This window comes from Nerophis ophidion, linkage group LG04 (genome assembly GCF_033978795.1).
Source record: "Nerophis ophidion isolate RoL-2023_Sa linkage group LG04, RoL_Noph_v1.0, whole genome shotgun sequence".
Classification (NCBI taxonomy): domain Eukaryota; kingdom Metazoa; phylum Chordata; class Actinopteri; order Syngnathiformes; family Syngnathidae; genus Nerophis; species Nerophis ophidion.
In genome coordinates this window covers 85,866,923-85,920,418 of record NC_084614.1, presented here as the reverse complement: position 1 = coordinate 85,920,418, position 53,496 = coordinate 85,866,923, and the positions used below count along the sequence as shown (strand labels likewise).

Below are 53,496 nucleotides of genomic sequence, written 5' to 3'. Positions count from 1 at the left end.
ATATAAATGTGGATGTTAGAGAGAAATAACATGAATTTTGATGTTAGAGAGGAATAACATGAATTTTGATGTTGGAGAGAAATAACATGAATGTTTATGTTAGAGAGAAATAGCATGACTTTTGATGTTTGAGAGAAAATTAAGTTTCATGATGGAAGGGAAATAGCATGAAGTTTGTGTTGGAGGAAAAAAGCATGAAGTTTCAAGATGTTTAAGAGAAATCTGATGAAGTCTGATGTTGGAGAGAAATAATATGAATTTTGATGTTGGAGAGAAATAACATGAATGTTTATGTTAGAGAGAAATAGCATGACTTTTGATGTTTGAGAGAAAATTAAGTTTCATGATGGAAGGGAAATAGCATGAAGTTTGTGTTGGAGGAAAAAAGCATGAAGTTTCATGATGTTTAAGAGAAATGTGATGAAATCTGATGTTGGAGAGAAAATACATAAATCTTGCTGTTAGAGAGAAAAGACATACATGTTAATGTTAGAGAGAAACAACATGAATTTTCATGTTAGAAACTGCATACATTTTTAATGTTAGAGAGAAATAACATGATTTTTTATGTTGGAGAGAAATAGCATGAGTTTTGATGTTTGAGAGAAAAGCCATAAATGTTGATGTTAGCGAGAAATAGCATGAGTTTTGATTTTTAAGAGAAAAGACAAAAATGTTGATGTTTGAGAGAAAGAACATACTTTTTTATGTTAGAGAGAAAGAACATATTTTTTTATGTTTGAGAAATAACAAGAGTTTTGATGTGAGAAAATAGATATAAATGTGGATGTTAGAGAGAAATAACATGAATTTTGATGTTGGAGAGAAATAACATGAATGTTGATGTTAGAGAGAAGTAACATGAATTTTGATGTTAGAGAGAAACTAAATACATTTTGATGTTAGAGAGAAACTAAATACATTTTGATGTTAGAGAGAAATAACATGAATGTTTATGTTAGAGAGAAATAGCATGAGTTTTGATGTTTGAGAGAAAATTAAGTTTCATGATGGAAGGGAAATAGCATGAAGTTTGTGTTGGAGGAAAAAAGCATGAAGTTTCATGATGTTTAAGAGAAATGTGATGAAATCTGATGTTGGAGAGAAAATACATAAATCTTGCTGTTAGAGAGAAAAGACATACATGTTAATGTTAGAGAGAAACAACATGAATTTTCATGTTAGAAACTGCATACATTTTTAATGTTAGAGAGAAATAACATGATTTTTTATGTTGGAGAGAAATAGCATGAGTTTTGATGTTTGAGAGAAAAGCCATAAATGTTGATGTTAGCGAGAAATAGCATGAGTTTTGATTTTTAAGAGAAAAGACAAAAATGTTGATGTTTGAGAGAAAGAACATACTTTTTTATGTTACAGAGAAAGAACATATTTTTTTATGTTAGAGAAATAACATGAGTTTTGATGTGAAAGAATAGATATAAATGTGGATGTTAGAGAGAAATAACATGAATTTTGATGTTGGAGATAAATAATATGAATGTTTATGTTAGAGAGAAATAGCATGAGTTTTGATGTTTGAGAGAAAATTAAGTTTCATGATGGAAGGGAAATAGCATGAAGTTTGTTTTGGAGGAAAAAAGCATGAAGTTTCATGATGTTTAAGAGAAATGTGATGAAATCTGATGTTGGAGAGAAAATACATAAATCTTGCTGTTAGAGAGAAAAGACATACATGTTAATGTTAGAGAGAAACAACATGAATGTTCATGTTAGAAACTGCATACATTTTTAATGTTGGAGAGAAATAACATGATTTTTTATGTTGGAGAGAAATAGCATGAGTTTTGATGTTTGAGAGAAAAGACAAAAATATTGATGTTAGAGAGACAGAACATATTTTTTTATGTTAGAGAGAAATAACAATTTTTTATGTTAGAGAGAAAGAACAATTTTTCATGTTAGAGAAATAACATGAGTTTTGATGTGAGAGAATAGATATAAATGTTGATGTTAGTGAGAAATAGCATGAGTTTTGATTTTTAAGAGAAAAGACAAAAATGTTGATGTTAGAGAGAAATAACATGAATTTTGATGTTGGAGAGAAATAACATGAATGTTTATGTTAGAGAGAAATAGCATGAGTTTTGATGTTTGAGAGAAAATTAGGTTTCATGATGGAAGGGAAATAGCATGAAGTTTGTTTTGGAGGAAAAAAGCATGAAGTTTCATGATGTTTAAGAGAAATATGATGAAGTCTGATGTTGGAGAGAAATAATATGAATTTTGATGTTAGAGAGAAATAACATGAATTTTGATGTTAGAAACTGCATACATTTTTAATGTTAGAGAGAAACAACATGATTTTTTATGTTGGAGATAAATAGCATGAGTTTTGATGTTTGAGAGAAAAGCCATAAATGTTGATGTTAGTGAGAAATAGCATGAGTTTTGATTTTTAAGAGAAAAGACAAACATGTTGATGTTAGAGAGAAAGAACATAATTTTTTATGTTAGAGAGAAAGAACATAATTTTTCATGTTAGAGAAATAACATGAGTTTTGATGTGAGAGAATAGATATAAATGTGGATGTTAGAGAGAAGTAACATGAATTTTGATGTTGGAGAGAAATAACATTAATGTTTATGTTAGAGAGAAATAGCATGAGTTTTGATGTTTGAGAGAAAATTGAGTTTCATGAAGGAAGGGAAATAGTATGAAGTTTGTGTTGGAGGAGAAAAGCATGAAGTTTCATGATGTTTAAGAGAAATGTGATGAAATCTGATGTTGGAGAGAAAATACATAAATCTTGCTGTTAGAGAGAAAAGACATACATGTTAATGTTAGAGAGAAACAACATGAATTTTCATGTTAGAAACTGCATACATTTTTAATGTTGGAGAGAAATAGCATGAGTTTTGATGTTTGAGAGAAAAGACACAACTGTTGATGTTAGAGAGACAGAACATACTTTTTTATGTTAGAGAGAAATAACAATTTTTTATGTTAGAGAGAAAGAACAATTTTTTATGTTAGAGAAATAACATGAGTTTTGATGTGAGAGAATAGATATAAATGTTGATGTTGGTGAGAAATAGCATGAGTTTTGATTTTTAAGAGAAAAGACAAAAATGTTGATGTTAGAGGGAAAGAACATGATTTTTTATGTTAGAGAGAAATAACATAATTTTTTATGTTAGAGAAATAACATGAGTTTTGATGTGAGAGAATAGATATAAATGTGGATGTTAGAGAGAAGTAACATGAATTTTGATGTTAGAGAGAAACTAAATACATTTTGATGTTAGAGAGAAATAACATGAATGTTTATGTTAGAGAGAAATAGCATGAGTTTTGATGTTTGAGAGAAAAGCCTCAAATGTTGATGTTTAAGAGAAATGTGATGAAGTCTGATGTTGGAGAGAAATAATATGAATTTTGGTGTTAAAGAGAAATAACATGAATTTTGATGTTAGAAACTGCATACATTTTTAATGTTAGAGAGAAATAACATGATTATTTATGTTGGAGAGAAATAGCATGAGTTTTGATGTTTGAGAGAAAAGCCATAAATGTTGATGTTAGCGAGAAATAGCATGAGTTTTGATTTTTAAGAGAAAAGACAAAACTGTTGATGTTAGAGAGAAAGAACATGATTTTTTATGTTACAGAGAAATAACATGAGTTTTGATGTGAGAGAATAGATATAAATGTGGATGTTAGAGAGAAATAACATGAATTTTGATGTTGGAGAGAAATAACATGAATGTTTATGTTAGAGAGAAATAGCATGAGTTTTGATGTTTGAGAGGAAATTAAGTTTCATGATGGAAGGGAAATAGCATGAAGTTTGTGTTGGAGGAAAAAAGCATGAAGTTTCATGATGTTTAAGAGAAATATGATGAAATCTGATGTTGGAGAGAAAATACATAAATCTTGCTGTTAGAGAGAAAAGACATACATGTTAATGTTAGAGAGAAACAACATGAATTTTCATGTTAGAAACTGCATACATTTTTAATGTTAGAGAGAAATAACATTATTTTTTATGTTGGAGGGAAATAGCATGAGTTTTGATGTTTGAGAGAAAAGACAAAAATGTGGATGTTAGAGAGAAATAACATGAATTTTTATGTTGGAGAGAAATAACATGAATGTTTATGTTAGAGAGAAATGACATGAGTTTTGATGTTTGAGAGAAAATTAAGTCTCATGATGGAAGGGAAATAGCATGAAGTTTGTGTTGGAGGAAAAAAGCATGAAGTTTCATGATGTTTAAGAGAAATGTGATGAAGTCTGATGTTGGAGAGAAATAATATGAATTTTGATGTTAGCGAGAAATAACATGAATTCTGATGTTAGAGAGAAATAACATGAATTTTGATGTTAGAAACTGCATACATTTTTTATTTTAGAGAGAAATAACGATGTATGTTGGAGAGAAATAGCATGAGTTTTGATGTTTGAGAGAAAAGCCATGAATTTTGATGTTAGCGAGAAATAGCATGAGTTTTGATTTTTAAGAGAAAAGAAAAAAATGTTAGAGAGAAAGAACATGATTTTTTATGTTACAGAGAAATAGCATGAGTTTTGATGTGAGAGAATAGATATAAATGTGGATGTTAGAGAGCAATAACAGGAATTTTGATGTTAGAGAGAAACTGCATACATTTTGATGTTAGAGAGAAACAACATGAATTTTTATGTTGGAGAAAAATAATATGTTTATGTTAGAGAGAAATAGCAGGAGTTTTGATGTTTGAGAGAAAAGCCTTAGATGTTGATGTTAGAGAGAAAGAACATGTTTATGTTACAGAGAAATAGCATGAGTTTTGATGTGAGAGAAAATATATAAATGTTGATGTTAGAGAGAAACAACATACATTTTTATGTTGGAGAGAAATAGCATGAGTTTTGATGTTAGAGAGAAATGACATGACTTTTGTTGTTAGAGAGAAATACCATGAAGTTTCATGATGTTTAAGAGAAATATGATGAAGTCTGATGTCTGAGAGAAATAATATGAATTTTGATGTTAGCGAGAAATAACATGAATTTTGGTGTTAGAGAGAAACTGCATGAGTTTTGAAGTTAGAGGGAAAATACATAAATGTTAATGTTAGATAAAAATAGCACGAGTTTTGATGTTAGAGAAAAAAAATACATAAATGTTGATGTTAGAGAGAAATAACATGAATTTTTATGTTGGAGAGAAATAGCGTAAGTTTTGATGTTAGAGAGAAAAGACAAATGTTGAAGTCAGAAAGAAATAGCATGAGCTTTCATATTAGAGACAAATGACATGAATTTTTATGTTGGAGAGAAATAGCATGAGTTTTGATGTTAGAGAGAAAAGACAAATGTTGATGTTGGAGAGAAATAACATGATTTTTTAATGTTAGGGAAATAGCATGAGTTTTGGTGTGAGAGAAAAAAGATATAAATGTTGATGTTAGACAGAAATAACATGCTTTTTTTTATGTTAGAGAAATAACATGAGTTTTGATGTTGGAGAGAAATACCATGTTTCTTGATGGAGGGGAAATATCTTCAAGTTTGTGTTCAAGAAAAAAACCACAAGAAGTTTCATGATGTTTGAGAGAAATAATATGAATGTTGATGTTAGTGAGAAACTGCATACATTTTGATGTTAGAGAGAAATAACATACTTTTGTTGTTAGAGAAATAACATGAAGTTTCATGATGTTTAAGAGAAATGTGATGAAGTCTGACGTTTGAGAGAAATAATATGAATTTTGGTGGTAGCGAGAAAAAACATGAATTTTGATGTTGGAGAGAAATTCCCTGATTTTTCAAGTTGGAGAGAAATAGCATGAGTTTTGATGTTACAGAGAAATGCCATGTTTCATGATGGAGGGGAAATATCTTGAAGTTTGTGTTCGAGAAAAAAAACATGAAGTTTCATGATCCATCCATCCATCCATCTTCTTCCGCTTATCCGAGGTCGGGTCGCGGGGGCAGCAGCCTAAGCAGGGAAGCCCAGACTTCCCTCTCCCCAGCCACTTTGTCTAGCTCTTCCCGGGGGATCCCGAGGCGTTCCCAGGCCAGCCGGGAGACATAGTCTTCCCAACGTGTCCTGGGTCTTCCCTGTGGCCTCCTACCAGCTGGACGTGCCCTAAACACCTCCCTAGGGAGGCGTTCGGGTGGCATCCTGACCAGATGCCCGAACCACCTCATCTGGCTCCTCTCGATGTGAAGGAGCAGCGGCTTTACTTTGAGTTCCTCCCGGATGGCAGAGCTTCTCACCCTATCTCTAAGGGAGAGACCCAAACTCATTTCGGCCGCTTGTACCCGTGATCTTATCCTTTCGGTCATGACCCAAAGCTCATGACCATAGGTGAGGATGGGAACGTAGATCAACCGGTAAATTGAGAGCTTTGCCTTCCGGCTCAGCTCCTTCTTCACCACAACGGATCGGTACAACGTCCGCATTACTGAAGACGCCGCACCGATCCGCCTGTCGATCTCACGATCCACTCTTCCCCCACTCGTGAACAAGACTCCTAGGTACTTGAACTCCTCCACTTGGGGCAGGGTCTCCTCCCCAACCCGGAGATGGCATTCCACCCTTTTCCGGGCGAGAACCATGGACTCGGACTTGGAGGTGCTGATTCTCATTCCGGCCGCTTCACACTCGGCTGCGAACCGATCCAGTGAGAGCTGAAGATCCCGGTCAGATGAAGCCATCAGGACCACATCATCTGCAAAAAGCAGAGACCTAATCCTGCGGTCACCAAACCGGAACCCCTCAACGCCTTGACTGCGCCTAGAAATTCTGTCCATAAAAGTTATCAACAGAATCGGTGACAAAGGACAGCCTTGGCGGAGTCCAACCCTCACTGGAAATGTGTCCGACTTACTGCCGGCAATGCGGACCAAGTTCTGGCACTGATCATACAGGGAGCGGACCGCCACAATAAGACAGTCCGATACCCCATACTCTCTGAGCACTCCCCACAGGACTTCCCGAGGGACACGGTCCAATGCCTTCTCCAAGTCCAAGAAATAACCTGAAGTTGTATGATGTTAGAGAGAAATAACCTGAAGTTGTATGATGTTAGAGAGAAATAACCTGAAGTTGTATGATGTTAGAGAGAAATAACCTTAAATTGTATGATGTTAGAGAGAAATAACCTGAAGTTGTATGATAGAAAGAAATAACCTGAAGTTGTATGATGTTAGAGAGAAATAACCTGAAGTTGTATGATGTTAGAGAGAAATAACCTTAAGTTTGATGTTTGAGAGAAATAACCTGAAGTTGCATGATGTTAGAGAAAAATAACCTGAAGTTGTATGATGTTAGAGAGAAATAACCTGAAGTTGTATGATGTTAGAGAGAAATAACCTGAAGTTGTATGATGTTAGAGAGAAATAACCTGAAGTTGTATGATGTTAGAGAAAAATAACCTGAAGTTGTATGATGTTAGAGAAAAATAACCTGAAGTTGTATGATGTTAGAGAGAAATAACCTTAAGTTGCATGATGTTAGAGAAAAATAACCTGAAGTTGTATGATGTTAGAGAGAAATAACCTGAAGTTGTATGATGTTAGGGAGAAATAACCTGAAGTTGTATGATGTTAGAGAGAAATAACCTTAAGTTTGATGTTGGAGAGAAATAACCTGAAGTTGCATGATGTTAGAGAGAAATAACCTGAAGTTTGATGTTGGAGAGAAATAACCTGAAGTTGTATGATGTTAGAGAGAAATAACCTTAAGTTTGATGTTGGAGAGAAATAACCTGAAGTTGTATGATGTTAGAGAGAAATAACCTGAAGTTGTATGATGTTAGAGAGAAATAACCTTAAGTTTGATGTTGGAGAGAAATAACCTGAAGTTGTATGATGTTAGAGAGAAATAACCTGAAGTTGTATGATGTTAGAGAGAAATAACCTTAAGTTTGATGTTGGAGAGAAATAACCTGAAGTTGCATGATGATAGAAAGAAATAACCTGAAGTTGTATGATGTTAGAGAGAAATAACCTTAAGTTTGATGTTGGAGAGAAATAACCTGAAGTTGCATGATGTTAGAGAGAAATAACCTTAAGTTTGATGTTGGAGAGAAATAACCTGAAGTTGCATGATGTTAGAGGAAAAATAACCTGAAGTTGCATGATGATAGAAAGAAATAACCTGAAGTTGTATGATGTTAGAGAGAAATAACCTGAAGTTGTATGATGTTAGAGAGAAATAACCTTAAGTTTGATGTTGGAGAGAAATAACCTGAAGTTGTATGATGTTAGAGAGAAATAACCTTAAGTTTGATGTTGGAGAGAAATAACCTGAAGTTGCATGATGTTAGAGGAAAAATAACCTGAAGTTGCATGATGATAGAAAGAAATAACCTGAAGTTGTATGATGTTAGAGAGAAATAACCTTAAGTTTGATGTTGGAGAGAAATAACCTGAAGTTGCATGATGTTAGAGAGAAATAACCTGAAGTTGTATGATGTTAGAGAGAAATAACCGTAAGTTTGATGTTGGAGAGAAATAACCTGAAGTTGCATGATGTTAGAGGAAAAATAACCTGAAGTTGTATGTTAGAGATAAAAAAAACCTTTAGGTGATGTTAGAGAGAAAGAACCTGAAGCTGTATAATGAGAGAAATAACTTTGAGTTTAATGATGTGAAGGATAAATAACCTGAAGTTTGATGCGAGATATATTCTAACCTGAATTTTAACGATGTTAGAGAGAAATAACCTGAAGTTTAATGTGAGACCGATTTTAATCTGAAATTTGGTGTTAAAGATTAATAATCTGAAGTTTGATGATGTTGGAGATAAATAATCTGACGTTTGATGTTTTAGAGAAAGTTTGATTTTCAGAAATAACTTGAAGTTTGATGTTAGAGGAAACACAACCCAAAAATTGATGATGTTCAAGATAAATAACCTGAAATTTTAAGACGCTAGAGAGATTTAAACACAAGGTTTGATGTTGGATAAATAATCTGTAGTTTTATGATGTTTGAGAAAAATAACCTGAAGTTTAATGATGTTAGAGAGCAATTACATGAAGTCCCTGTTGATATTGAAGCCGTGAGTGTGTGCAGTGTTTTGGTTAATGTGTCCAGCAGCTAAATAAACAGCGAATAGCGACAACAATAATAGCACTAATAGTGGGAATGATGGAACATAATTGCAGCCACATTTTCTCTGCTCCTTTAAAACTCAACCAGCATATTCACTCATGATATTGTTATATTTAATTTACATCAATCTAAATAATGTGGGACATTTAGCTTTTTTAATCCAAATTCTCTAAACAATATTATATTAGATAGTGCTTTATTTATTCCTTCAGGAAAATTTAAATTTTCAGCACAATCCCATTCAAGATTAGACAAACATTACAGGGAGACAGATAAGGATCGCTGACGGGTCTGCTGGCTTCCAGCGCCCCTTACAAAAAAAGGTGAGATACAGGTAAACAGGTAAAAAAATTCTATAAAATAAAATAAACATTTTTTTTTTTTTAAATCGGTCCAAGTCTGGGCCCCGGAGAGGGGGTCCAGACTGAGGCCAAGGGAAAAAAACAACAACTCATAGCCATAGTAAGTGAAGTGAATTGTGAAGTGAATTATATAGCGCTTTTCTCAAGTGACTCAAAGCGCTTTACATAGTGAAACCCAATATCTAAGTTACATTTAAACCAGTGTGGGTGGCACTGGGAGCAGGTGGGTAAAGTGTATTGCCCAAGGACACAACGGCAGTAACTAGGATGGCACAAGCAGGAATCGAACCTGCAACCCTCGAGTTGCTGGCACGGCCACTCTACCAACCGAGCTATACTTATATATAGTATTATATTTACAACATACAAGTAAACACTACATTAGGTACACACTGCTTTCATAACTTTATATTTCATTCCTGCAGGATACTGAATATATGTCCATATTATTAATAATATAGACATAATAGCAATATATATTGAGAAAGAGCCAGAACATGTATACAATTTCTTAACATGGTGTACCTAATGAAGTGGCCAAAAGTAAAATGACTTTATTGAACGTCTTTTATTTAATTGTGGGGAAATAAAGCAAAAGCATGCAGTAATTTTTTTTTTTTTTATAGTCAAACTTCTTCCCAGTAAGAAAGGTAACTCACGTGCTGGAGAACTGCGCCGGCCTGCAGCGCCATCCTGTGGCTGAGGAGTGACACTGCAAAGAGGGCAACTGCTTGGTTAGAGGAATTGAGCTCACTTTCAAAGCCGTCCCAAAAGAAATAGTCGCCTGCAGAGTGGATGCTTCATTTTAATTGGTGTAAAACGCCACAATCCCACAATGCACCTGGCCTTCATTCACCGTCGTCACAGCGAGGTCGAGTCGAAAACGCGCCGGTTCTAGAGGGAACGTGTGAGCGCCGAACAGTCGCGAGGATATAGAATTTGGAGCGGACCGTCGGCGATGATGGCGTGGAGCTCGTGTGCAAAATACGTCAAAGTCTACATTTCATCTCATACAAAAATAATCATCAATAAACATTTTGGTGGCACGGGAGAGGGGTTGGGGGGGGGCGGGTCTCATCCTACATTCATCATGTATTCATGCTGGACGCCGCCCCCTCCCCCTCACACCTCCACTTGACAAGAGCGCTAATAACACTGCGTGGAAGGTAATGAGCGCCCGCTCCGAGTCGTCTGCGTCCAGCCGATCCCACTCCTGACAGTGGAGCGATCACACCGGCTGTGGGGCGCGTCATACGGCACCGGAGAGGGCGTGGCCAAAGACAAGCAACATCACGAGAAAGCCTCGACGTGGCGACGGACTCGTTCTGGCTCGTTTGGTTACGGACATGGCGCGACGGCTCCGAACCGTCGCTGGTTGAAATGACATCAGTGCAAAAGTGAATCCCCAACCCCCAAATAAACCTTGAGCACATCAGGGAGGAAGGAAGCTTTGGTAACCGTGGAAACGTGCAGGCGTCTTCATAGAGGCATGCAGCATCGGCATCATTGTGAGCGTCTCGGCTTCAAGTTCTCCCATCACGCGGCTCTGGGTGGGCGGGGCGCCAGGAGGCAATGATAAGGAATTTGTAACACTGGACTGCAACGTGGCGGCGGCACGTGATGAAATGTGGGACGCCAAGGCGAGCACCGGTCCCCTACTGGTGATGTCACTTTACTGGCGGGATGGCGTTCTCCGGGCTTTTTGGGTTCTGAAGAGGGTTCCGGTCACGATGGAAGAGCCGATCAGTGGACAAGTGAGCGTGTTTTACATGCACGTGGTGGGAGGGGCTCACAACTCCTGATTATCCGATAGAGTCCTTCCAGGGTTTGGCTGTGGCTCCGCCCCCTCCTGGACGGGAGGTGGCGGGGGATGAGGGTGTGTGTCCCCCATGTGTGAGGAGGAAGAGGATGAGGATGGCGAGGACTGAGTGGTACATCCAACCTTCTCTTCCCTCCCAGCCGTGGAGTCTTCCTGTCCTGCAGGCCTCTGGTTGGCTGGGGGCGTCTCTGCGTCGGGGGCTAACGTGGCGGGCGCCGATTGGCTCTTCAGCTGAGCGTGACAGAGCGGACACGTCTCCTGCACGTAGAGCCACTTCTTCAGACAGCCGGCGTGGAAGAAATGGCTGCACGGCGTAATGACGGCGCTGTTCAGGTCCTGGAGGGAGAGCGAGTATATGGGGGTGAGGAGGCGATGGACGCCACGCTCCAGTGTGTTGGTTACCTGGTAGCAGATGGCGCAGATGTCGTTGTACTGCCGCAGCTGCGCGTCGCTCGCCGTCGGCAGGCTCTTGATCTTGTTGACGGCGTCCCGCCGCAGCAGGAAGCTCTGCCAGCCCAACTGCGCCCGCAGCCACACGTTGTAGTAGGAGTGCACCAGGATGATGGTGCTGCCCATCACGCTCCACTCCCCAAACACCGTCTCCGACACGCCGTAACACACCACGCACACCGCCACCTGACACGACGAGCACACGTGCAACACACATTATTCATGTTTGTATCATTTCTTCACCGATTTAACTTTATAAATCAAGTTTAAACCTTCGTCTTTTAGTAAAGGTTAAACAGTTTTTATCTTTTAACGTTTTTGAACAAGTCGTGCATGCTTTTATTTCAAGTCGCCTGGACTACTGCAATGCACTTTATGTTTTAATAATACAACTTTAACATTTGACAACCAAATAATAAAACAAGGTGACTCGGTAAAGAATCTGGGTATTATCTTCGACCCAACTCTCTCCTTTGAGTCACACATTAAAAGCGTTACTAAAACGGCCTTCTTTCATCTCCGTAATATCGCTAAAATTTGCTCCATTCTGTCCACTAAAGACGCCGAGATCATTATCCATGCGTTTGTTACGCCTCGTCTCGATTACTGTAACGTATTATTTTCGGGTCTGCCCATGTCTAGCATTAAAAGATTACAGTTGGTACAAAATGCGGCTGCTAGACTTTTGACAAAAACAAGAAAGTTTGATCACATTACGCCTGTACTGGCTTCCTGTGCACTTAAGATGTAACTTTAAGGTTTTACTACTTACGTATAAAATACTACACGGTCTCGCTCCAGCCTATCTTGCCGATTGTATTGTACCATATTTCCCGGCAAGAAATCTGCCTTCAAAAGACTCCGGCTTATTAGTGATTCCTAGAGCCCAAAAAAAGTCTGCGGGCTATAGAGCGTTTTCCGTTCGGGCTCCAGTACTCTGGAATGCCCTCCCGGTAACAGTTCGAGATGCTACCTCAGTAGAAGCATTTAAGTCTCACCTTAAAACTCATCTGTATACTCTAGCCTTTAAATAGACCTCCTTTTTAGACCAGTTGATCTGCCGCTTCTTTTCTTTTTTCTCCTATGTCCCCCCCTCCCTTGTGGTCCGATGACCATGGATGAAGTACTGGCTGTCCAGAGTCGAGACCCAGGATGGACCGCTCGCCTGTGTATCGGTTGGGGACATCTCTACGCTGCTGATCCGCCTCCGCTTGAGATGGTTTCCTGTGGACGGGACTCTCGCTGCTGTCTTGGATCCGCTTTGAACTGAACTCTCGCGGCTGTCTTGGAGCCACTATGGATTGAACTTTCACAGTATCATGTTAGACCCGCTCGACATCCATTGCTTTCGGTCCCCTAGAGGGGGGGTGGTGGCCCACATCTGAGGTCCTCTCCAAGGTTTCTCATAGTCAGCATTGTCACTGGCGTCCCACTGGATGTGAATTCTCCCTGCCCACTGGGTGTGAGTTTTCCTTGCCCTTTTGTGGGTTCTTCCGAGGATGTTGTAGTCGTAATGATTTGTGCAGTCCTTTGAGACATTTGTGATTTGGGGCTATATAAATAAACATTGATTGATTGATTGATGCTGGCATTAGCCAAAAAGCTCTCTCCCGGTTGAAGTTAGTCCAGAACGCGGCAGCAGGACTTTTAACAGGGGCCAGGAAACACCAGCATATAACCCCAATTCTTCAGAGTTTGCACTGGCTCCCTGTTCATTTTAGAATTGATTTTAAAACATTGCTGTTTGTTATTAAATCTTTACATGGACTGGCACCTCAATATATCTCGGACCTCATCCAAATTTACATTCCTGCACGCGCGCTCTGAGGTCCGAGAGCCAGTTCCAGCTCGTGGTGCCCAAGACCAGACTTAAGACCAGGGGAGACAGGGCCTTCTCTGTGGTCGGCCCTAAGCTCTGGAACACTCTGCCCCTCCATGTTCAAACTGCTTCCACAGTGGAGTGTTTTAAGTCTCGTCTTAAGACCCACTTTTATTCTTTGGCTTTTAACACTACGTGAGTTGTGTGGTCCTCTGTTCTCTGTGTTTTTTATACATTTTGATTTATATTTTACCGTTTTAATTGATTTTACCCTTTAAAATAGTTTTTAATCATATTTGTTTTTATATTGTTTTTATTGGTTTTATATTTATTTATTTTTTGTTTTTATTCAGTCATTGGTGGAGCATAATATGTATATATATATATATATATATATAAATATATATATATTTATTTTATTTTATTATTTTTTTTCTTTTTACAATTGTTTTTAACATGGCCGTGCAGCACTTTGGAAACGTTATTGTTGTTTAAATGTGCTATATAAATAAAGTGGATAGGATTGGATTGGAAGTTTTCCTTCTAAGTCAGGGGTCTCAGACACGCGGCCTGCCAGACGTTATTTTAATGTTAGTGTGGCCCGCAAATTTTGTATGAATGCCGCTTGACAGCGTTGTGTGCAGAGCTGAAGGAATCTACCAATCACGGTGCGGTATATGGCTCTTGAGGGCAGAACATTGACGTCACTTGCGTGATGCAAGCAGAGAAACGTTTTGACACTTTTCCACGAGACCCGCACGCGCTCTTCCTCCCTCCCTCGCTCGTTCTCTCGCTCTCTCTCTAGCTCTCGCTGTCACAGTGTGTGTGTCTCTCTCTCGCTCCCTCCTCCGTCGCACCAGTAAAAAGTCCGAACCAGGGAGACTAGCGGTCCCGGTAGCTTCCGAAGCACTCCGCCAAAGGACCGAGCGACAATACAAAACTGGGGTGCATTGGACCCCAGCGCTGATACTCGGACAGTGTCGCTGGGCGAATTGGACGTGTAACAGGGTAGTCGTGATGTTAGCCTGTTCGGGGTTAATTTTGCTACCAAAACTGTAAACCCCCCCACCCACTCCTGTTGGCTCCAGACAGAGACAATTTTTGGGTCCAAATTGGCTCTTTCAACATTCTGGGTTGCCTACCCCTGCGTTAGTGGAAAAGCGGCAAATGAGAGAAAGCGACAAATGTTGCCATGGAGACGAGGGGTTTTCTTACGTGCTTGGCTACAGTCCCTCCGCGACACCTGTCCGCCAGTAATAACAGTCCCCGATAACTTGGACCAATTCAAACAGTTATTCGTTTTTTCTTATTTGCATAGCCTCACATTACTTAATTCTCATTTTGTTCATTTATATTTTGATTTTATTTTGAGTTGAAAATAAAAATAAAGACATTTAAATATATTTTTGGGGGAAGAAATTTTCTCTACATCCAGTGGCCCCCAGGTACATTGAGTTTGAGACCCCTGCTCTATGTCCTATGTGTCAAAGTCAAGGCCCTCGGGCCGGATGAATGATCTATGGCCCCCAGGATGATATTTGATTAGTATGAGAACCGGCCCGCAGGCCACAGCCGCCTGCTGCTGTTTTGGACGCACCAATACTCCATCAGTGTTGGCGCTAGGAATTTTCAAAATGGGGTCACAGGGACCCCATCAAGTCATAAAAATGGGTTCCCCACAGTAAATTTTGGGGGTTCCACTTTTTTAATATAGTAAATTATATTCAACAATTCACATATTAAATAGGGAACTTTATCTTAATCACTGACAAAGGGAATGCATAACACTTGTATTTCTCATATATTTTAACATTGTAATTGGACTGTACATTTGGAAATTATCAAAGTTAAATAAAACAAAGAAACAATAAAAATTAAGTATACTTTGTTAACAAAATGTCGAATTCGAATGGAATAAAAATCACAACCAAAAGCAATAAACTCGATTATGTCTGTGTTTATATAAATGAAACATTTATATAAAGTTATTTTGACCAAAATGATCAGTTATCATTATTATTGCAGTTTATTGTTGAATGTGCTCAAAAAGTACTTAGGCTAAAATATTTTAACAAAACTGTATTTTTATTTTCAGAAAACTAAATAAATAAATGGGTTGTACTTGTATAGCGCGTTTCTACCTTCAAGGTACTCAAAGCGCTTTGACACTACTTCCACATTTACCCATCCACACACACATTCACACACTGATGGAGGGAGCTGCCATGCAAGGCGCTAACCAGCACCCATCAGGAGCAAGGGTGAAGTGTCTTGCTCAGGACACAACGGACGTGACGAGGTTGGTACTAGGTGGGGCTTGAACCAGGGACCCTCGGGTTGCGCACGGCCACTCTTCCACTGCGCCACGCCAGTGGGAGAGTACACAATATAGTTTCTTGGCAGGAGAAACTGCCAAGAAACTATATTTTTTAAACCCCACCTTCTACCAACCTTGACACATCCGTTGTGTCCTTGAGCAAGACACTTCACCCTTGCTCCTGATGGGTCCTGTTTAGGGCCTTGCATGGCAGCTCCCGCCATCAGTGTGTGAATTGGTGAATGTGGAAATAGTGTCAAAGCCCTTGGATACCTTGGATGTAGAAAAGCGCTATACAAGTATAACCCATTTACCATCTTCCATTTTAATTTGTAAACGTTTTAGAATATTTAATAATAAATGCAAATTGGAAGATCACTTTCAGTTTATGGGACGTTGCGCAAACAAACATCCCGTCTGTTTAAACTCGACTATGTGGAGTTTATATCGATAACTTAACGTTCGATGTGAATACTGTGTTTTATTTGTTTGGACTGCATGGTTTATAAAAGTTTAGATTGGAGTATGATGTTCCTTAATGGGGGAAAGATGTTAATGGCTCTTGTTTTCTAGTTAGCATTTAAGCTAGCTTGCAAGCTAACGCTAGTCCAGGGGTGTCAAACGTACGGCCCGCGGGAGGAGTTTGCTAAGTATGAAAATGAGCCAAATTTTTGGAATGAAAAAAAAACTGCTGTTTTTTAAATGTGTCCACTAGATTTTGCAATAGCAATTCTTTTTGTACATTTGTAATTATGCTACATTTGTAAAAAAATAAAATAAACCACGTTAGTGAACCAGTCGAGGAAAATGAGCAAACCACATAAATAACGTTCAGTAATTTGATTTTTTTATTTAAAAATTAACACCAATGTGCTGACTGATGAACATTATCACCTAATTTATTCAGAAGGTTTAAATAATGACAAATAAAGGTAGAATACTATTAACCGCAACATGTAAGTGTAAAAAAAAAAACATTATAAATTTGTAGATTTACAGAATGTGCTTGTTCTATTTTTAAACAAACAAAAAAAAAACAATCTGAAGTTGTCTTTATTTTGGAGTTATCATGCCGTGATTTTACCAGTCCGGCCCACTTGGGGGTAGATTTTTCTCCATGTGGCGCCCGATCTAAAATGAGTTTGACACCCCTGCGCTAGTCAGTCCATAATTCTATCAAAAAGTGGTGATTAGTTAAAGTACCAATGACTGTCACACACATACTAGGCATGGAGTAATTATTATCTGCATTTGACCCATCAGCCTTATCACCCTCTTGGAGGTTTTGGAACTCTACACTTTGGCCAGCATTTGCAAAAGCTTGCGTTTTGAAAGACAAAAGTATGCGTTTGCGTGTGAACAAGAAGCCTTAACGCAGAGACAAGAGTGCGTTTAGGTATCTTTGTTCATGCGGACAAGCCTTAGTCTCAATATTTGATCTGTTTTAACGGCTAAGCTTTTATTGTTTTAAATACTGGTTTGTACTGTCACACATTAAGATTTAATACAATGAAAAGTACACAATAAAATCCATTATCATTAATCATTATTTCTGGTGGTGCTTGAATGCACCGAAAAAACACATCTAAGAGAGCACATCTTTGTTGCTCAGAAAGTAAAGTGTTTATATAAGTTTAGATAGGGATATGTTGTTTCCGAATGGGGAAACACGTTAATGCCTCTTGTTTTCATGTTAGTCCTTGAGTTTTTTAAAAAGTGTTGTAACCAATCATGGAGTATCTATAAGTCAACCGAAAACATGCTTTATATTCTAGTTTCTTCACAATAGCCACCCTTTGCTTGGATTACTTTTTCGCACAAGCTTGGCCTTCTCTCGACGAGCTTCAAGCACACCTGTGAAGTGAAAACCATCTCAGGTGACTACCTCTTGAAGTTCATCGAGAGAATGCCAAGAGTGTGCGAAAAAGTAATCAGGGCCAAGGGTGTCTATTTGGAAAAAAATAGTATATAAAACGTGTTTTCAGTTATTTCGCCTTTTTTTGTTAAGCATAAGTTTGATGCCTTCAGCAACAATCTACAGCCCAAAAAATTAAGAAAACTCATTGAATGAGAAAGTGCGTCCAAACGTTTGGTCTGTACTGTGTATTGTACTGTTGTGATCAAAATTATTCAACCCCCACACAATTTTGGTGTTTTAGCAAGTTGGACATTTATTCCGTATTGTGTTTATAGTCATATCTATTATTATTATATTATTATTATATTATACTATATATAGTCATAATATTTTAATTTTCCTGAAGGAACTCTCCTGAAGGAATCAATAAAGTACTATCTATATCAAATAAAGATGTGTCAAATAGACAAACGCAACTTAAATTGTAACACTGTATTTTACAAAATACCAAAAAAGGACATTTTTCTTAGTATCTCATTGACAAAATGATTCAACCCCCTAGTTCCATGCATCTTTAGTACTTAATAGAACACCCTTTGGCAGTAATGACATCCTTCAAAGGTGATACATAACCAGACACAAGCTTCTTGCAAGCATCTACAGGTATTTTAGCCCATTCCTCTTGGGCAAAGGCCTCCAGTTCATTCATATTCTTGGGCTTGTGTGCTGCAACTGCCTTCTTCAAGTCCCACCACAGCTTTTCTAGAGGATTTAGGTCTGGCGACTGTGAAGGACACTCCAGAGTCTTCCAGCCCTTCTTCTGCAACCACTCTGATGTTGATTTGGAGGTATGCTTGGGATCCTGTTGGAAGGTCCAACGTCTCCCAAGCCTCAGCTTCATCACTGACTTCATGACATTTGCAGCTAATATATCCTGGCAGGAAATAGAATTCATAATGCCTTGAAGGCGCTGGAGATTCCCGGTACCTGAGGCAGAGAAAGGTGTTCTTCTCTTTGTAAGCTTCATTTTTTCTCCCCCAGACATAACGTTGATTCATAGGCCCAAAGAGTTCCACTTTTGTCTCATCACTCCATAGAACAGTTTCCCAAAACCTTTGGGGTTTGTCCAGATGATTTTTGGCATACTGGAGTCTATTTTCCTTGTGCCTGGTAGTCAGAAGTGGGGTGCGCCTGGGAGTTCTGGCATGGAGGCCTTTATCTCGTAGTGTGCGCCTTATTGTCTGGGACGAAACCTGCGTGATCCCCTGTTGTAGTTCCTCAGCTGTTACCCGGGGGGTTTTCACCACTGTACGCTTCAAATACCGGACAGCAGTTGCACACAGCATCCTCTTTCTACCACGCCCAGGTAGTGTTTCCACTGTGCCTTTAGCTTTAAACTTGCGAATTATGCTCCCAACTGTGTCTCTTGGAATGTGTAATGTCTTTGCTATTTTCTTATATCCATATCCTTTCTTATGAAGAGAAATTACCTCCTCTCTTTACTTCTTTGACCACTCCCTGGACTTCACCATGTTGCAAATACACCATTGACTATCTACAAGAAGCTGAGCGTCACAGTCTTTTTCAATCAGTTTAATTGTTGTTCGTTATGGTTCTAATCACATCTGCAGGTGTTTTCAACACCTAATTGAAAAGACCTTATTCAAATTCTGTTCTTAAGAGTTATGATCTTCAAGGGGTTGAATAATTTTGTAAATGAGATATTAAGAGAAATGACACTGTTTGGTGTGTTACAAAATATAATGTTGTTCAAGTTGCATTTGTCTATTTAATGCATCTTTATTTGATAAGACTATAAACAAAATACAGAATAAATGTCCTACTTGCTAAAACACCAAAATTGTGTGAGGGTTGAATAATTTTGGTCACACCTGCCGAAAATGCATAATAAAAAAGGGGGAAAAAATTATTTAAGTCGCACTAGAGTATAAATCGCATCTTTTGGGGAAATTTATTTGATAAAACCCAACACCAAGAATAAACATTTGAAAGGCAATTCAAAATAAATAAAGAATAGTGAACAACAGGCTGAATAAGTGTACGTTATATGACACATAAATAACCAACTGAGAATGTGCCTGGTATTTTAACGCAACATATTATGGTAAGAGTTATTCAAATAAACATATAGAACATGCTATACGTTTACCAAACAATCCGTCACTCCTAATTGCTAAATCCGATGAAATCTTATACGTCTAGTCTCTTACGTGAATGAGCTAAATAATATTTGATATTATACGGTAATGTGTTAATAATTTCACACATAAGTCGCTCCTGAGTATAAGTCGCACCCCTGGACAAACTATAAAAAAAACTGGGACTTACAGTCCGAAAAATATGATATATATATATATATATATATATATATATACACACAGGTTTTTGAACCTGTAATAACATATATAATGACCAATTATGCAAATTAGACATCTTGATAACGCCAATATAGATTGCAGTAGTGTGGGAAACACTGATGTGTGCGTCTACCAAGAACTCCAGCAGTCTGTAGGTCCCGTTGACGCAGTAGATGACCTCATCCATGTTCTCCACCGGAGCCTTGCGGAACTCCTCCACCATGAAGAGCACGTAGATGAGCAGCGTGCCCAGCACCTGCACACGTCAGCATTGATCAGCCGGATCGCACACGCGTGGCACAAACACACACAAGATATATTGTCTTACCTGCAGTGAGGTGAGGATGGAGGAAGAGATGATGATGAGGAGCCAGAAGTCCATGTGAAAAAACTGACAGATCATGTAAGCCATGTACGCCGGGAAGATGAGGAGAAACAAACACAGCGACACAGCTCGGAAGTGCTTCCACAAACTCCTGAGAGGATGGTGGAAAAGTGATGAGGTCACAAACCAGGTGGCAGTTATTGAGGCGCTAACCTTCTCACTCATTGCCTTTATTCCACTATTTTGACTCCTACTATATTCGCTAATTTCCTGTTTAAAGCCAGGGGCCCGATCTGGTACGTACTTGTCTCTGGAGGCCCCCAGTGCCAGGACGATGGGGTCGGCGATCTCCAGCATTGACTGCAGGATGGAGGCCACCACGATGAAGAGGATGATGGAGAGGAGGAAGGCTCGGTGGATGACCTGCAGCTCGATGAGCCCCGTCTGCATGGCCAGGATGAGCAGCGTGATGCCCTCCGTCATGCCCCTGCACGCGTGTAGTGAGGAAACGGGTGAGCGTGTGTCCTGCAGCCGGGCCAGGCCCCCGCCCCACGGGCCCTGCCCACCTGTGCATGGTATTGTCGTTCATGAAAGCCCGGTAGCCCTGCAGGTAGAACTTGCAGAGCGTGAGCACGCCCAGAGCGATGAAGGAGACGGTGAAGACCAGACCCAGGAGGGAGTATGGCGTGCTGCAGCACTCTGCGATGCTGCAGGGAACGACAACGACAACAACAACAACACTTCACATACACGGGAAACTAGGCCTAGGCCAAAAACACATTTTGCACCACAATATTTTGACATACAAATAATTGCAGATAAACAATATTACTGTCAACATTATTTTGAGATCAAATTAATCACTGATCTAAAGACAGTTCATTAAAATGTACCTTTTTAAAGGGGAACATTATCAGCAGACCTACGTAAGCGTCAATATATACCTTGATGTTGCAGAAAAAAGACCATATATTTTTTTAACCGATTTCCGAACTCTAAATGGGTGAATTTTGGCGAATTAAACGCCTTTCTGTTTATCGCTCTGGAGGCGATGAGGTCAGAACGTGACGTCGCCGAGGTAATACAGCCGCCATTTTCATTTACAACACTTTTTTTTCCCAAGATGGCGCTGCTGTAGTAGCTGCTGTTGGCAGGAGCTCTGTGCTCTTGTGTCATCCTTTTGTGTTTCCCTCTTGTTTTCATGTGTTATTATATTTTCTTGCCTTTTGGTCCAGGACGCTTTGGGACTGTGTGACAAGGGGTGGCACTTTCGTGACCTCTGTGGTGCTTTTTTTGTGGACTTCTGGATATGCCTCCCGGGAGCCTTTTGGCCATGGAGACCAGCTGCAGGGTCTTTGCCACACCGGAGTCGGTTTGGATGGACTGGAGGAGATGCGGAAGAGGGGACAGGGCTGCGGAGCTTACAATGAGCGCTGGGACGGAGAGTCTTCGCGGTGTCTTGGCTGGGTGAGCAGGTGTCGGACACCTCAGTCACCTTGGACGTATCCTCGCTCAGCCATGCGGACTGGACACTGGCCGAGAGTGGAGTCGGCTGTCTTGGTTGCTTTGTTGGGTCTGCTCCTGTCTCTGGCCATGCTCCCTCCACCCCAGCGGACGATGGCGTGGAACACCGCAGAGGCCACCACAGTGGATATGTTTCTTTTACTTTTTATTCATAGCTCTATGAGGAGTGTCTGGTTGTATCTGCTGCTTTAATGTCTGTCCTTTGTGTTCTTTGATGTTTCCCTCTTACACACATGTAAGAGGGATGTGTTCTATGGCTATGAGTTGTTGTATTTTTTCCCTTGGCCTCAGTCTGCACCCCCTCTTCAGGGCCCAGGCTAAGACTGATTTTTTTATTTTATTTTAAACTTCTATTTTTTTCTCCCTTTCCCCCCCTTGTTTACCTGTATCTCATCTTTTTTGTAAGGGGCGCTGGAAGCCGGCAGACCAGTCAGCGATCCTGTTCTGTCTCCCTGTAATGTTTGTCTAATCTTGAATGGGATTGTGCTGAAAATTTCAATTTTCCTGAAGGAACTCTCCTGACGGAATAAATAAAGTACTATCTAATCTAATTGTAAACATTGGGTCTCAGCTCTGTTATTTTCCGTTTTTTCGACTATTTTTTGGAACCTTGGAGACATCATGCCTCGTGGGTGTGTTGTCGGAGGGTGTAACAACACTAACAGGGAGGGATTCAAGTTGCACCACTGGCCCGAAGATGCGAAAGTGTCTGCCGCCAGACCCCCATTGAATGTACCGGAGTGTCTCCACATTTTACCGGCGATGACAGACATGGCACAGAGATGTATGGATAACCTGCAGATGCATTTGCAGCCATAAAGTCAACGAAATCACAAAGGTGAGTTCTGTTGATGTTGTTGACTTATGTGCTAATCAAACATATTTGGTTGCGGCGTCACTGCCAACTAATCGATGGTAACATGCTACGCTAATCAACGCTAACATGCTATTTACCGGCGGTGCTAAAGCAGACATGGCACGGAGATGTATGGATAACCTGCAGATGCATTTGCAACTATATTACGTTTCCTTCCACCCACATTTAATGCGAAAAAAACACTTAGTAATCGACGGATTTAAGTTGCTCCAGTGTAACAAGATGCGAAAGTCCTGATCGTTTGGTCCGCACATTTTACCGGCGATGCTAACGCAGCTATTTGGCCATGCTATGGCTATGAATAGCTATTCGCTCAATAGCTTCAGTTTCTTCTTCAATACTTTCATACTCCAACCATCCGTTTCAATACAGGCGTAATCTGTTGAATCGCTTAAACCGCTGAAATCCCAGTCTGAATCCGAGCTAATGTCGCTATATCTTGCTGTGGTATTCGCCATTGTTTGTTTGTATTGGCACCACTGTTTGACATCACAGGGAAATGGATAGTCGCATCGCAAATTAGCTGTGGGACGCAAATGGCCTCCGAGGCACACTTTTGACAACCCTGCTATAGATAATAAAAAATTAAATCTGATTAATCTATCGATAAAAAGCAGAGCCTGGCGACGCATGCGCGTTTATCATAACTTTCTCGCTCTCTCTAAGTCTCTGCCCCTCCCTCACAAATGCTGCTGCTTGCGCACACCTTTACAATTTATTTATTTTTTAACCCCTTCTTAACCCTGAACGTACATTGAAAATACACGAAACCCTAACTTAAAATGCCGGACATTTGAGGCATTTAAGAAACTCCACCCGGACAATACTGTAAATATTCTGTACAATTGACCACTAAATTGTAACACCCGGGGTCCACGTAAATCAATTCATAGTGCCTCGGTGTGCATTGTTTACACAACGTGCGGTGCGCTACTTAATATGTCCGTGTGGAACTCGTTCGGTACACATCCAAACCGAACCAAAACCCCCGTACCGAAACGGTTCAATACAAATACACGTACCTCTACCCCCTGGCACATGGCGATTATTGAGTTAATTCTCATGCACACACCTGGTGAGGAAGAGGAAAAGCAGCCTTTCTCGAGAAGTGGGCTGGTCTCTGGTGCTGAAGTACGAGTAGATCTGAAGAGCGAAGAGCAGCAGCCAGAAGCACATGAAGAGCACTGGGAGGACCAGCTGGTTCCACAAGGACATTCCCAGGGCCAGCAGCCCGTAGACCTCCACCACCTGCGCTCAGGGAAACGAGAAAATAAGTCCCCTGGGCACTCGGGTACCTGGTCGGCCCGGTTAAAGTTAAAGTTAAATCGGCTGCTCTCACCTGGACCAACTCTTTGTAAGCAGTCTTGGCCAGGTTGTACGGCACCAGGAGGTTGGACGCCAGGAAGTAGATGACCTCCAGGCCCGTGAAGATCATGGAGAACTTGTTGATGAAGACAGTGGTCTCCAAGGGGACCAGGCACAGCCGGGCCACCAGGGGGAGCAGATGAGCCGAGAAGAGCCAAATCCTTTTTGTCTGCATTACGCAGGAACACAAGGTGCACACGACCAGCTGACCTGGGAGCAGCGCATGAACGGTTTTATTCGAAAGATACGAGAAGAAACAATGTCAGCAGAAACACAAAGGCAAGAAAAGAACATTCTAGCTTCAGCACTCTGTGGCCTATTTATAGCACAGAGTTCTACTGTTCTTTAGTGTGCTTCCAACTGCACGTGTCATGTGATCTTACTAGGGTTGTAACGGCACACAAAAATTTCGGTTAGGTACGTACGTCAGTTTAGAGGCCACGGTTCGGTTCATTTTTGGTACAGTAAGAAAACAAAATATCCATTTTTTGGTTATTTGTTCACCAAATTTGTAAACCTGGCATAACATACATGTACACACAGGGTCCATTGCCAAGATTAATGTGGTCAACATACAGTGGGGCAAAAAAGTATTTCGTCAGCCACCGATTGTGCAAGTTCTCCCACTTAAAATGAGGACCGAGGTCTGTAATTTTCATCATAGGTACACTTCAATTGTGAGAGACAAGAATGTGAAAAAAAAATATCCAGGAATTCACATTGTAGGAATTTTAAAGAATTTATTTGTAAATTATGGTGGAAAATAAGTATTTGGTCACTTCAAACAAGGAAGATCTCTGGCTGTCACAGACCTGTAACTTCTTCTTTAAGAAGCTCTTCTGTCCTCCACTCGTTACCTGTATTAATGGCACTTGTTTGAACTCGTTATCTGTATAAAAGACACCTGTCCACAGCCTCAAACAGTCAGACTCCAAACTCCACTATGGCCAAGACCAAAGAGCTGTCAAAGGACAACAAGAAAAGAATTGTAGACCTGCACCAGACTGGGAAGAGTGAATCTACAATAGGCAAGCAGCTTGGTGTGAAAAAATCAACTGTGGGAGCAATTATCAGAAAATGTAAGACATACAAGACCACTGATAATCTCCCTCGATTTGGGGCTCCACGCACGATCTCATCCCGTGGGGTCAAAATGATCATGAGAACGGGAAGCAAAAATCCCAGAATCACACAAGGGGACCTGGTGAATGACCTGCAGAGAGCTGGGACCAAAGTAACAAAGGTTACCATCCGTAACACACTACGCCGACAGTGCCAGACGTGCCCCCCTGCTTAAGCCAGTGTATGTTCAGGCCCGTCTGAAGTTTGCCAGAGAGCACATGGGAGAATGTCATGTGGTCAGATGAAACCAAAACAGAACTTTTTGGTATAAACTCAACTCGTCGTGTTTGGAGGAAAAAGAATACTGAGTTGCATCCCAAGAACACCATACCTACTGTGAAGCATGGGGGTGGAAACATCATGCTTTGGGGCTGTTTTTCTGCTAAGGGGACAGGACGATTGATCCGTGTTAAGGAAAATGAATGGGGCCATGTATCGTGAGATTTTGAGCCAAAACCTCATTCCATCAGTGAGAAATTTGAATGGTTGACCAAATACTTATTTTCCACCATAATTTACAAATAAATTCTTTAGACTTCCTACAATGTGAATTCCTGGATTTTTTTTTCACATTCTGTCTCTCACAGTTGAAGTGTACCTATGATGAAAATTACAGACCTCGGTCATCATTTTAAGTGGGAGAACTTGCACAATCGGTGGGAGACTGAATACTTTTTTGCCCCACTGTATATAAAATAAAAACTAAATAAGATAAGGCTCAGAATGGTTTCTAAACAAAATCTTTCTACATATAAAGTGCTTTTTTGATTGATTAATTGAGAGTTTTATTAGTATATTGCACAATACAGTACATATTCCGTAAAATTGACCACTGAATGTAAACACCCCAATAAGTTTTTCAACATGTTTAAGTCGGGGTCCACGTTCATCAACACTAGGGATGATACTCGAAACCGGTTTTCCCGGTTGTTCGATAAGAAAAGAACCGAGTCCTCGGACTCGAACCCCTTTTTGATAACCAGTACCCGTTATCAAGACCACTGTAGTAAAGAAAAAGAGTTGGTTCTTTATTCGAATCCGTCCCGACCGGAAATGACGTCACGTAGCTCAGTCATTCGGCGCAGATAGCGAATGCAGGAAAAAAACGGACGGGAAAAAGCGCTCCAAGGTGTAATAAAGTTCAAAACAAAAGGCATAATCCAATGAATAACTTTACTGAGAGATTTGAACAGGGTACAAACACATGTCCAACACTTTTGCGACCAACCGGAAACATAGCAACCAAGTTAGCAACGCACCTCCTTTACGGCAGCTGTCGCAACGTTCCTAACGCAACCGCAGCACATATACAACATATCCCCCTTTTTTAACTTTTGTTTTTCTTTCCTTGTAAACAAAGCAAAATCACACTGTATATGTGTTGACAGGTTAATTATAAATAATGCAGACGTGACATGTTGGCTGAGTTCTTGACGTTTACTGCCGGGTGACGATGTTTCCACCCACATGCTTCACAGTAGGTATGGTGTTCTTGGGATGCAACTCAGTATTCTTCTTCCTCCAAACACGACGAGTTGAGTTTATATTAAAAAGTTATATTTTGGTTTCATCTGACCACATGACATTCTCCCAATCCTCTGCTGTATCATCCATGTATCCATTTTGGTATAAACTCAACTTGTCGTGTTTGGAGGAAGAAGAATACTGAGTTGCATCCCAAGAACACCAGACCTACTGTAAAGCATGGGGGTGGAAACAACATGCTTTGAGGCTGTTTTTCTACTAAAGGGACAGGACGATTGATCCGTGTTAAAGGGGAACATTATCACCAAACCTATGTAAGCGTCAATATATACCTTGATGGTGCAGAAAAAAGACCATGTATTTTTTTAACCGATTTCCGAACTCTAAATGGGTGAATTTTGGCAAATTAAACGCCTTTCTGTTTATCAGTCTTTTAGCGATGACGTCAGAACGTGACGTCACCGAGGTAACACACCCGCCATTTTCATTTTCACATTACAAACACCGGGTCTCAGCTCTGTTATTTTCCGTTTTTCCGACTATTTTTTGGAACCTTGGAGACATCATGCCTCGTGGGTGTGTTGTCGGAGGGTGTAACAACACTAACAGGGAGGGATTCAAGTTGCACCAATGGCAAGAAATCTGCCGCCAGACCCCCATTGAATGTACCAAAGTGTCTTCACATTTGACCGGCGATGCTAAGACAGACATGGCACAGCGATGTATGGATAACCTGCAGATGCATTTGCAACTATAAAGTCTACGAAATCACAAAGGTGAGTTTTGTTGATGTTGTTGACTTATGTGCTAATCAGACATATTAGGTCACGGCATGACTGCCAGCTAATCGATGCTAACATGCTATTTACGCTAGCTGTATGTACATTTGAAACTAGATACCCACATTTAATGCGAAACAAACACTTACCAATCGACGGATTTAAGTTGCTCCAGTGTCACAAGATGCGAAAGTCCTGATCGTTTGGTCCGCACATTTTACCGGCGATGCTAATAAGGCAGCCATGCTATGGGCCACTTCATTAGGTACACCCATTTTATGGCCGAATTTCGTTTTCGCTATCTGCCTCCATACAACGACCATCTGTTTCAATACATGCGCAATCTGTTGAATCGCTTAAGCCGCTGAAATCCGAGTCTGAATCCGAGCTAATGTCGCTATATCTTGCTGTGGTAACCGCCATGTTTGTATTGGCAGCCCTGTGTGACGTCACAGGGAAATGGACAGTCGCACTGCAAATAGGGAAAATCAAGAACTTTAAAGCTTTTTTTAGGGATATTCCAGGAGGTGTAAAATTTTGAAAAAAAAACTTCGAAAAATAAAACAAGCCACTGGGAACTGATTTTTATTGTTTTTAACCCTTTTGAAATTGTGATAATGTACCCCTTTAAGGAAAGAATGAATGGGGCCATGTATCGTGAGATTTTGAGCCAAAACCTCCTTCCATCAGTGAGAGCTTTGAATGGTTGACCAAATACTTATTTTCCACCATAATTTACAAATAAATTCTTAAAAATTCCTACAATGTGAATTCCTGGATTTGTTTTTCACATTCTGTCTCTCACAGTTGAAGTGTACCTATGATGAAAATTACAGACCTCTGTCATCATTTTAAGTGGGAGAACTTGCACAATCGCTGGCTGACTAAATACTTTTTTGCCCCACTGTATGTCCGTGTTGAAACTCGTTCGCGACACCTCCGAACCGAACCCCCTTACCGAAACGGTTCAATATAAATACCCCTAGATCTTACCTATGAGTGCTGTGGTGAATCTGTTCATGGAGAGGGGATCCAGGTACACGGGTCCCTCGTGGCCCGACTCCAGCTCACTGCGCACGTAATCCCTGAGAGGAGACGTCACGCTGACTAAAGCACTGCAGTGTGTGTGTGTGTGTGCACGCACATACCTGGACACCTGGTGGCCAGCAAAGAGGAGTAGAGCGGTCAGCACGTAGAGGTATAGTTTGACGAGGTGCTGACGAGGCAGAGTGAGCAGCACCAGGCTGAGAATGTAACCTGCGCGCACACAGTATAAATACATCATTACATGAATGTGTGTTAATGTGTGTGTGTGTGTGTGTGTGTGTTTTACCCACCCACGTAATGCAGGTAGAGCGCCAGGTACTTGTACTGGAACAGAGGGTTGTTGGACAGGCTGGAGCGCTGGATCTTCTGGAAGAAGGAGCTAACGTCCCAGCGGTACAGCACGTCCAGGAGCATGATGCTGGGGACGCGCAGGCCCACGTTGAGCACCGCCTCCACGCGATCCTTCACCGCCATGAGCTCGCCGTGACTTCTGACTGCCGCGCAGAAGAGACCGCCGGGCTAGGGTTCCAGCAGGTGGTGCTGTGGAGCGTTGCCACGGGGGAGGAGGAGGAGTAGGATGTTTGGGCCGCAGAGAATGACGAGAATGAAAGCAGAGTGCAGAAGAAAGATGGGGACTAATATTAGAAAGAAGGCAAAATAACACAGTGTTACGCAGTTTTGAGATTCTCACACCACACTTGACATTTCCTTTTATTTTTTTCCCCACATTAAAAAACTCCGGTCCTCGCGGATTGCCGTGGTTCGAGTACCCCTAACTCAGTGGTTCTCAACATTTTGTCAGTGATGCACCCCCTGTGAACATTTTTTTAATTCAAGTACCCCCTAATCAGAGCAAAGCCTTTTTGGCTGAAAAAAAAGAGATTAAGAAGTGAAATAAAGCACTATGTCATCAGTTTCTGGTTTATTAAATTGTATTACAGTGCAAAATATTGCTCATTTGTAGTGGTCTTTCTTGAACTATTTGGGAAAAAAACATATAAAAATAACTAAAAACTTGTTGAAAAATAAACAAGTGATTCAATTATAAATAAAGATTTCTACACATGGAAGTAATCATCAACTTAAAGTGCTCAACTTAAACATTTCTTCACAAAAAAAGAAATCTTTAACATCAATATTTATGGGAAATGTCCACAAAAAAAAATCTAGCTGTCAACACTGAATATTGCATTGTTCTTTTCACAGTTCATGAACTTATGTTCATATTTGGTTGAAGTATTATTCAATAAATATATTTATAAATAAATATATTTATATAGCGCTTTTCTACCTTCAAGGTACTCAAAGCGCTTTGACACTACTTCCACATTTACCCATTCACACACACATTCACACACTGATGGAGGGAGCTGCCATGCAAGGCGCCAACCAGCACCCATCAGGAGCAAGGGTGAAGTGTCTTGCTCAGGACACAACGGACGTGACGAGGTTGGTACTAGGTGGGAATTGAACCAGGGACGCTCGGGTTGCGCACGGCCACTCTCCCACTGCGCCACGCCGTCCCTTTTATTATATGTATTATATATATATTATATTATATTATATATATATATTATATATTATATATATTTATTATATTATATTATATTTATTATATATGTTATATATATATATTATATTTATTATATATGTATTTATATTTATAAAGGATGTTTGAATTGTTACTATTTTTAGAATATTTAAAAAAAATCTCACATACCCCTTGGCATACCATCAAGAACCCCCAAGGATACGCGTACCCCCATTTGAGAACTACTGCCCTAACTAATCCTAGACCAATCAATCAATCAATCAATCAATGTTTATTTATATAGCCCCAAATCACAAATGTCTCAAAGGACTGCGCAAATCATTACGACTACAACATCCTCGGAAGAACCCACAAAAGGGCAAGGAAAACTCACACCCAGTGGGCAGGGAGAATTCACATCCAGTGGGACGCCAGTGACAATGCTGACTATGAGAAACCTTGGAGAGGACCTCAGATGTGGGCAACCCCCCCCCCCTCTAGGGGACCAAAAGCAATGGATCAAGTAATCAATCATTACTTTGTGCTAAATCCAACCAACCACGGAAGGCACCGCGCAACATAAACTAATCGGAAGCAATTGAAGGCGGGTTGTATCGTTTTTAACTATCTTTTACACACAACAGGATCAACATTTACAACCCGCTTGAGAGAAGATGGACGATAGGTAACTACCCAATTTGGTTCACTGTTAATTAAGGCTGGGCGATATAGCCTGTTATTAATATCTCGATATGTTTAGGCCATGTCACGATACATCTCAATATTTTGCCCTAGCCTTGAATGAACACTTGATGCTAGGGGTGTAACGGTACGTGTATTTGTGTTGAACTGTTTCGGTTCGGTGCGGAGCAGTACCAAACGAGTTACATACGAACATATGAAGTAGCCGCCTATCCTAAAGTCTTAACAAGCTGCTCTGCCTCTGTCTGTACACAGCACCCTGCATTGTCCCGCCCACACAACCATCTGATTGGGTACATACAAAGCCAATCAGCAATGCGTATTCAGAGCGCATGTCGTTATCGCTTTAGCAGATAGGTCTTTAGCAGGGGAGCAACGCACTCTCCCCAAATTATATTCCAAGTCAACTACTTTGTAAACATCACTATGATGTTGACCTTCTAGAAACAAACTGCAGCTCAGCTCACTCGCAGTCCTGGCTTTAGGTGAAGGCTAGTTAGCTTTTAGCGTAACGTTAGCTCATTTTGCTGTGTGTGCATGTGTGTGTGTTACGGACACTCTTGTTTGAGGTGTTGAAGCAGCAAAAAAGGACATTAAATGAAGAGTTTCTGTCTCTGATAGTGTATAAAATAATGTAAGTGCATCATAAAGCCTACATGAACTCCATGGTGGTCAGGGATGAATTTTCAGCTATAGTTACATGAATCATTAGTAATGTAGCAGCCTAGTTTTGAATGGCAGGGTCCCTGCTATCACATGTTGATACAAATATAACATTTACATAATAAAAATCAACTACAGGCTTCCCCAATGCTGTAATAAATTAAGCATGATGAGTTGACTTGAAACTGTTTAATGTTGCACTTTTTATATGTAGAAGAAAAGTGGTGTCATTTTATTTAATCAAAGCGACAACTTGAAGCGGTTTAATGTGGATTAACGTGGGCAGAATTTTTTGAGTGTTCCCAATGTTAAAAGGATCAAGCCATTTTTTTACAAATATGGTAAATAAATAACCAAAAAATGTATATTTTGTTGTTTTCTTACTGAACCGAACCGTGACCTCTAAACCGAGGTACGTACCGAACCGAAATTTTTGAGTACCGTTACACCCCTACTTGATACATATAATCACAGCAGTATGAACATTCTAGGTGTCTGCATTAAAACATTGTTGTTCATACTGCATTAATATATGCTCATTTTAAACTTTCATGCAGAGAGGGAAATCACAACTAAGTTAATTGACCAAAACTGTATTTATTAAAGTTATTAAGCAGTGGCACAAACATTCAGAAAGTGCAAGATTGTCAGAGACATTTTAAAACAAGCTATAAGTGCGCTTTTGCTAATGATGTCACCAAGATGACATATCAAAACAACACTAAATTAAAGTGTATTTTATGTACAGAACGCCACTACAATGGTTAAAAACAAAGAAAGTGCACTTTTGTGCATGATGTCACACAAGATATTTCAATAACTGTCAAATAAAAAATGAGCGGCATCATAGGAAATCAAATAGTGTAAGTCCTTCGCTATGTTGTCGGTCACTGCGGACGTTATCTCCTTCAGTTGTTGCCGTTTTTTTTTTCATAAGGTTTTGATGTGGAAATAGTTGCTGCGGCATTTTGTTGGTGTGGCACCGAACGGAAATGTTGATGCAGGGTTCCAAGCACTCATTCTCTAGCACTATGTCATCAGTTTCTGATTTATTAAATTGTGTAACAGTGCAAAATATTGCTCATTTTTAGTAGTCTTTCTTCAACCATTTGGAAAAAAAGATATAAAAATAACTAAAAACTTGTTGAAATAGTTGCTGCGGCATTTTGTTGGTGTGGCACCGAACGGAAATGTTGATGCAGAATTTCAAGCACTCCTCATTCTCTAGCACTATGTCATCAGTTTCTGATTTATTAAATTGTATAACAGTGCAAAATATTGCTCATTTTTAGTAGTCTTTCTTGAACTATTTGGAAAAAAAGATATAAAAATAACTAAAAACTTGTTGAAATAGTTGGTGTGGCACCGAACGGAAATGTTGATGCAGGGTTTCAAGCACTCATTCTCTAGCACTATGTCATCAGTTTCTGATTTATTAAATTGTATAACAGTGCAAAATATTGCTCATTTTTAGTAGTCTTTCTTCAACTATTTGGAAAAAAAGATATGAAAATAACTAAAAACTTGTTGAAATAGTTGCTGCGGCATTTTGTTGGTGTGGCACCGAACGGAAATGTTGATGCAGAATTTCAAGCACTCCTCATTCTCTAGCACTATGTCATCAGTTTCTGATTTATTAAATTGTGTAACAGTGCAAAATATTGCTCATTTTTAGTAGTCTTTCTTGAACTATTTGGAAAAAAAGATAAAAATAACTAAAAACTTGTTGAAAAATAAATAAGTGATTCAAGAATAAATAAAGATTTCTCCACATAGAAGTAATCATTAACTTAAAGTGCCCTCTTTGGGGATTGTAGTAGAGAAATGTTGATGCAGAATTTCAAGCACTCCTCATTCTCTGGCGGGTGACTTTTCAAATGATGCCACATTAGCAGTGTTGCTACAAAAAGTAGCAGCACAATTGTTCATCTTTCCGCTTGAAGCCAAACCACCGCCGGACGATGGATCCTATGAGGTTTTTCTTGGTAATTAATTCTTCCTCCATTTGTTACCAGATTCGCACCTTCTCTCTCTCGTATTACCACCCGCACTTCTCCGTTAGCATCACAGCTAATGTTACCATGTTGCTACTAGGGATGCACCGAAATGAAAATTTGTGGCCGAAGCTGAATACCGAATAATGAATGCAGTTTTTCACAATTTTTTTATATTGCATAAATAGCCTAGAATAAATATTTAGACATGTTTTTCAAATAAAGTATTTTTTTATTGAATATTGACATTTTTTTAATATTCCAGTAGCCTTTGCTTTTCAAAAAAAGCACAAAGTGTTTCATTTATATTAGGCCTTCAAACAAAACATGCATTCCAAAAAAAATAAAGTGCATTAAAGTGGATAAACCCACAACAAATGAATTATTGTCCTTTTGGCAAAAGTCTGCTTAGCCACAGTAGATATGCTAATAATGTAAACAGAAGGCTCAAGTAAATCTCAATAAGTGTGTGCTTGTAACCTCATACACTTATACAGGTACACAACATATCCCAACGTCACTGCACGTTGGTTGATTGCGTCATTGCGTCAAAAAATTGCGTCACACGCCACTATTCGGCCTTGTTCTTAACTCATTCCACCGAAGGCCGAATGTGGCAATTTTTGCCATATTCGGCCGAATATATTCGGTTACCGATTAATCGGTGCATCCCTAGTTGCTACCTCTCTGCTCCGCGGGAGCGTGCGACGTTGCACACGTGACAGTATGTGACGTATGTACGAAGGTGCGCTTGGTTTAAGTCTAACTCACCGGTGCCTCCTTGGAAATGCCCCCCCTCTACCTCAAGGAACTGCTCACCCCCAAATCCTCCACACGACACCTCACAGGCTAACCTCCTCCAACCTCCACGGACAAAGCTTCGAACAATGGGAGACCGGGCTTTCTGCTCCGCTGCTCCCAGTCCGTGGAACGCTCTCCCTGACCACCTGAGGGCGCCTCAGACTGTGGATGCTTTTAAAAAGGGCTTAAAAACCCATCTTTTTAAAAAAAAGCCTTTCTGTAGACATGCATGCTGGTTGTAGCCTTTGGGTTGTTTCTAGTTTTATATTTTATTTATTTTTATTATTACAATTTTTTACACTGTGGCACTTTGAGGTTGTTTGCTCAACATAAGGTGCTTTTTACAAATAAAATCTATTATTATTATTATTATTAAGTCTCTGTGAGAAGGAGAGACAAGAAAGAGTGGGAAACGCATGCAGTGTAATTCCCGCAGTTATAAGCAACTGCGTGAGAACGTATACTCGAATATCACGATATAGTCATTTTACCACCAGGCAGGCGCTACAGGTGCATCAGAGCCAGAACAAACAGGCTCAGAGACAGCTTCTTTCCCAAAGCTGTCACCGTGTTGAACTCTAACTTATAATAATAATAATTCACCACCTATACAATATAATGCCCCAATACCCTACTGTGCAATACTAGCCTTCGAGTGCAATACGTCCGTCACTGATTGTTATTCATTACTTCGGTACTCCTGTCTTGCTCTGTATATTGTACAGTATTTGTATTTTGTACTTCTATAGTGTTTTGTATATTGTACAGAATCTCTTATTATTTTTATTGGATAGTAGCCTGTTTATTTCAATTGTTAGTTTTTCCTTTATGTCATTTATTTCACCCCATATTTGTTCCCACTGCCGCACCTTAAGTTGGAGTCTTTAATCTCGCTATATGCAAATATAATGATAATAAAGTTCATTCTATTCTATTCTAATCTATATCGCACAGAGACAAACCCGGGATATATCGAGCATATCGATATATTGTCCAGCCCTACTGCTAATTTGCGGGTTGTCCTTGAATTTCTTAGGTAATATTTACTGTTTTAACGCTGCTGTAAGTCTGTGTATTGTGTACCATGAATTGATTAACGTGGACCCCGACTTAAACAAGTTGAAAAACTTATTGGGGTGTTACCATTTAGTGGTCAATTGTACGGAATATGTACTGTACTGTGCAATCTACTGATAAAAGTATCAATCAATCAATCAAAAGTGTAACATATATTTGCCTATTCTCCTGGCCAGTTCACACTTCAATCATCAATCAATGTTTACTTATATAGCCCTAAATCACTAGTGTCTCAAAGGGCTGCACAAACCACCACGACATCCTCGGTAGGCCCACATAAGGGCAAGGAAAACTCACACCCAGTGGGACGTCGGTGACAATAATGACTATGAGAACCTTAGAGAGGAGGAAAGCAATGGATGTCGAGCGGGTCTAACATGATACTGTGAAAGTTCAATCCACAATGGATCCAACACAGTCGCGAGAGTCCAGTCCAAAGCGGATCTAACACAGCAGCGAGAGTCCCGTTCACAGCAGAGCCAGCAGGAAACTTGAAGAAGAGTTGGTCTCATAGTATGTTTTGTCAGAGTTACAGACTTGTAAATATCAATTTAGACCCCAACCCTAAAGCAGTGTTTCTCAAAATTTTAAATTCCAAGGTCTATTCTTAACTCTGATAGGGAACAAATGGAACCAAATGGACCCTATTTGTACACTGTCGGGGTTACAGACCTTGTAAAAGTCAGAAACAGTTTAGCGTGAGGAAACTCTATCATCCATCATGAGTGAAGATGCCCCAGTGCTTTAAGTGGCTGTGAGGACATTGACTTTAAGGCGTAAATCGACGTTAAAAAAAGGCCAAAAAAATCTATGAACGCATCACGACGTTAAGTCTCACTCGTGACATTCTTCAGAAACCTGAAGAATGTCATGAGTTGAAAAGACAACAGTGGGTGGGCTCATTCATCAAACAAAGTTAAATGTTTACTATCTGCTTCTCTCTCTCACACTTTAGTCTCCTTTTTCAAAGATCAACACAAACGCTCTTTCTTTCCTTCCTTATGGACATGGCTTCACATTCCTTTCTGCTCATACAGACGACCTGGAAACATGATCTCAGGACAACAGTCCACCGTGGAATGTGAGCGTCTCCATTGGGGAGTAATAACGTACACATGCCATGCTCAAATTTCATGTTTCATTGTTCTACTCTCAAATGGTTGCATGGTAACGTCCTCCACCTTCATAAAGTGTGTCTTCTGTCGTGACACACAACTACCAGGGGTTATTTTTAGGGATGCACCGAATAACCGAATATATTCGGCCGAATATGGCAAAAAAAGCCACATTCGGCCTTCAGTGGAATGAGTCAAAAACAAGGCCGAATAGTGGCGTGTGACGCAATTTTTTGACGCGGTGGCGTTGGGATATGTTGTGTACCTGTATAAGTGTATGAGGTTACAAGCACACACTTATTGAGATTTACTTGAGCCTTCTGTTTACATTATTAGCCTGTTGTGTAGGCTACCTGTATAAGTGTATGAGGTTACAAGCACACACTTATTGAGATTTACTTGAGCCTTCTGTTTACATTATTAGCATATCTACTGTGGCTAAGCAGACTTTTGCCAAAAAGGACAATAATTCATTTGTTGTGGGTTTATCCACTTTAATGCACTTTATTTTTTTTTGGAATGCATGTTTTGTTTGAAGGCCTAATATAAATGAAAAACTTTGTGATTTTTTTGAAAAGCAAAGGCTACTGGAATATTTAAAAAATGTCAATATTCAATAAAAAATTACTTTATTTGAAACACATGTCTAAATATTTATTCTAGGCTATTTATGCAATATAAAAAAAATTGTGAAAAACTGCATTCATTATTCGGTATTAGGCCTTCGGCCAAGCGTTTAAAATTTATTCGGCTTCGGCCACAAATTTTCATTTCGGTGCATCCCTAGTTATTTTACAATTTTTTTTCTACAAACCCCAAAACCAGTAAAGTTGGCACGTTGTGTAAATCGTAAATAAAAACAAAATACAATGATTTGCAAATCCTTTTCAACATATATTCATAATAATAGACTGCAAAGACAAGATACTGAACGTTTAAAATGGAAAACTTTGTTATTTTTTGCAAATATTAGCTCATTTGGAATTTGATGCCTGCATCATGTTTAAAATCTGGAGAAATCACTGCACGTAAGCGATGATATTACGGACCTTCGATCCCTCAGGCGGTACTTCATCAAAAAGCGACATCAGTGTGAAAAGGACATCACCACATGGGCTTACGAACACTTCAGAAAACCATTACCGGTACTACAGTTTGTCACTACATCTGTAAGTGCAAGTAAAAATTCTACCGAGCAAAACAAATGTAATTTATCAACAACACCCAATCTATCTGATATTTGTTGAATTCCCCCAAGGGATTAATAAAGTACTTTCTATTCTATACATCACTAAGCTTTAAAACTTTATTGTGAAAATCTCCTTCTGCGTCTGTGGAAACGCTTCCCGCCCACACCGCTTTGTGCCTCGTCTGAGCTGCTGTGACTTAGATGACCATAGTAACTAATTAAATGACCATAGTAACTAATTAGATGACCATAGTAACTAATTATATGACCATAGTAACTAATTATATGACCATAGTAACTAATTATATGACCATAGTAACTGGTATATCATCGATAAGCGCAGATTCCAACCATTGAAATACTTTGTATAGTTGAAGTCTTAAGGTCATTAGAAAACATCAAAGCACATCTTAATGGCAGCTACACTTTCTATCTTAAAGGCCTACTGAAAGCCACTACTAGCCACCACGCAGTCTAATAGTTTATATATCAATGATGAAATATTAACATTGCAACACATGCCAATACGGCCTTTTTAGTTTACTAAATTGCAATTTTAAAATTTCCCGCAAAGTGTCCTGTTGAAAACGTCACCGGTTGTAGCGGACATTTTTTTTCCAGCCCGATCCAAGCTATAAGTCGTCTGCTTTAATCGCATATTTACACAGTATTCTGGACATCTGTGTTGCTGAATCTTTTGCAATTTGTTCAATTAATAATGGAGACGTCAAAGAAGAAAGATGGAGGTGGGAAGCGGTGTATTAAGGCTGCCTTTAGCAACACAAACACAGCCGGTGTTTCCTTGTTTACATTCCCGAAGGTGAAGCTTTACTATGGAACAGAGCAGTCAAGCGAACATGGTTCCCGACCACATGTCAACCGGCAGGTTTCGGTGGGAAAATTGTGCTTAGACGGCTCTTACCGTAGACATGAGCGGAGCTTGCATCCTCCTGCAGCTGCGGCTTTTAACCTCCTCCCACCGGAGACACTGGCGGTCACCACACCCGTGGCCAGACCCCTCCGACTTTCAGGTACCATAAAATCTCACTAAAACACTAGTAACACAATAAGCAGATAAGGGATTTTCCAGAATTATCCTAGTAAATGTGTCTAATAACATCTGAAATGCTTTCACTGCCCGCACCTTTTTTTTTTTCTTTTTCTAGTCCTTCACTCTCACTATCCTCATCCACGAATCTTTCATCCTCGCTCAAATTAATGGGGAAATTGTCGCTTTCTCGGTCCGAATCGCTCTGGCTGCTGGTGGCTGTGATTGTAAACAATGTGAGGATGTGAGGAGCTCTACAACCAGTGACGTCACGCGCACATCGTCTGCTACTTCCGCTACAGGCAAGGCTTTTTTATTAGCGACCAAAAGTTGTGAACTTTATCATCGACGTTCTCTACTAAATCCTTTCAGCAAAAATATGGCAATATGGCGAAATGATCAAGTATGACACATAGAATGGACCTGCTATCCCCGTTTAAATAAGAACATCTCATTTCAGTAGGCCTTTAAAGATCTACAAAAAATTATTTGGGAATGTCCGGCGGGCCACATTGAAAAGCTCAACAGGCCGCATGTGGCCCCCGGGCCTTAATTTACCCAGGTCTGCATAAGAGGATACGATAATGGCATCGAAATCGATCATTTCTTAAAGGTCTACTGAAATGAGATGTTCTTATTTAAACGGGGATAGCAGGTCCATTCTATGTGTCATACTTGATCATTTCGCGATATTGCCATATTTTTGCTGAAAGGATTTAGTAGAGAACATCCACCATAAAGTTCGCAACTTTTGGTCGCTAATAAAAAAGCCTTGCCTGTACCGGAAGTAGCAGACGATCCTCACATTGTTTACAATCATGGCCACCAGCAGCAAGAGCGATTCGGACCGAGAAAGCGACAATGTCCCCATTAATTTGAGCAACGATGAAAGATTTATGGATGAGGATAGTGAGAGTGAAGGACTACAAGAAAAAAAAGACGAGGGCAGTGAGAGCGATTCAGATATAATTAGACACATTTACTAGGATAATTCTGGAAGATCCCTTATCTGCTTATTGTTTTTAATAGTGTTTTAGTGAGATTGTAAATGAGATTTTCTTATTTAAACGGGGATAGCAGGTCCATTCTATCTGTCCTACTTGATCATTTTGCCATATTGCCATATTTTTGCTGAAAGGATTTAGTAGAGAACGTCGACGATAAAATTCGCAACTTTTGGTGCTGATAAAAAAGCCTTGCCTGTACCGGAAGTCGCAGACGATGACATCACAACGGTGAGTAATCCTCACGTCCTCACATCGTTTTTAATGGGAGCCTCCAGCAGCAAGAGCTATTCGAACCGAGAAAACGACAATTTCCCCATTAATTTGAGCGAGGATGAAAGATTTGTGGATGATGATATTGATAGCGAAAAACTAGAAAAATAAAAAATAAATAAAGTTTTTCCAAAAAAGAGACGATTGCATTGGGACGGATTCAGATGTTTTTAGACACATTTACTAGGATCCATCCATCCATCCATTTTCTACCGCTTATTCCCTTTTGGGGTCGCGGGGGGCGCTGGCGCCTATCTCAGCTACAATTGGGCGGAAGGCGGGGTACACCCTGGACAAGTCGCCACCTCATCGCAGGGCCAACACAGATAGACAGACCACATTCACACTCACATTCACACACTAGGGCCCATTTAGTGTTGCCAATCAACCTATCCCCAGGTGCATGTCTTTGGAGGTGGGAGGAAGCCGGAGTACCCGGAGGGAACCCACGCATCCACGGGGAGAACATGCAAACTCCACACAGAAAGATCCCGAGCCTGGATTTGAACCCAGGACTGCAGGAACTTCGTATTGTGAGGCAGATGCACTAACCCCTCTGCCACCGTGAAGCCCTATTTACTAGGATAATTGTGGGAAATCCCTTATCTTTCTATTGTGTTGCTAGTGTTTTAGTGAGATTAAATAGTACCTGATAGTCGGAGGGGTGTGTCCACAGGTGTCTTGAGGCCAGTGTCTGATGGAAGTCATGGCAGATACAAGGGCGGCACTAACTCCACAGATCTCCGGTAAGAGGCGACTTTTTAACAATTTTCTCACCGAAACCTGCCGGTTGACAAGTGGTCAGGATCCATGTTTGCTTGACCGCTCTGATCCATAGTAAAGCTTTACCTCCGGGAATATTAAACAAGGAATCACTGTGTGTTTGTGTGGCTAAAGGCTAAAGCTTCCCAACTACATCATTCTACTTTGACTCCTCCATTATTAATTGAACAAACTGCAAAAGATTCAGCAACAGAGTTGTCCAGAATACTGTGTAATTATGCGATTAAAGCAGACTACTTATAGCTTGGATCGGGATGGAACAAAATGTCCGCTACAACCGGTGACATCAAGCGTACGCGTCATCATACTGCAACGTTTTCAACAGGACACTTCGCGGGAAATTTGAAATTGCAATTTAGCAAACTAAAAAGGCCGTATTGGCATGTGTTGCAATGTTAATATTTCATCATTGATATATAAACTATCAGACTGCGTGGTCGCTAGTAGTGGCTTTCAGTAGGCCTTTATTGTGCCCAAGTCTGCATAAGTGGATACGATAATGGCATCGAAATCGATCATTTCTTAACAAACATCATCCCCATGCACACATCCCAAATACAACCAGCCTCATGATGGCAGGGTTCTGTTACGTAATCATCCAGTCCCTCCTTATATAACGTTATCATCCACAACTGTGTTTTTGTCACTTTAATCCAGCCAAAGCAGGGAAATGTAGACCCCCATTCAGGAAGGAAGGAACCCGGTCTTTACTGCAGGGGTCACCAACATTTTTGAAACCAACAGCTACTTCTTGGGTACTGATTAATGCAAAGGGCTACCAGTTTGATACACACTTAAATAAATTGCCAGAAATAGCCAATTTGCTCAATTTACCTTTAATAAATAAATCTATAAATATAAAAAAATTGGTATTTCTGTCCGTCATACATTTTTTTTCCTTTTACGTAAGATTTTTTTATAGAGAATAAATTATGATTAAACACTTAATTGAACGGTATAAAAGAGGAGAAAAGACAAAAAAAATGAAAATTAAATTTTGAAACATAGTTTCTCTTCAATTTTTACTCTTTAAAATAAAAAATTCAACCGAAAAAAATGAAGATAAAAACTAGCTAATTCGAATATTTTTGAAAAAATTTAAAAAATAATTAATGGACCATCATTAGTAATTTTTCCTGATCAAGATTAATTTTAGAATTTTGATGACATGTTTTAAATAGGTGAAAATCCACTTTGAAATCAGTTTTAAATTTGATTCTACAGATTTTCTAGTTTTGCCAGAATATTTTTTTTTATTTTAATCATAATAAGTTTGAAGAAATATTTCACAAATATTCTTCGTCGAAAAAACAGAAGCTAAAATGAAGAATTAAATTAAAATGTATTTATTATTCTTTACAATTAAAAAAAAGATACTTGAACATTGATTTAAATTGTCAGGAAAGAAGAGGAAGGAATTTATCAGGTATATGTGTTTAAAAATCCTAAAATTTTGAAACATAGTTTCTCTTCAATTTTGACTCTTTAAAATAAAAAATTCAACCGAAAAAATGAAGATAAAAACTAGCTCATTCGAATCTTTTTGAAAAAAATTCAAAAAATAATTTATGGAACATCATTAGTAATTTTTCCTGATCAAGATTCATTTTAGAATTTTGATGACATGTTTTAAATTGGTTAAAATCCACTTTGAAATAAGATTTAAATTTGATTCTACAGATTTTTTAGTTTCGCCAGAATATTTTTGGGGAATTTTAATCATAATAAGTTTGAAAAAATATTTCACAAATATTCTTCGTTGAAAAAACAAGTTAAAATGAACAATTGAATTAAAATGTATTTATTAGTCTTTACAATTAAAAAATAAAATACTTGAACATTGATTTAAATTGTCAGGAAAGAAGAGGAAGGAATTTATCAGGTATATGTGTTTAAAAATCCTAAAATTTTGAAACATAGTTTCTCTTCAATTTTGACTCTTTAAAATAAAAAATTCAACCGAAAAAATTAAGATAAAAACTAGCTCATTCGAATCTTTTTGAAAAAATTTCAAAAAATAATTTATGGAACATCATTAGTAATTTTTCCTGATCAAGATTAATTTTAGAATTTTGATGACATGTTTTAAATAGGTTAAAATCCACTTTGAAATAAGATTTAAATTTGATTCTACAGATTTTCTAGTTTTGCTAGAATAATTTTTTTTAATTTTAATCATAATAAGTTTGAAGAAATATTTCACAAATATTCTTCGTCGAAAAAAACAGAAGCCAAAATGAAGAATTAAATTAAAATGTATTTATTATTCTTTACAATTAAAAAAAAAATACTTGAACATTGATTTAAATTGTCAGGAAAGAAGAGGAAGGAATTTATCAGGTATATGTGTTTAAAAATCCTAAAATTTTGAAACATAGTTTCTCTTCAATTTTGACTCTTTAAAATAAAAAATTCAACCGAAAAAATGAAGATAAAAACTAGCTCATTTGAATCTTTTTGAAAAAATTTAAAAAAAAATTTATGGAACATCATTAGTCATTTTTCCTGATCAAGATTAATTTTAGAATTTTGATGACATGTTTTAAATAGGTTAAAATCCACTTTGAAATCAGTTTTAAATTTGATTCTACAGATTTTCTAGATTTTGCCAGAATATTTTTGGGGAATTTTAATCATAATAAGTTTGAAGAAATATTTCACAAATATTCTTTGTCGAAAAAAACAGAAGCTAAAATGAAGAATTAAATTAAAATGTATTTATTATTCTTTACAATAAAAAAAAAAAAGATACTTGAACATTGATTTAAATTGTCAGGAAAGAAGAGGAAGGAATTTATCAGGTATATGTGTTTAAAAATCCAAAAATTTTGAAACATAGTTTCTCTTAAATTTTGACTCTTTAAAATAAAAAATTCAACCGAAAAAAATGAAGATAAAAACTAGCTCATTCGAATCTTTTTGAAAAAAATTCAAAAAATAATTTCTGGAACATCATTAGTAATTTTTCCTGATCAAGATTAATTTTAGAATTTTGATGACATGTTTTAAATAGGTTAAAATCCACTTTGAAATCAGTTTTAAATTTGATTCTACAGATTTTCTAGTTTTGCCAGAATAATTTTTGGGAATTTTAATCATAATAAGTTTGAAAAAGTATTTCACAAATATTCTTCATCGAAAAAAACAGAAGCCAAAATGAAGAATTAAATTAAAATGTATTTATTATTCTTTACAATTAAAAAAAAAATACTTGAACATTGATTTAAATTGTCAGGAAAGAAGAGGAAGGAATTTATCAGGTATATGTGTTTAAAAATCCTAAAATTTTGAAACATAGTTTCTCTTCAATTTTGACTCTTTGAAATAAAAAATTCAACCGAAAAAAATGAAGATAAAAACTAGCTCATTCGAATATTTTTGAAAAAATTTAAAAAATAATTTATGGAACATCATTAGTCATTTTTCCTGATCAAGATTAATTTTAGAATTTTGATGACATGTTTTAAATAGGTGAAAATCCACTTTGAAATCAGTTTTAAATTTGATTCTACAGATTTTCTAGTTTTGCCAGAATAATTTTTGGGAATTTTAATCATAATAAGTTTGAAAACATATTTCACAAATATTCTTTGTCGAAAAAAACAGAAGCTAAAATGAAGAATTAAATTAAAATGTATTTATTATTCTTTACAATTAAAAAAAAATACTTGAACATTGATTTAAATTCTCAGGAAAGAACAGGAAGGAATTTATCAGGTATATGTGTTTAAAAATCCCAAAATTTTGAAACATAGTTTCTCTTCAATTTTGACTCTTTAAAATAAAAAATTCAACCGAAAAAATTAAGATAAAAACTAGCTCATTCGAATCTTTTTCAAAAAATTTAAAAAATAATTTATGGAACATCATTAGTCATTTTTCCTGATCAAGATTAATTTTACAATTTTGATGACATGTTTTAAATAGGTTCAAATCCACTGTGAAATAAGATTTAAATTTGATTCTACAGATTTTCTAGTTTTGCCAGAATAATTTTTGGGAATTTTAATCATAATAAGTTTTAGAAATATTTCACAAATATTCTTCGTCAAAAAAACAGAAGCTAAAATGAACAATTGAATTAAAATGTATTTATTAGTCTTTACAATTAAAAAATAAAATACTTGAACAATGATTTAAATTGTCAGGAAAGAAGAGGAAGGAATTTATCAGGTATATGTGTTTAAAAATCCTAAAATTTTGAAACATAGTTTCTCTTCAATTTTTACTCTTTAAAATAAAAAAATTCAACCGAAAAAAATTAAGATAAAAACTAGGTAATTCGAATCTTTTTGAAAAAAAATTTAAAATAATTTATGGAACATCATTAGTAATTTTTCCTGATCAAGACTAATTTCAGAATTTTGATGACATGTTTTAAATAGGTTAAAATCCACTTTGAAATAAGATTTAAATTTGATTCTACAGATTTTCTAGATTTTGCCAGAATAATTTTGGGGAATTTTAATCAGAATAAGTTTGAAGAAATATTTCACAAGTATTCTTTGTCGAAAAAACAGAAGCTAAAATGAACAATTGAATTAAAATGTATTTATTAGTCTTTACAATTAAAAAATAAAATACTTGAACATTGATTTAAATTGTCAGGAGAGAATAGGAAGGAATTTAAAAGGTAAAAAGGTATATGTGTTTAAAAATCCTAAAATAATTTTTAAGGTTGTAATTTTTCTGTAAAATTGTCTTTCTGAAAGTTATAAGCAGTAAAGTAAAAAAAAAAAATGAATTTATTTAAACAAGTGAAGACCAAGTCTTTAAAATATGTTCTTGGATTTTCAAATTCTATTTGAGTTTTGTCTCTTTTAGAATTAAAAATGTCGAGCAAATCTAGACCAGCCTGCTAGTAAATAAATACAATTTCAAAAAATAGAGGCAGTTCACTGGTAAGTGCTGTTATTTGAGCTATTTTTAGAACAGGTCAGCCTTACTGCCATTTCCCAGTGATGCCGAAATGAACTCTAGTAACCTCTCGCTCTGCCTCAACTCCAACAATGCGACGCAATGCTGACATTATTCCAAATACGGCCAATGAAAACAAAACCTGATCTATTCCGTACCCATCTCCGTTTTGAGGGCCTGAAATGTGAGCCCAGATCAGGCAGATGCACTTAAGCTAACAGCTAGCTTAGCCTAGCCACAAGCTAAGCTGCCTGTCAATAACGTCAACAACAACAAAGGCGCCGCGGGCGTTTCATTCAAAACGCCGCGGGTTGACCTCGTACACAAAAGCAAGCACATAAAAGGGAGATATATAAAACAAGAAGGTGTTAATTTGAGTTTATACGTTGAGCTTTGGCGCCGCTCGCGCTCCAATTTAAGCTAGCCCTAGCTGCTAGCTAGCGTTAGCATCAACAAAACGGCGGATAAATGTCAAACTCACACGCAGTTTAGAGAAGGCGTCACGGACTCGGTGTGCTTTCCGGCATGGGCATCGACCATTTTTAACGGGACATTGTAATAAAAAAAAAGGTTTATGGGTACCGGGGATGGAGCCGCCTCTCGCTGTCAGGATGCGGCCGACCCGCGCGTCTCACCACGTAGCCATTTTGCTAGCGGCGGAGAGGCCGCGCCACGCATGCGCAGCGATGTTGCGACGGACCGAACGTGATGATGAATGGCCGCTGGTCAGTTTTAATTTTCTGTTTCAAAAATGGAAATGGGGAAACAAGACACGACAGGTTTATGTGAATTTAATTTTAAAAAAAATAAATAATAATAATAATAATTTTTGACAGTAGAAAGGAATAACAACGTCTTCATATGTTATATAACAAAACTTTGAATCCACAGTAAACAGAAACCGAAAAAAAGGAAAAAAGGCCAACCGGATGTCTTGTCATTTTCTGACACCGAAAAAAATATATTTTCAAAGTAAAAGCAGGAATAATTACTAATCATCCATCCATCCATTTTCTACCGCTTATTCCCTTTCGGGGTCGCGGGGGGCGCTGGCGCCTATCTCAGCTACAATCGGGCGGAAGGCGGGGTACACCCTGGACAAGTCGCCACCTCATCGCAGGGCCAACACAGATAGACAGACAACATTCACACACTAGGACCAATTTAGTGTTGCCAATCAACCTATCCCCAGGTGCATGTCTTTGGAAGTGGGAGGGGCCTATCCCCAGGTGCATGTCTTTGGAAGTGGGAGAAAGCCGGAGTACCCGGAGGGAACCCACGCATTTTTGCATTTTGGATCAACATTAATTGGATTTTTGTGTTTATCTGGAAAAATAAAAACACATCAAAGGAAAACCGCACAAAAATCAAATTTTATGGCAATATTGGAATGAAAATCCACCCTTTTTTGTTAGTTTTTAAATCTGGCATATATAATAAAAATCGAAAAAAAAGTCCTAATTTTGTTTCTTGATTTGCGTTTTAGAATTGTAAATTTAATGAACAGAAGCTACACGGACTGTTATTGTTATGCTAAAAACATGATAAATGCGAAGGAAAAGCTAAAATACTGCTTCGGGTTCATTTTTTCATCACACAGATAAACGCACATTTTTGCACTTTGGACAAACATTAATTGGATTTTTGTGTTTATCTGGAAAAATAAAAATACATCAAAGGAAAACTGCACAAAAATCAAATTTTATGGCAATATTGGAATGAAAATCCACCCTTTTTTGTTAGTTTTAAAATCTGGCATATGTAATAAAAATCGAAAAAAAAATCCCTAATTTTGTTTCTTAATTTGCGTTTTAGAATTGTAAATAGAATGAACAGAAGCTACACGGACTGTTATTGTTATGTTAAAAACATGATAAATGCGAAAGAAAAGCTAAAATACTGCTTCGGGTTCAATTTTTCATCACACAGATAAACGCACATTTTTGCACTTTGGACAAATTATAAATTGTATTTTTGTGTTTATCTGGAAAAATAAAAATACATAAAATGAAAAATGCACAAAAATCCAATTTTATGGCAATATTTGAATGAAAATCCCCCTTTTTTATTTGTTTTAAAATCTGGCATATATAATAAAAATCGAAACACCGCCCTAATTTTGTTTCTTGATTTAGGTTTTAGAATTGTAAATAGAATGAACAGAAGCTACACGGACTGTTATTGTTATGCTAAAAACATGATAAATGCGAAGGAAAAGCTAAAATACTGCTTCGGGTTCAATTTTTCATCACACAGATAAACGCACATTTTTGCACTTTGGATCAACATTAATTGGATTTTTGTGTTTATCTGGAAAAATAAAAATACATAAAAGAAAACCGCACAAAAATCAAATTTTATGGCAATATTGGAATGAAAATCCACCCCTTTTTTGTTACTTTTAAAATCTGGCATATATAATAAAAATCGAAACACCGCCCTAATTTTGTTTCTTGATTTGCATTTTAGAATTGTAAATAGAATGAACAGAAGCTACACGGACTGTTATTGTTATGCTAAAAACATGATAAATGTGAAGGAAAAGCTAAAATACTGCTTCGGGTTCAATTTTTCATCACACAGATAGACGCACATTTTTGCACTTCGGACAAATTATAAATTGGATTTTTGTGTTTATCTGGAAAAATAAAAATACATCAAAGGAAAACCGCACAAAAATCAAATTTTATGGCAATATTGGAATGAAAATCCACCCTTCTTTGTTAGTTTTAAAATCTGGCATATATAATAAAAATCGAAAAAAAAATCCCTAATTTTGTTTCTTGATTTGCGTTTTAGAATTGTAAATAGAATGAACAGAAGCTACACGGACTGTTATTGTTATGCTAAAAACATGATAAATGCGAAGGAAAAGCTAAAATACTGCTTCGGGTTCAACTTTTCATCACACAGATAAACGCGCATTTTTGCACTTTGGATCAACATTAATTGGATTTTTGTGTTTATCTGGAAAAATAAAAATACATCAAAGGAAAACCGCACAAAAATCCAATTTTATGGCAATATTGGAATGAAAAACCCACCCTTTTTTGTTAGTTTTAAAATCTGGCATATATAATAAAAATCGAAACACCGCCCTAATTTTGTTTCTTGACTTGCGTTTTAGAATTGTAAATAGAATGAACAGAAGCTACACGGACTGTTATTGTTATGCTAAAAACATGATAAATGCGAAGGAAAAGCTAAAATACTGCTTCGGGTTCAACTTTTCATCACACAGATAAACGCACATTTTTGCACTTTGGATCAACTTTAATTGGATTTTTGTGTTTATCTGGAAAAATAAAAATACATCAAAGAAAACCGCACAAAAATCAAATTTTATGGCAATATTTGAATGAAAATCCACCCTTTTTTGTTAGTTTTAAAATCTGCCATATATAACAAAAATCGAAAAAAACGTCCTAATTTTGCTTCTTGATTTGCGTTTTAGAATTGTAAATAGAATGAACAGAAGCTACACGGACTGTTATTGTTATGCTAAAAACATGATAAATGCGAAGGAAAAGCTAAAATACTGCTTCGGGTTCAATTTTTCATCACACAGATAAACGCACATTTTTGCACTTTGGATCAACATTAATTGGATTTTTGTGTTTATCTGGAAAAGTAAAAATACATAAAGGAAAACCGCACAAAAATCAAATTTTATGGCAATATTTGAATGAAAATCCACCCTTTTTTTATTTGTTTTAAAATCTGGCATATATAATAAAAATCGAAACACCGCCCTAATTTTGTTTCTTGATTTTGGTTTTAGAATTGTAAATAGAATGAACAGAAGCTACACGGACTGTTATTGTTATGCTAAAAACATGATAAATGTGAAGGAAAAGCTAAAATACTGCTTCGGGTTCAGTTTTTTATCAGAGAGATAAACGCGCATTTTTGCACTTTGGACAAACATAAATTGGATTTTTGTGTTTATCTGGAAAAATAAAAATACATCAAAGGAAAAATGCTCAAAAATCTAATTTTATGTCAATATTTGAATGAAAATCCACCCTTTTTTGTTAGTTTTAAAATCTGGCATATATAATAAAAATCGAAACACCGTCCTAATTTTGTTTCTTGATTTAGGTTTTAGAATTGTAAATAGAATGAACAGAAGCTACACGGACTGTTATTGTTATGCTAAAAACATGATAAATGTGAAGGAAAAGCTAAAATACTGCTTCGGGTTCAATTTTTCATCTCACATTTTTGCACTTCGGACAAATTATAAATTGGATTTTTGTGTTTATCTGGAAAAATAAAAATACATCAAAGGAAAACCGCACAAAAATCAAATTTTATGGCAATATTGGAATGAAAATCCACCCTTCTTTGTTAGTTTTAAAATCTGGCATATATAATAAAAATCGAAAAAAAAATCCCTAATTTTGTTTCTTGATTTGCGTTTTAGAATTGTAAATAGAATGAACAGAAGCTACACGGACTGTTATTGTTATGCTAAAAACATGATAAATGCGAAGGAAAAGCTAAAATACTGCTTCGGGTTCAACTTTTCATCACACAGATAAACGCGCATTTTTGCACTTTGGATCAACATTAATTGGATTTTTGTGTTTATCTGGAAAAATAAAAATACATAAAGGAAAACCGCACAAAAATCAAATTTTATGGCAATATTTGAATGAAAATCCACCCTTTTTTTATTTGTTTTAAAATCTGGCATATATAATAAAAATCGAAACACCGCCCTAATTTTGTTTCTTGATTTTGGTTTTAGAATTGTAAATAGAATGAACAGAAGCTACACGGACTGTTATTGTTATGCTAAAAACATGATAAATGTGAAGGAAAAGCTAAAATACTGCTTCGGGTTCAGTTTTTTATCAGAGAGATAAACGCGCATTTTTGCACTTTGGACAAACATAAATTGGATTTTTGTGTTTATCTGGAAAAATAAAAATACATCAAAGGAAAAATGCTCAAAAATCTAATTTTATGTCAATATTTGAATGAAAATCCACCCTTTTTTGTTAGTTTTAAAATCTGGCATATATAATAAAAATCGAAACACCGTCCTAATTTTGTTTCTTGATTTAGGTTTTAGAATTGTAAATAGAATGAACAGAAGCTACACGGACTGTTATTGTTATGCTAAAAACATGATAAATGCGAAGGAAAACCTAAAATACTGCTTCGGGTTCAATTTTTCATCACACAGATAAACACACATTTTTGCACTTTGGATCAACATTAATTGGATTTTTGTGTTTATCTGGAAAAATAAAAATACATAAAGGAAAACTGCACAAAAATCCAATTTTATGGCAATATTGGAATGAAAATCCACCCTTTTTTATTTGTTTTAAAATCTGGCATATATAATAAAAATCGAAAAAACGTCCTAATTTTGCTTTTTGATTTGCATTTTAGAATTGTAAATAGAATGAACAGAAGCTACACGGACTGTTATTGTTATGCTAAAAACATGATAAATGTGAAGGAAAAGCTAAAATACTGCTTCGGGTTCAATTTTTAATCACACAGATAAACGCACATTTTTGCACTTTGGATCAACATTAATTGGATTTTTGTGTTTATCTGGAAAAATAAAAATAAATAAAAGGAAAACCGCACAAAAATCAAATTTTATGGCAATATTTGAATGAAAATCCCCCTTTTTTATTTGTTTTAAAATCTGGCATATATAATAAAAATCGAAACACCGTCCTAATTTTGTTTCTTGATTTAGGTTTTAGAATTGTAAATAGAATGAACAGAAGCTACACGGACTGTTATTGTTATGCTAAAAACATGATAAATGCGAAGGAAAAGCTAAAATACTGCTTCGGGTTCAATTTTTCCCCACGCAGATAAACGCGCATTTTTGCACTTTGGACAAACATAAATTGGATTTTTGTGTTTATCTGGAAAAATAAAAATACATCAAAGGAAAAATGCTCAAAAATCTAATTTTATGTCAATATTTGAATGAAAATCCACCCTTTTTTGTTAGTTTTAAAATCTGGCATATATAATAAAAATTGAAAAAACGTCCTAATTTTGTTTCTTGATTTGCGTTTTAGAATTGTAAATAGAATGAACAGAAGCTACACGGACTGTTATTGTTATGCTAAAAACATGATAAATGCGAAGGAAAAGCTAAAATACTGCTTCAGGTTCAATTTTTCATCACACAGATAGACGCACATTTTTGCACTTTGGACAAACATTAATTGGATTTTTGTGTTTATCTGGAAAAATAAAAATACATCAAAGGAAAACCGCAAAAAAATCCAATTTTATGGCACTATTCGAATGAAAATCCACCCTTTTTTGTTAGTTTTAAAATCTGGCATATATAATAAAAATCAAAACACCATCCTAATTTTGTTTCTTGATTTAGGTTTTAGAATTGTAAATAGAATGAACAGAAGCTACACGGACTGTTATTGTTATGCTAAAAACATGATAAATGTGAAGGAAAAGCTAAAATACTGCTTCGGGTTCAATTTTTCATCACACAGATAAACGCGCATTTTTGCACTTTGGACAAATTATAAATTATATTTTTGTGTTTATCTGGAAAAATAAAAATACATCAAAGGAAAACCGCTCAAAAATTAAATTTTATGGCAATATTGGAATGAAAATCCACCCTTTTTTATTTGTTTTAAAATCTGGCATATATAATAAAAATCGAAACACCGCCCTAATTTTGCTTCTTGATTTGCGTTTTAGAATTGTAAATAGAATGAACAGAAGCTACACGGACTGTTATTGTTATGCTAAAAACATGATAAATGCGAAGGAAAAGCTAAAATACTGCTTCGGGTTCATTTTTTCATCACACAGATAAACGCACATTTTTGCACTTTGGACAAATTATAAATTGTATTTTTGTGTTTATCTGGAAAAATAAAAATACATAAAATGAAAAATGCACAAAAATCCAATTTTATGGCAATATTTGAATGAAAATCCCCCCTTTTTTATTTGTTTTAAAATCTGGCATATATAATAAAAATCGAAACACCGCCCTAATTTTGTTTCTTGATTTAGGTTTTAGAATTGTAAATAGAATGAACAGAAGCTACACGGACTGTTATTGTTATGCTAAAAACATGATAAATGCGAAGGAAAAGCTAAAATACTGCTTCGGGTTCAATTTTTCATCACACAGATAGACGCACATTTTTGCACTTTGGACAAATTATAAATTGTATTTTTGTGTTTATCTGGAAAAATAAAAATACATCAAAGGAAAAATGCACAAAAATCCAATTTTATGGCAATATTTGAATGAAAATCCCCCTTTTTTATTTGTTTTAAAATCTGGCATATATAATAAAAATCGAAACACCGTCCTAATTTTGTTTCTTGATTTAGGTTTTAGAATTGTAAATAGAATGAACAGAAGCTACACGGACTGTTATTGTTATGCTAAAAACATGATAAATGCGAAGGAAAAGCTAAAATACTGCTTCGGGTTCAATTTTTCCCCACGCAGATAAACGCGCATTTTTGCACTTTGGACAAACATAAATTGGATTTTTGTGTTTATCTGGAAAAATAAAAATACATCAAAGGAAAAATGCTCAAAAATCTAATTTTATGTCAATATTTGAATGAAAATCCACCCTTTTTTGTTAGTTTTAAAATCTGGCATATATAATAAAAATCGAAAAAACGTCCTAATTTTGTTTCTTGATTTGCGTTTTAGAATTGTAAATAGAATGAACAGAAGCTACACGGACTGTTATTGTTATGCTAAAAACATGATAAATGCGAAGGAAAAGCTAAAATACTGCTTCGGGTTCAGTTTT

At 37.5% G+C, this 53,496-nt stretch overlaps 1 protein-coding gene across 3 annotated transcripts; it reads right to left on the bottom strand.

The window, feature by feature from the left end:
- Positions 1–10,222: 10,222 nt before the first annotated feature.
- On the bottom strand, positions 10,223–46,409 carry LOC133552114 (RING finger protein 145-like). 3 transcript variants are annotated; one of them, XM_061899459.1, is made up of 13 exons: positions 46,280–46,344; positions 40,647–40,780; positions 28,891–29,140; positions 28,702–28,810; positions 28,547–28,638; positions 24,142–24,377; positions 23,875–24,050; positions 20,968–21,108; positions 20,706–20,888; positions 20,405–20,552; positions 20,210–20,332; positions 11,657–11,890; positions 10,223–11,590 (listed from the first exon to the last, which is right to left on the bottom strand). In XM_061899459.1, the coding sequence occupies exons 3-13, from the start codon at positions 29,072–29,074 to the stop codon at positions 11,225–11,227; spliced, it is 1,992 nt and encodes a 663-aa protein (XP_061755443.1). In that variant the 5' UTR covers positions 29,075–29,140; positions 40,647–40,780; positions 46,280–46,344; the 3' UTR covers positions 10,223–11,224. The 3 variants fall into 3 exon arrangements, with proteins under 3 accessions (XP_061755443.1, XP_061755441.1, XP_061755442.1); XM_061899457.1 differs by lacking the exon at positions 40,647–40,780 and having other exon boundaries at positions 46,280–46,409; XM_061899458.1 differs by lacking the exon at positions 40,647–40,780 and having other exon boundaries at positions 46,179–46,334.
- Positions 46,410–53,496: the final 7,087 nt, after the last annotated feature.

Coding starts and splice junctions, on each gene's coding strand:
- LOC133552114 (XM_061899457.1), bottom strand. CDS start 29,074: ATGGCGGTGAAGGATCGCGTGGAGGCGGTGCTCAACGTGGGCCTGCGC. Junction 24,051..24,141: donor CTTACAAAGAGTTGGTCCAG/GTGAGAGCAGCC, acceptor CCCTGAGCGCAG/GTGGTGGAGGTCTACGGGCT. Junction 11,591..11,656: donor TCTGCGCCATCTGCTACCAG/GTAACCAACACA, acceptor CTCTCCCTCCAG/GACCTGAACAGCGCCGTCAT.